Here is a 72089-nt window from a genome sequence, read left to right on the forward strand (position 1 = left end):
ATTAATCCTTCCATCCATATAAGTAGCTAGAGACAAGATCAGCTCCCATAAAGTATCCTCCAAACTAACCATCACAAAAAATCTCCACCTCCATAGGAAATGCCACCACCTTCATAAGATCTGCAAAAGAGGAGGAAAGGAGCAAAAAGAGCCAAAGCTAGTCCAAGGTTGCAAGAACAAGCCCCAACTCAACAGGAGATGACTCCACCTCCATATGATCCACATAGAGAAGGGACAAGGGAACAATAGCACAATCCTCCAAGAGAACAGGGAAAACCTTAAACCAATAGGTTCCAACAAGTCCAAGCAAGGCCCCAAAACTAGAACCAACCCTTAACCAAAATAGGGAAAACAAATAGTTGTATTGTGTCATTGAAAATTAGTAGCAATGACCTAACAAAAAAAGAACAAGGGGATGCCAAGAAGAAAGAACAAGGGGAGCATGAACCACAAGGAAAAACCCCAATTACAACAAATGACCACCCAAAACCATTTGAGGGCCACCAAGTGGAAGAAAAAAAATGAGAAAACCTAAGCACATACCCTACTACTAAACAAAAGGAGACTACCTTGACTACCACCAAAAAATTATACGGACCACAAATCACAAAACCCAACCCAACATAAGAGGGGGTAGTAAAGAAAAGATCTAGAGAGGTTAGCCAAAAAACTAACTGGATATCAAATCTCATGGCTCCAATGTAGGAAGAAGAAAAAGGATCCTCCATCCCCAAAATAGAGAAAAAAAGGAGAATACCTATCATGGGCCAAATGAAAGAGGAAAGGGGGAGAAACCTTGGAAAAAAACATAGTTGGATAAAGGGAAACAATGGCAAAGACACCAAAAACATCCATCACGAGACCACCAGCACTGAACCCATTAAAGAATCCCCTAGAAATCACTACATATTCACAAAGAACATGCTAGAAGGAACCACAAAAGATAGAAGCCCCACAACAACAAAAGGACTCCATAGGGTGTTGGCAAAAAGACCAACCAGACATCCAAACACACCCATATGACTTGGCATCCTCATCCTCAGTGCCTTAAAACCCATAAACTCTAGCACAATTGTTGCTATCACTCCCACCCTTGGAATCCATTCTTCTTTGTTCAGTTGAATTAACATAATAGTTGTGTTACTTAGTAATTAAATATTAAATAATTATATTATCCTAGTTTAATAATTAATGTGATGTTACATAAAAAAGGATTGATCCACCTTCTTCTTAGCCTCCTTAGTTGTTCTCTCATTGGCTACAAGTGTATTCCAATTAATGCCTCCTCATTAACTATTTCTATAATCTCTCACAAATATTTTCATATCAATAAATTTATTGTCTTAATGTGCTAGTAATCATATACTCATTTCTGTCAAATTTTGGAATGGACAGGGAGTTAGAATTTGGCATTATAATTTTTTGAAGAAAAACCAACCACCAAATTTCTTAAGCCAAAAGAAATCACTTGCTTCGAACCAAATATGGATTCTAACAACAACCCCTATTCCTTGAATCATGCATTATAAAAGTAAAACAAAAAAAACCTAAATAACAAAGATAACTAAAATAGGAAATGAAATTATTTTTCAATAACAACAACAACAAAATAAGGACGGCACAAGAGAAGGCAAGAGCATGGGTTTCTTGAGAGGCCAATGTTTGGGACGATGAAGTAGATGAGGACGATGGATTCGGGTTTTCTCTCTCCTGTCTAAGTTTATGTCTTGTTCGGGGTGCTTGGTGGCGGGGAGAGTTTTTTGGGTGTTTCTGTGGTGGCTTGTTCTCTTGGGTTGATTCTCTTTGATGCAGGTTTGGAGCACTAGTTCTTTGGCTTGTGCTGGGGAGTCTCTTTCTTTAGCCGATTGTAGGGTGTGATATGCTTTGTTTTTCTCTATTGTGGCATTTGGAGCTATCATTGTGCAGATTGTTGTGTGGGGGAAACTTTGGGCTCTACTCCTCTTTCTTTGTGCCTTTGTCCCTGTGGTTCTTCTGCCTTATGGCGTTGGTCTTCTTCGGGTGTTTTGGTTTCTTGGGCAAGGGTTGTGTGGGTCGATGTTGGGGTCATTGTGGATGATATGCAGGGGCTCCCTGCCATGGCTATAGTTGCGATTGTTGCTCGGTTTCCCTTCCCATGTGCTTTGAGGGATGGATCTATGGTGTATGGTATTTGCAATTGTGCGGTTGTGGCTCTTCGTCAGTGTGGCCAGCGTCCTTTTTCTGGGTTATGGGCTTCTTCACCTCTACCTTTTGCTTCTTCCTTCTAGGGCTTGTGTCTTTTTTGGGTGTGTGGTTCAATAGAGTTTTCAGAGGGTTTCAGTTTCCTTCTTTTTCGGCTATTCGTGTTAGTGCTTCCTGCTTCCTTGGTTTCCTTCTCTATCTTCCTTTTCAAGGGTTATTCATGTCTTTTTCTATTGAGGTGACTCCATCTCCTATTGAGGTGGAGATGTGTTGTGCATGTTTTCCTTTAACTAGGTGTAGGGAGTTGTTCCAGGGGGCTTTCTTCTAGACATTGAGCTCTCTTCGCATTTTGCTTTGGGAGTTGTTGAGGGCTCTATGGTTTCTATTTTCCCTCTACTATCTGGAGTATGGTTGGAGGTTTTATTATTTTTAGGTTGTTCTAGTTCTTGGAGCCATGCTAGAACCTAGTGCTTTTGTTGGCAGTGGGCAACCGTCCCTCGTGGGGATTCACGACATGGTTTAACAACCTCCTGTAGATTCTATAAGTCTAGTGGTTGTATCAGGCATTGACAGGTCGATCTTTTGGTGCAACGACAACCCTAGCTTGTAACAAGTGGTATCAGAGCTTGGTCACAAGTTCGAATCATGCAAACCACAATGAGTGACGCTAGGAGGGGGATTATTGGCAGTGGGCTAGCATCCCTCGCGGGGATTTGCGACATGGTTTAACAACCTCCTGTGGATTCTATAAGTCTAGTTGTTGTATCGGGCATTGATAGGTCGATCTTTTGGTGCAATGACAACCCTAGCTTGTAACAGCTTTTGGTTTGGGGAACCTGTTAAAACCCCTTGGGGTGGTTTATTTTGATTGCAGGAGCTTTGTGTTTACCCCTAGTTTGGTGTTTCTGGAGAAGTTTATGAATTCCTTTTTTTAAACTCTTGGCTCTTCTGTTGTTGGGGCCTGATCTTTCTTTGTTCCTATCTTTTAACTCCTTGGTCTTTTCATGTTGAGGGTTTCTCAATCCCCCTTTGTTTCGGTTCCTTGGCTCAGTGCGTTATGTTTCAGTATCTTAGGGGTTTCTCTAGTTGTTCCTATTGAGGTGGTCCTATCTTCTATGGAGGTGGAGATAGATATGGCTGGAGGTGAACTGTCTCCTATTGAGGTGGAGTCAGATTCCACTATTGTTGCCTGGAAGTGTGGTTGTGAGGATGATGAAACACAATTGTTTGTCTTGGTTGAGGGAGCCTGTCAAAACCCTCATGGTATCCTTTGTAGGAAGATTTTGGATGCCTCGTTGTGTGAAAACAAGGGAGCCGGTGATGATATTTTTGTCATGTAATTGCTTCTTTCTACTGGAATTAGTCTCAAGGATATGGTTGTGCAAGTCGAGATAAAACCCATGATGTTGGCCAAGGGAGCCCCGTTCCCCATGCTCATAATTATGTAACTTCTTTTGAGGTGATTTTGGCCTTCTTTTTGCCACTTGTGTTGTAACGTTTGATTCTTCTTGTTATTTTGTGGATGGGCTCCTATTTGTCTTTGATGTATCTTTTGCACGTTCCTTTGTTGGTTCCAGATCTGTGTAAAATTCAAGGGTTTCAGGTCCCTTCAAAACTTGTTGTACAGGGTTTCTGGTCCCCTCAAAACCTGTTTTCCCCTCTAATAAAAACAAAGATAACTAAAATACCGAGCCAATTAATTGTAGATGCATTCAACAAATAAAAAAAGTTGGCCATCAATGTTATCAATGAAGGTAGTTAACTTGATTTTTATTTATGGACTGTATTTTTTGATATACAATGGTTTTATAGTAGCTTACTCAAAAATGCAAAGGTTATTTATTTATAAATTTTGCAGCCACTTGGGAAAAAAAATCATTGCATGAAGAAGGAAGTTAATAATGCAATCATCATGCATTATTTGTTGTGATAAAACAAGTATAAAAACATGCAAAACAAATTCTAGAAATATATACAAACTATAGCTAAAATTGATTGTCAAGTAGTAAGACATGTAGATCAACATCATTTATCATCATTTAGATCTCCAATGGTTGTAATTTCTAGTTTGAAAGTCTTGATTAATAGCATTGATATATTTGGTGTTATTCTAGTTATAGTTTTTTTTTTATCTTCTTGAGGTGGATTTAACTTCAAGCATATAAGCTCTTTGATAACCCATGATAATATTTCATTCATGGCCTTTGATTTGGATGTTAAGTATGTAGTATGATCCAAGCTTTAAGAGGATGTCTAATTTTGTTGCTAAAAAATGCCATTTCTTGTTCATCCCATCCCATTCATGGCATGCACTTCATCTGTAATGCATTGCCTCTTATTTAAGGACAATATTATCTTGCCATCTATATGTTAGTCTCCCTATTCTACGAAAGGTTGGATAGTGCACATTATGGATAATTGGTGTTGATTTCATATAATATTTGTAAGAAGGGTGAACTAAATTAATTAAATAATTTCATGTAGTTGTTGAGGAAATTATGCTCTTTACTTTTAAAATGTGATCTAAGGGTTAATGTAAAATGTCTTGGATTGTCAAGTTGTCTATTAGAGGATAAGTTCATATAGAATATTAGTATGATGATGGTGATTTTAGCTAGACCTTTCCTATGTAAATTTTAATCGTGTTACCTCTTAGTGACTTTTCTCTACAAGTATTTTTGTAATGTTTCTCCTCTAGTAAAATTGGACTCCATGTTAACTTGATGCTAATATTCTCTTTGGATGATAGTTACATGTATTCTTATGTCTGATTTCTATTGTGTGAGCATCTTGAGTGTTGAGTTTTGTGTGTTCATTTGATTATAATAAACATGATTATGCATTGGACAATAGATTGGTTATGGCATGATTATGCTTGTGGATTTTAAACATGAATTGTAAAGATAAAATTTAAATGGATATGGAAAATGTTGGGTTGAATTGTGATATTAGGTGTTTCTTGTTACATGATTTCAAGGATAAAATTATGGGGATAAAAATTATTAGTTCCTACCAAGGATACTATTGCATTCATGATGTTTTTAAATAGTTTAAATGGTTATTAATCATTGTCTCTATTAACCAATCAATTTTAAGAATTTTTCAAACTAAAATAATTTTTTATCTTTACAAAAGTTAACATACAAAGTTTTTAACAAAACTTATTTAAAAATATTTATTGATCACGAGATTGGCTAAAATATTTTGATTAAGCCCTACACCTTCATGTGGTTCGAATAAAAGTACATTTTTATTCTAAAAACTATGTTAACTATTTTTTTATCCATTTTTCACTGCCGGTATTTTTTCCATATGATTTTATCTTTCACCAAGGCAATTTTATGATAACCAATTCATTTAATAGTTTCTATGCAAAATTTGATGCTCCTAGGCGGTGCAATGGCATTCTTGAAAGCTATTAATTATAGTTTTGTAAAAATGCATGTTTAGACCATATAGAAACATAAGCCTATTATTATCGTTTTCCTTTCATTTATTAGATGTTTGCAAGGATAAGACATACCATTAAGAATTATATTCAAATTTAGGTTTAGTTTTTAGATTTTGGTTTACTTTTAAAATTATTCTTTATATTATTAGAATTATGATTAATTAAAAATTAATAATTTTTTTAAATTAAAATAATAAATTTAATCATAAGTTTAAAATAATATTATATTTAAAGATTAGATTTAAGATTAAGTTTAAAATTATATTTATAATAAATTTAATATTGACATATAATTAATAATATAATAATATAATTTTGACATAACAATAATCAATAATTAGATTTAAAATGAATTTTATTATTTTATTTTATTACTAAAATTTGTATTATATAGATTGAGTTATAATTGCAATTATATAATTCTTTAATTAAATTAGAAACATAACTATAATTAATTATAATATGTTTACTTAATATAAGCAAGGTTTAATTGTGTAAATTACAGTTAAAATTAAGTTAGGATTAAAATTAAAATTAATACTATATAGAGGATTGTTATTATATACTTATTTAATTTTAGGATTCCAATATATAATATTATATGTATCTTTAGAAAATCCATATAAAACACATCTATGGAGGAGTTATATTAATTATATTTTTTTTTATGTACATTTTTTCTATTTTTTTACTATAATGGTTAATTTGAAAATTATTTATTATGTAATATTTTGATTTATATATTTTGATGGATTAATATGAATTTAATTACATTTGAATTTATATTAATAAATATTATTATTTCTCATAGAATTAAGTTAATACTTATTTAATTTTACGATTTCAATATATACTAATATATCCATCTTTAGAAAATCTATGTAAAATACATCTATGCAAAAGTTATATTATTTTTTTTTTTTGATCGGTAATTGGCTGAAGCCTGAATAGCTTTTGACTAGAGCTATGAACTAGTGGGGACACAGTAGGGGGCCCCATCCCCATTACATATCTTTGAATTATTATTATTATGTTTGATTAGATTGACCCCAAGACCTTCCCCATCCTATGGAAGGCCAAGAGTCGCAACTTAGAATTCCACTTTAGATGTCCCTATTGAGAATTGAACTTGGGTCTCCAAAGTGAGAAATCAGTGTTTTAACTAGTTAAGATCAACCCCTTGGACAAAAAGTTATATTAATTATATTTTTCTTTATTTACATTTATTTTTACTATAATAGTTAATTTGAAAATAATTTATTATGTAATATTTTTATTTATCTATTTTGACGGATTAATGTGAATTTAAGTACATTTGAATTTATATTAATAAATACATTTATTATTATTTATCATAGAATTAAGTTAAAAAATAATTATTTTTAAAAATAATATAAATTAAATAAAACAAATTCAAAATAGCTATGTATGTTTATATATAAAAATTATTGACATTTCTAACACCTTTTGTATAAATGAATTTAAGTTATCTTGCTAATTTACTCTATAATTATTTGTGTATTTTCATTTTCCTTTTTAGAAAAATATTTATTGTAAAAAATTAATAATAAAGAAATTTATAGAAATATTAATTTTTTTTAATTGAATCATATTTTTAATTTGTTTTATATTTTTAATATTTTTATATATTAAATATTGAATTATGTTTGTTAAGAGATATATGCCACTACAATTATACCTCTCAATCTAATTATAATTTTTAGTTCCTACTACAGATAATACTTATGCATTCCTTCATTGTTTTTTCCAATAATTTAGCCAATCATAGTATAGAATTAAAAAAATTGAGAAAAACTTTAATAGTTATATTTAATTCTCTATTTTAAATAATTGTAAAAATATCATTTATTTGTCTTTCTATATGGTATAACCGTCTTTTATGTGCTAGATTACAAACGTGCAAAAAAAAATTCAAACTTTTGATATCAACATTTTTCATCAATTGAATTCTCCATTTTTATGTATCCCTCTACCTAAGCCTCTCCCTCTTCTCCTACACTCTACCTTCATCTATACTTTTATCTACTCTACACTAACAACACTATTACCAGGAATTTGATGCATTGTATCCCTTGTCATAGTATGACCTTTTTATGTTTATAAATTAATTAATTACATGGTAAATTAATTTCATAGTTGCAAGATAAGGATAATTTGTAAAAGATGTATAGCTAACATACATAAAATTTATTTATAGTTTCTTTAGCTACGTATCACATATACTAAATACTAAATACTAATAGCTATGTGTCAAATGTGCATGAGAAGTGTCAATGGAAATTTGGGGACACATGTAGCTAACCTAAATTGTGAAATATTAGTGTAGTTGGCATTAATTCTTTTGGATTAATTAATATCACATGCATATGTACGTGTAATGTTGTAATGATATATCTTGTAAAGTGAGTCTAATTTTCCTTGAAATGTAAAATCAATGTGGATATAAGAAAATTTTACTACGTTGATATTTGAAAAGTTATTCATAGAGGTATTCTCTTAGTGAGTTTTGTGAGGGTTCTAAGTAGTGAAATCAAGTTATTTCTACTTAAGTTGAATAACCCCTAAAGGTTACGTATACGGGTAGGGAGTAATTATAATAATAAAAAAGTTTCTAAAACTAATTTTATCTACCCAAAAACCTCTATTTTCAAAATATGATGGAATTAGAAATTAGTTAAAAGAGATAAGATGACACATCACCTTAACCTCCACTTGATTTTGAGTTGGTTAGGATGAGATGAGATCTCTTATGACTCACAAATTTGTGTGTTTCATATGGAGAATTTTCTAGCTTTAGAATCTCCAAGTTGAGGCATCTAGTGCTCCTCAAGAAAGCTAGGTATCTCATCTTTGTGGATTCTAGGGTTTCGATAGGTTGGCTTTAGTTATGACACTTGTCATGACCATATTGCTAGATGAATAATGTTTCCCTTCTATTTAGGCTCCTCATTTGTGAGGAGGTAGGATTTTTTTCTTCATGTTTTTTTGGAGGGTATAATGTTTCTAGGTTGAGAGAAAAGGAAGGAGGGAAAGAAATATTTGTAAAAGGAAGAAGATTAAAGAATCATTAGTTTAATCTACCATGTTATGGGAAAATTTCCAAGGTAAGAGTCTGATTTCTAAGTATAGAAATGTGATATGATTATTCAATATTGTAATTCACATATTCCTTATTTTTGGGTAAATTTAATGTGTATAAGTATGGTGCTTGGTTTAACCATTGTTTCATTGATTTTAGGTTGTTACTTTTGTGTCTACTTTTGTTGCCAATATGGGAAGGTGTCTTGTATTGAAGAATAAAAAATTAATTGTGTTATGTAATAGGGAGTAGGAGTAAACGATTTTACATGGTGGAGTAGGTCCTCCATGTAAAAGGGCTTAGAGGGAACATGGCTCTCAATTTTAAGGGTTACAGTATGAGTACCCAATACTAATAATTTAAGATTAGGATATGAGTATCCTATCATTAGATGTTATGAGATGGAGAAAACAAGGTGAATGTGAAAGTAAGCAGTTTGGAATGATGTTGAAGGGAAGATGGGTGGAGCAATGTTCAATTGATGTTGATGTGATATGGTGTGATTTTGAAGTGTATAGTAGACTATTAAATGCTTGGAGACTGTTTATTATTCCGCCTATTGGTTGATGCCCCCACTCCTCCTTTCAAGGATTTCATTAAGAAAATATTTTTTTATGTACAAGTTTTGTTGGGATTTATGTAAAACTATTGAACCATGTGTTTATGTTAAAATGTGAAGGAATTTTGTGAAAAAAATTATCATAAATTTTCTTGAGATATTATAAGAATTGTGTAACTTGAGGCTAGTGTTGTGTCCCCTAGCTTAGGGGTGGTTTTATTTTAATGCTACATGGTTGGTAGGTGAGCTCCCATTGGCACAAGAAGATAGGATTTTTATGTTGTTTAAGGTTGAAGTTAAAAGATGAAATGCAACTTTGTCATGGAGTCCTGCATGACTCTAAATATATGAATAGATTATAGCTTAGATTAATGGGATTTGATGTAAGGTTATGGGTAGTATAACTAATTGTATTCTTCCTTTGACACTCAGGTGCATAAATTTTAAATGTACATGTAATTTTGTATTTAGTTTATGTTGAAATAATTATTTGATCTACTTTTACTATTTGTGCAACTTGTTGACTTAAATCAATTTAGTGAACTAGGATTAAGTAGAAATTATCTTCTATTAATGAAACAACTTTAAAATATAAAATAAATGTATGTATCTACAACATTAAAAGAAAAATAAGATTCATTATATATAAGGTATATTTGATATATAACTATTTCCAAAAATAATTCTATTATTATATATTTGGGAAGTATAACATACATATTCTCTCGTTTTCAATTTAATATTATCATTTCATATTTTTTTGTAAAATGATTGAGGAAGGATCCTGACCCATTATAGATATGTCATCAACAATAAAAAAATAGAACTAGAATAAAACAAATATCAGAAAACAACAAAATAAGGCAGCCAACAAAGTAAAATCAGAACTAGAGCCAAAAAAGTTACATTCTATTTTGAATAAGTGTTTTGAGATTGTTTATGTATTATCCTAACATTAGGAGATGAATAATTATTAGAGAGAAATTTTTTGTTACATTGAACAAATATCAAGGTAGATCTAATACTACAATCAAAACAACACAGACCTATAGAAAAAAGTAGTTCGTCAGAAATATAGTTAGAAAGAATGACATCATTAGGGACAACAACAATATCATCACAAGTAGTAGAAGAAACCATGGGACTACTACAACAAATGGAGAAACAATAGATGAAGCTAGAAACCAAGCATCATTCATTTTGTTGCTAGGAGTGGATTTGGACTAGAAAACAACACCAACAAGTAAATATATAGTAGAATCGAGAGGGGCATAATTACTTAGAGAAAGAGACGACCCCAAATCCTTAAGAAAATTAGTTGAATGATGAGGAGAAGAAACAAGAGTGGGTGGTTTAGAATAAACATGAAATGACATTGTCCTTAGAACTAGCATTAGGAAAAATAGTAATGTGATCATGAACAATATTCTATCAAATATCATCATTTCATATTTTTTAGTAAAATGAGTGGGGAAGGATCTTGACCCATTATAGATATGTCATCAACCATCAAAAAATAGAACTAGAATAAAACCAATATTAGAAAACAACAAAAAAAGGCATCCAACAAAGTAGCATTAGAACTAGAGCCAAAAAAGTTACATTCTATTTTGAATAAGTGTTTTGGGATTTTTTATCTACTATCCTAACCTAAGGAGATGAATACTTATTAGAGATAAATTTCTTGTTACATTGAGGAAATATCAAGGTAGATCTATTACTACAATCAAAACAACACTGACCTATAGAAAAAAGTAGGTCATTAGAAATATAGTTAGAAACAATGACATCATTAGGGACAACAACAATATCATCACAAGTAGTAGAAGAAACCATGGAACTACTACAAAAAATGGAGAAACAATAGATGAATCTAGAAACTTAGTATCATTCATTTTATTTCTAGGAGTGGATTTGGACTAGAAAACAACACCAACAAGTAAATATGGAATAGAATGAAGAGGGGCAAAATTACTTAGAGAAAGAGATGACCCCAAATTCTTAGGAAAATTAGCTGAATGATGAGGAGAAGAAACAAGAGTGGGTGGTTCAGAATCCTCTAAAGTGATATCATCCTTAGAACTATCATCAGTAAAAATAGTAATATGGTCAACAACATTCTATCACCAAGTTGATGAATATTATCTATGAGCACTACATGGAAACTTAAAAGCCAAATGTCCAGTAGCAAAACAATGCCTGCAATGAAAGGGGATCCCTTCAAATTTTAGTAGTTGACACGAAGATCTATCATTAACTTGTAGAATGACCTCTTTAGATAGATGTTTTGAAATATCAACTTCAATTAGAATGCAAGAAAAGGAAGTCTAACTAGAAAGAATTTGGTCGTAGAGTTCATTTTCATGAATCTACCTAAAATATTACCAATAGCCACATTTCCTTCATCGCACTACAAATGAAGGGGAAAATCAAGAAACCTTATTTTGAATTGGAAAATCTTTAGTTGAGTCTTTGAGAGGATTGAATGAGCAAACCTAGGGGCACATAAAGAGGAGATGTGAATCCCACCTCCAAGCCTTACCATTACGCATAACCTATCAATCATCTTTAGAATTGAATAAAACCATAAAATAACCATTGGGAGAAGGGTAAATATATTTTTCACCCTCAACTATACTAGACCAAACCTCCTAGACATAGTGGTGCAAATCAGGAAGAGTATGCCAAAAATTGAAAAAACCTGTATTTAGTAAAATAACCTTTACATTCAAGCACTTTTTTCCTAGAGGAATCATAGGAGAAATAGAAGCATAGGGGAGTATCAATTTAATAGAAACTTTGAAATTCACAAAAGAACTAAAGGTGGTTGTAATATTGGCTACATTAGTAGCTAACAAAATTTTCCTTATCAAGTTTGCATTTGATGCACATTGACTAGAGTTAGAGCAAAGAAAAATAGCTAAAACATAGCCAACCAATATCTTAAGAGAGGAGGTCCCACCTAGAGCCAGGGACACAACACCATATAGAAAAAGAGCTCCCCCAAATAGAGCCTCAACTATAGCTATTGTATGTGTAGAACAAAAGCTATCACTAAGAGGGGGGTGAATAAGTGATTATAAACAATTTTCAACTATGTGTATGCAATTGGTAAAGTAATGAAAACACTAGTAATCAAACACACACAAAGAATGCATCACACAACATTGGATATACGAGGAAAACCCATTATGGGAAAAACCTCAGTCAAAAATATTGTTGGAGTCTACTGCTCCAATCCAACTTCATAATAGAGTAACAATTTTACAAGATTTTAGGGCACTAACACAAGGACAAGAAACCCCTAGTAATTTATGGGCACCAAACCAAAGGAGCACCAACTCAAGGATCATCAACCCCTATACTGTGCACCCACTTAGTGAAATACAATGAGATAAATGTTATATAATGATCCACACCTTGTTACAAATGGATTTTGTAATACCTTTAATTAATACTCTCTATCGGTTTATCTCTCCTCTGCCTCTCAGCTTCTTTGACTACCAGGTATCTATTCACTCTCTCTAACCTCTTACTGGTCATCCTCTTCCTTTCCTGATTTCCTCTTATCCTCACTCTGTATTCATTCACTCTATGATGCCTTCCTACTGGTTCAAACACTACCAATTCACTTTGACTATTAACTTTGTGATAGTCCACTGGTCTCTCTATCTCTTACTGATTGAACTCCTCTTATCAGTTAAACCTCTCCAATACTCAGTCACTTCTATACTTCTCTCTTGCACTCAGACTGATCACTCTTTTGCTTTTAACAATCACCTTCACTTCACTAGGATCAACAACAACACTCACTAAGATCTTCATTACATATTTATACTCAGGCTTTCCTGCCAAAACAAACAATCAAACTTCTCACCCTAGGGTTTTCTCCACCGACCCAATCTATATCAAATCTGATCGGATCTCTTCTTCGAGATTGATAACCCGCAACAAAGAAAAACTGCACTGCAAAATCTTTTCTTCCAATACATGTTTACTATTTTTAGCAAACACCAACCCTACTTTTTGTCAATCACAATAAATGATCTAGCAGTTTGCTTCTCTAGGTTGACAAGATGATCAGATGTCCTGCTTCGATCAAGACATCAAAGAATCAAATCTCTGTCCTTCAATCTACCTTGAGCCACAACCTTCTGCATCTAATTCATGAATTTCATAGTCTTCATTTAATACAAACTTAGTTGGCAACAACCTCAGCGATGCAATCTTCACTACTGCATGTTAGCCACATGGATCCTACGTGTCATCTTCGTTGGCATCCAACTCAGTTGACTATGTCAGTTTATAATTAGTCACCGACCAAAAACACCCTACCACTATACACCTTATAGTACTAGCCTTCTTTCCCTACCGGTTATTCATTAACCTGTTACTCTTCAAGCCATGCTCTTCTCTATTTTGTCAGCTGGATTATTATTAGCCCAAACCTCATCTCAACTCTTTTTTCATAAAGGCAAATGCATCACTTCTTACCTTTCCTTTTTTGTCTCGGTAGCCCATCATGCATTCTCTTCATTCATTAAAAGCATCTTCATCCAGTGGGAGTCTTGGTTGCTTACCTGTTGCATGGTTACTCATTGATGCAACACCTAATTTCTACTTGTCCCTTGCTTTCTTACCAGTGGACATGTTTGTTGGTTGATACGACACCTTCCTGCATACTAGACCGGTATTCAATCTTCTTCACAGAGTTCATATTAGTCAATTATAACTGATCTCTCTAGTTCACCAAACTTGATGCAGTTTCAATCACAGACTCATGCCAATGTTATGAGCATATATTTTGAACCATAACATCTGTATCCTCTCCAATTGTCTATACCGGTTGCTTGATCACTACTCTATTCCTGTTTATTGGTTGACAATACTCTTGCCTGCATACCAGTAACAACCATGAGACCACCATGTCGATAACAACTCCAATAATAGTTGACGTCAATGACAATACAATGCCAACACTATGACCAACAACAAGCTTGAAATAACCACCACTGGGAGAAGAAAGATCCACCACTAGATGTGGTAGAGGTAAATTTGTATTAGAGGATTGAGCCAGAAGGAAGGGAAAGAATGCTAAATTTCAAAATACAAGTGAGCAGGAGCAAGTGGGAGAGATTTATGAAGCTTTATTCACAAGGTTCAATTGTTGTACACCCACCTATGTATCATTTTATGCTCTTAAGGATTTTATATGATTTTTTTATATCAGGTATAGTTGTAAGTTGTTAATGATCCTTGTAGCATTTTGTTAGAAAGAATGAAATTACCATTTAGATTATTTAATTCTATTCTATCAATGTATTTTTTGGAACTAGATAGAATTAAATTGTTTGTCTGAAAATAAAATACTTCTTGAGTTTAAATTCATTATGCAAACATACTTACAAACAAACAAATTTGTATGTTAGATGAACCTATATATATTGATGTTGTATATATCTCTTAGACTATTAGTAACATAGGCTTCTAAATACATTTTTTGGAATAGATATATTTTTATAGATTATATTTATATTTGGTATGTGTAAAACTTATCCATCCATCCATCCATATAGATAGATAGATAGATAGATAGATAGATAGATAGATAGATAGATATTTATATTAAAAATAAATAAAAATAAAAAACTATTAGTGTTTATGTTATGTTCTCTTAAGCTAAAAAGTGTGCATGATATCTAATATATGTTGTCATTAGAGTTTGTATGAGTTTGATTTCCTAAATGTTTGTAGGAGAGTTCATTTTGTGCTAGGTGAACCATGCTAGGGATTGGGTTCAAAAATAGAGTTTTTTTTCTCAAGGCATTATTAATGGCATGAATATTATTGTTCCTGATAGGCAAACCTAAAGAGGTAAAATATCAAAAAGAACCTTCTCCCTAAGGATCCATTTATTATGAGAAAATGAGGGCTTCATTCTAAACCTTTTCTAGTGTGTTTATGTTTGTATTTGGTAACCTTCTTAAAGATAAACTTGTTAGAGGGTCCAAAACCCTAAATATAGGCTTATATTTTTGCTTCTTCAATCATGGTGTATGGATCTCTTAGCCTCTTGGTGCAGGAGCACCTAGTTCTTGTTTAAATTTTGATGTAATTTTGGGCTAAATGGATAGGGTATAGGAATAAGTAAGCCATTTTATAATATAATAAGGTTCAGGTGGACCAATTTTAATTTATTTGAGTCATTTGGAGTCAAATAGGTTCATGTTGTTAAGTTTTGTCAAAAAATGCAAAAAAATTGTGAAGTTGTCATATTGAAAAAAATTGTCAATATTGGCAATATGAATAGTCATCATTTGAAAAGTCACGTGGAAGTTGATTGGCCATTTGAAAAAGATGTAAAATGCTTTAATTATACCTTGTATGGTCAAGCCAAGGGTGGGAAATGTAATGAGATGAAGATTTATCAATAAAACATTGATTGTTCTATGTTTTTACCAATTCTATGACTGATATAGTCATTTGTATGGCTCTTTATGATGAAAAAATGACTCTAGGGTGATTCTGGATGATAAATAATTGTATTATCTTGAATTTTCACTTTTGTTTCATTGTTTTTAACCAAGTATTATGAAAGTTATGGCCATTATAATGATTGTAATTTCTAGATTTTCTAGTAACAGTCTTGTTGCAGTGAATTGTACATGCATGTCTAGCCTCAAAATGAACTAAATATTATATGGTTAGATATAGGAGAGAGTTACCTTTCATTTGGCATTGGTTTGAGGTAATTGCACCAAGTATTGAGCATTTTATGAGGTTTTTACTAAAAACTATCAAAATCTCATGTAAGGGTAAACAACAAGCATAAAAATTGCATAAATTTCATCTCCCGTGGTGGATAAGGCCTAAATAGAGTGAAATAGTTTTTTTAAAGGTATAATATCAGATTCCAAAGCCTTATTTTTCAATATTAAAGTTTGGATGGGTTGTTGTGATGCCCTAGGTCAAAATTTAGTGTCTTAGAATGGTAAAATCAGTCAAAAGTCTAATTGTTAAAATATTAATTGATGCATTCATGGATGGAATGGAGTGGGTACTATTTTGTGAGGTTGTTTAGACATATTTTGATGTATATGGAGTTTTTTAAAGGTGAGTTAAGGTCAGGAGCATTGTGTTTTAATAAACCCTCCTTGAGCATGCCTAAAATAACTTAAAACAAGGGTTTTGTAAAATGTTGAAAGAATTGTCTTGTGGAACCATAAAATTGGTTGATTCAATTCATTTAAGGCCTACCACAAACTTTGGACTGCATCACCTCTTGAACATTTTGTAAAATATGTATTACAAATTCTCAAGGGCTTGTTAGGTTCCTTTTTGCACATGAAAAATTGATGATACAAGATAGTAAAGTTAGAATAATTATTGAACTAACTCATATGCTTGTTTTCCTATTGATTCTGAGTTTTAATAGATCCATGAGAAATATCTAAATACTAACTAATCAAAATTACACTCTAAAATAGGGAAACAAATAACAAACTACATCTTTATACTAGATCTGTGTCATATTGTAATTTTTATCAAAAACCTTTATGTGATCCTCAATCTTGAGGGAATGACTTTCATCAAGTATGAAATAAACCATCAAAAATGGTGGAATGGCATCTATTACAAAACTAGGATCTATAGGTTTATTTCTCATACTTGTGTTTTGTAGGGATTGCATGGAATTTAAAACTTTATCTCTACTTGTCCCTTTAACAATTCTTAGATTAATATTTTGGGAGAGTTATAGGAGATTCCCTTTATCTATAGTAGATCTAATGATTCTTTTGTACCTCTCAAGGAAGAAAGAGAAATGTTACATTCCTCAAAGGATTGCATCAATGTTGTTAGTTGTGTGAAATATTTATCGACGCAATATTAGTTCTTTTTTATCTCATTTAATAGTTTAGATCTAGAAAACGGAATATAGCATGTGATACACGAATCACCTCACTAGGCACATGCCTCCTCTACAATTTCCATAATGGGGTTTCCTCACTCTACAATGAATCATTTGGTGTATGCTGCTTCGATGTGGGTAAGGAACTCACATTTTGGTGATAGGTTTCATTATGGCACTAGGGCTCTGAATACCTTTCCTCCTACATGATTTTGTTAATTTTGTAGAAATGACGATTTCAAGAGTTAGAAAAAGATTTATCTTAATTTCATGATTCTCATAATCAATATTTCATTAATTGTGAAACCTATATTATAATCGTATACTATTACTAAAACTCACTAGCAATGTGTTATCTAGAGTGTATTTTGCCAAATATTAAGAATCGATGTGTTAGTTTTGATTAATAGTCTATTTTTCAATTACAATTTGAATAAATTTCTTAGTTCATTTTTTAGACATGGCATTACAAATCATTTATATTTTTTATGCATTTTTCTCTTTAATTTTACTATGTGAGTTATGTTTGGCAACTTGTTAGATAGATAAATGTCATATGTTTTTCTTTGATGTCATGTTAGTGATTACTTCAATTACAGTATTTTTCTTGTAAATAAATATTGTACTGCCAAACATATTTTTTTTATGCCTTGTAATATTGTGCCTTGATGATTATCTTAAATTTTTAAAGAATAATATAATAAAAACGAAAATGAATTTATCTTTATATCAAATTTAACTATGAATTAACACACAATAATATTTACAAATTTAAAATTATTCAAAAAAAAAACAATTTTAAAACAATTTATTTTTGCAAGACTCGACATCAACATTTAAAAAAAATTCTTTGATACTTTCAATAACGTTACATAAAGTATCATAATACAAACAATTAATAATGAACCATTCCTGAACACAAAACAATTTAATATTCAAAAGTAAATTTTGAGCAACAAAAATAACTTAACTACTTACCACCATTTTATGAACAGAACGCCATTTTATCAAGAATATAAAGTTAGTTCTTTGTTCGAGACAATTAATGTGCTTATCTAAAGATGCATTTAGGGCCATAAAATAAAAATCCTTTGAATCGTCTAACTTATGTTTCCTTGACGTGCACGGCCTGACATTTAATGTTGAGTAGTTTAGTGGCCAACCAAAAGCAAAGAATCGAAACTATTTTACGTGCATTATCAGATATATCTGATCTAGCTATACCATTGCAGTCACAAGATACCTCACTTGAGATTAGCACGACCTGAAAAAAAACAGAGAAGTTCACTTTCAAGAATACCAACTAAAGAAAACGTAACTGAGTTGAGAAGCTTCACACTAAAATCTCAAACAACAAAAATTGTCGTAATGTCATATTTTTGGACTGGAATCAGCTCGTGATTGCTATTATAGACAAAATATAGTATACCAACCAAAAATCTCCTATTCTGTCACTTCAAACCTTTCTAATCAACTAGAAAATCATAGTATTGCCCTTCGCGGCCATATTCATTTATTCTATCAAAAATATATCAGTATGAATGTGTGGCCTTTATTCATCATCTTGCTGTATAAAAAAATCTCAAATTTAAAAGATATCACAAGGCTTATGTTGCAGAACATTATAGCTGACAATGAAAGAAAAGTAAGTTTATTTGTTCTTAAGACCAGAAAGTGCACCTTCTACTTGAAACAGTAAACAATTTAATGTTCAAATAACTAAGAAAAAATCTACCTTTTACTGAACTGTTTAGTGTTACAATTAGCACAAAGTGGGCCTCTTTTATCTCAATCTTTGTAATCGTACGAATATAGTTGTGATTTCCATGTGGTGGTACGAGTCATCATTTTTATATTTAAGATTTTATATCATCCATAAATTCTTTGTATCTGTTAAAATCTTTTTGGATTTACGTGAAGCATGATTTCAGCATCTGCGTACTTACAAGTATGGATATATAATGAACTCATTTAAAATTATTCAATTTCACCAATAGATCAAGTATGGATATATAATGAACTCATTTAAAATTATTCAATTTCACCAATAGATCAAGTATTGATTGACATGATTAACAAAATAACTGTAAGCGTAAATCCAGGTCCTGTAAAATCATTCACCTCCATGAGGAGGTAACCCCTTCTAAGCCTCTATAAAGCAACTTTTCCGAGCAATTGTTCCCACAAATAACTCTATTTTGCGCCTTGAAGGCAAAGACAAAATGTCTGCAAACAAAATGGCATATGTTATATTTGTTTCTGCACTGGTTTTTGGCGTAAGAGAGAAATGCTCGGGCACAAGGGCAGCCACGACCAAATCAACTTTCCGCACCTCTTTCACTCATAAATCTGACGGTAATATGAGCTTGGTGGATGTGGGATCATTCGGTGCCAAGGGCAATGGAGTGACGGATGATACTGAGGTTATCTTTGACACTAGTTTTTTTTTAACCATTCTCTCTCTCTATATATATATGTTTTGCACTGTTTTCTCGAATAGATTATCAAATTTCTTTATATATAAAATTGAAATCTTTAACAAGAATGTATAGTTGTTAAAACAGGCATTTGAGGCGGCATGGAGAGCCGCCTGCTCTAAGGGGTACACTACACTGCACATTCCAGCTAATTACAGCTTTGTAGTTGGTCCTATTACCTTCTCCGGACCCTGCCAATCAAGCATCGTCTTCATGGTATAAGAATTCTTTCCCACGAGATATTCTAGTGCATGTATGTTCAGTTCAGTTTTAAATCACAGACATTAGGTAACATATTAAGATTAGAGGATGTTAGTCAATTCTGAGTGTTTATCATTTGTAAGTCTAGAAATATATTCTTAGTGTAACAACGTATATTAAGCAACTTATTAAACCTAGAAAATATCAGTCAATTTTAAGTATTTAACACTTTTAAACTTAAAATATAAACTTAATGTATAATTTAAACTGTTTCAAGTTAAGACGGTGTCTATGCAGCCACAAAACAGCGCTTTCCTTCGTTAGCAAAATACTTTCAAATACAACCAACAGTTTATTTTTGTCCGTATTTTTGTCCGCTGCTTAGCCATTGTTAGTAGCTCTCTTGCCAAGCCAAACACTAATTTATTATTCTTTGGTATAATAGGTTGATGGAAATATAGTTGCACATCTGAATCCGCGGACATGGCCATCCAAAAGATTACAATGGATAAATTTCTCCAAAGTCCATGGGATTAATGTAATGGGTAAGGGCGTTCTAGACGGACAAGGAGCAGCCTGGTGGAAGCTTTCCGAGTTCGATTTTGGGGTATACCAATGCATTTAAGATAATTGTTTTTTGTTGGAGAAATTTATTTACCCACAAGATTGTGAAATTGTTATTTGGTTATTGGGTTCTAATTTTTATATATTTTATTTTCCGGAGATTTTGTTGATTTTGAAACACATAGACGACAAAGAAACACAGATTGTAACAGTAAACACAAATTCGTAACCCACAACAATAAATCCGACGGTTTCAATAACGTTTGAATTTAATGTTTGACAGGACAGTAAAAAGAAACGGAGCAGCGGACCAAGTGTCAGGCCTACGGTCAGTCAGCTCAGTTTAATAATTTATTAAATATAATTAATGATTTGTGCCTGATGTTGACAGTCAACTATTTGATTTGCTTGTTGACAGTCATTGAGATTTTATGGAAGCTATAACGTGAGCGTACAAGAAATCACAATTCAAAACAGTCCACAATGCCACCTCAAGTTTGACAGCTGCACTTCTGTTGAAGTTTCTGGTGTAACAATCTCCTCTCCTGAAATCAGCCCAAATACCGATGGAATTCATCTTCAAAACTCTCGCGATGTCGAAATCCACCATACTTCTATTGCATGTGGTATATATATTATCTGCAATTTGTCACAATTTCATATATTTCCTTTTGCCATGTGAAATGTTTATAATAAGCATGCATGATGAATGAACAAACAGGAGATGACTGCGTGTCAATACAAACGAACTGCTCAGGCATCCGCGTTCATAACATAAACTGCGGCCCTGGTCACGGTATCAGGTACACTCAGCTTTAATATTACGTATATTTACAGTTAAAAACTAAAAATAGGAATAAAACTTAAGTTGAATGCATATGAAAAATCCCATGCTGGAATTCTATAAGATAACATAACGCTATTACCTAACAAAACAACATGATATCAGTATTGGAGCACTCGGTAAAGATGGAGGGAAGGCCTGCGTTAGCAACGTGAGCGTCTACAACAGCAACATCTCTGATTCTTCATACGGCGTCCGCATCAAAACTTGGCAGGTGTGTTAACAAGCTCATTAAAAGTTTTTTCAGTGGTAAAACTCAAAGTTGGAATTGCAGGATGGTGGAAGAGTTTTCTTACTGTTATTCATGTGAGCTTTCCACACAGGGAGGCGTTGGATCAGTGAAAGGCGTGTCGTTTTCCAACATACAGGTTTCCAACGTTAGAATTCCGATTGATATCAACCAATTTTATTGCGATATAGAGGCGTGCCCTAATCGAACCTCGGCCGTGTTTATAAGGGAGGTGACATATGCAAAGATCGTTAGCACATACATAGACAAACCACTTTATTTGGCTTGCAGTAATGATATCCCATGCACTGATTTGAAGTTGCAAAATATTAAACTGAAACCTGCTGTTACATACGAGGATCCCTTTTGCCTGAATAGCTATGGACAATCAAATTTAACATTCACTGTTGATTGCCTGCAATCTGGAAGGCCAGCTAACGATCCTTCTGGCAAAGATGCTTGTTAGTTTACTCAAATTGTATTGTGAATATCCGCTTAATGCTATACTACTCTGAAGTCTTTTATTCAAACAGTGCTATTTAGATAGAATATATTTTCGGTCGAAAGTATTTGCAAACTCTGTGATATTATATATCGATTGCTTATCTTTTATGGAATAAGAATTCCATTCATCTCGCATAAACTTTGTATCCATTGAAGATGTAATCTCTAAATAGCTTTTTGATCAACTTTTATAGTCTCGAAAGGAAACTCATATAACAGTTTTGATACTGCAACAACGTAGAAATTAATTATATTCTAGGTCATAAGGTTTGTGTTCATGTTCATATTTATGTTTCGCAATTAAAAAAAATTATTTGAATTCAGAAAGATAAACTTGACAAATGAATTTGAAATTAAATTAAATTAATATAAATTTATTAAATAATATAAATAAAAATTTAATAACTATTTTTACTTAATTTTGTAATAATATAAAGAAAATAGTAAAAATATATTCATAAATTTCAAAAAGAGTAAGTTCAAAAAGACCAATTGTAAAATGTTAAATATTAAATATTAGTAGTATAAAATTTAAATAAATTAGATCTTAATATATTATCTATATATAAAAAAGATAATGTCCATATATTTCAATGTATAGGCGTGCAATTCAATCTTTCTTCCTTGAGATGGTAACTACCTTGGCTCAGCCATGAAACATCAAATTCAACCAACGAATAAAGCCAACCCTTTATTCTAATTTGTGGAATTCATTTGACAATGACAAGAATTATGGGTTACCATTGTATGCGACATAGTGTCATTCGAGGGCTTGGATCCCAAAAGAAACGTCATGGATTTCATTGACAACAAAGGAAAGTTTGTTGTTTTGATTTCAACTTCATTCCCACCCACTATAATTAGAGGTTGTGTCACCTTTAGAATTGGAAAGCAAGTCTCCCTTGGCTATTGGCACCGTAAAGCTCTCTATCCAAAATTTTGAGATGAAGTGGACATTAATGCATGTGATCAAGATTTTACAACAACATTATTGTCCACACTCCTCTCTCCGATGCATCCTAGTTACAATCAACTTTCTAACAAAAAATAATAAGAAAAATAAAATGAAACTCACAATATATCCATGTGTGCAAGAAAACCCTTCAAAATAACCTCTTGCATTTCATTTCCAAATTATTTCCTCCTTCCCATGACTGTTGGGGTTAACGACTCCCCCACCTACAACCTCATGGTTGACATATTCAATAAAGGATTTTTTTTTACCCTACTCAAACTTTAGTTTCCAACCCTAGACAATCTATCATCCCTAAGGCTACGATGTACTCACTACTAAAAAATCCATTTATAGAATTAGTGTGTGAACCCTTGAAGGGTCCTTTTAGTATGGCTCATAAGTGGTGCAAGACTACATCTCCTACTTCAAAGGGAAGGGATTAATTAGCATTTTTAATTGTTTATAACCCTCATTTCCTTGGTTACATACTTGGATCTTGGAACTTGGTGGTCATAGGTGTGCCCATGGTTCTTTCATTATCTGCTTTGATTCTACAAAAGTTTGTTATGTTTTTTGGACCATGGGTTATTGAAAATGAAATTCTCATGCTTTCTCCCTTCACCCCTAGTTACCATCCTTCAATCCTCTAAGTGAGTCTACTATTGTTTCCCCTATCTGGGTAAGGTTTCCCTACCTCCCATCCATTTTTTGTACAAATATTCCTATGAAGCTATTAGAAATATGTAGGTTTGATTCCTCAAGGAGGAAACTAATATTGTCTATTTCTCCTGTACCTCTTATGCTTAGATTTTGATGGAAATGGACCTTACCAAGCTACTACCTATAGATATTTCCCTCAAGGTGAGAGAGCAAAATTGGAGATAGATTATGGACTATGAAGGGATCCCTTTATAATGCAAATGATTTTTAGGTACATGCCATTTGGCTTCCTCCTCACTCTTAGATCTGATCCACATTCTTCCCCCACCTAGTGGAAGCATGTTGACCATTGCCGCCTCACCATATTTCTTGTTGCTTCCTATATTGGTTTAGATTCTTTTATTGATATGACACCTCCTTCTCCTACTATGCTGTCTGGTTTGGTGGTTCAATACCCTGTTCCTACTCCCGTGGCTCCTTCCATGAGTTTCTTGATTTTTAGTATTATCCCTTATTTAGTTCGTGACTCTCTATCCCCAGACTATAGAATTCCCTCTCCAAATATCTTAATTATTTTCCTAGCTTCTTTTTTAGAATACTTTGATGACTTCATGAATCTTAAATTAGGCTTAATGCATAATATTATGCGTTATCGCTATGAAGTACATCAAACTACTAGCAAGTTTTTTGTATAAATTTTGATGATATAAATTGAACCCCTTGCATTATTTATTCAATTTCAATCATATCATAACTAGTGTTGATGTTGGCTTGCAATTCATCATTCAAGAATTTTTAAAAATATCAATGCCATATTTTAATTGATACATAATATATCATCATCTAATTGAATTCCTTATAAACCAGTTGTAATGGTGAAAATGATGAATGATGGAGAGATCAAGAGGAAAGCTTTTCTTCTCTCCAAGGAGGGATGAAAGTTTCACTGCGGATTTATCTTCAAACACTTTATCCATATTACATTTAAAAGAGGGGGGAAATTCAATAGATCTAATCTCTTAGGAAAGACATTGAATACTAAATGAATTGATAATGGTGTGAAATGACAAGCTAACCCCTCTTTTAGAATGGAAAATGATTGAATTATGTGTTGTAAGACTAAGTGTAAAACTAACAAAGAACTGATTATAACTTGAGATGGAAGTGTGAGATGAAGTTGTGCACTTGGATCTAGCTATAATATGTTGAGACAAAGCTACCCTGTGAATTTGAGGAAAACTTGTCAGGCAAAAAAGGTTTTTCTACCTCTGCAAATGGAGTCTGAATCTGCAAACATAGTTGTACACCTACAACCTACACACGAAAAAGAGAGGAAAAGGGGTTGGGATTGGGGATTTGTCTTTGGGTCAAACCCCATTTTTGGAATTAACTAAAGGATGAAAGAAATTACTTGCAAGTAAATATAAATGAAAGACTAAAATGTAAATCACCACAAGGGAGGTTGTAGATAGAATGTAGGTAGATTTGCTTGTATTGAATTGAATGTTGAAAGGGATCTCCTCTTCAATGGTTGAATCCTTGACTTGAATGCAACACCTAGCCTTGAAGGGAGACTTGAGAATGCTCAATGCTAGAAAGGAATGCTTGAATGATTGAATGCTCTTGAATGCTTGAATGTGTGATCTCATGTATTCCCACTTATCTAACCTCTAACTTCTTATCCAAATTGGAAGGACAAATATGACTTATATACTTGTCAACTTGGGTTAATTAACTAATTTTTCATCATAGGATGATATAGGGAAAGTTTTCCCGCTTTATGCAAAGTCCAATACAAGGATAGGACAGAGGGGACCCCAAAATATGGCAAGGACAAGGGTGCCACGTCCCAATCCTAGGAGGATAGGGGAACCACACCCCAGTCCTAAGGGGGATAGGGGCGCCACACCCTTGTCCCACCCTTATCTTAGGAGAGGAAGCAGGTTCAAGTAGTGCGGAGGGCAGAAAAAGTGCAGTTTCTAGGGATGAGCAAGTCTTGGGTCTCTAATCAGGCTTGGGGATTCGAATCGCCAATGTGAAGACCCTAATATGATCGCAAATTGCAAGGGTAGCAATTTTATGACACTACAATTAGCCCCCACTTTATTGGGAGTATAAGCTCATGCCAATACTTCCACTAAAGTACAAGGAAACAAGATTGAAAGACTTCTACCACGTCAAGGAGGAAAGATGCACCAATCCCCTAGTGGACTAAGGATCTTACGACATCGATTGAAAAAGTAAAAGGGAAGATCAAGAAGGGAAAACCATGACTACAAGTAACAAGGTTCCCCTCACTATGAGTCATGAAAATCAAAGATACCAAAATTATGAATCAAAGCCAAGTTCCCTAAATAACTTTAAGTATCAAGAAGGAAACTATGAGGGAAGTGTATTCCCCCATGTTAAAGCGATAGTGCATGCCCTATTGAGAGTGATTTATTTAAGGTAGGATACACTCAAGAGATATAGAAGAGAGGGAGCACTTTATCGCAAGGATTTAGGCCCCAAATGAGGAATAAACCCAAGGATAATGAACACAAAACACAAGGTAGTATCTCTTTCCTCGAGGTTAGTATGCTGTATGATAACTAATGTATATCATATATGTATATGTGCATATAATAATCATCATTTCGCAAAGAAAGGACACAATGTTGGAAGAAAGAGAATAGAGGATGTCTTTTGAGTCAACATGAAAAGAGACCAAATGAGATCTAAATGCTTTGTATTATCCTCAAGTAGACATTAAGGGAAAAATAGAAGAACACGATACACATAGAAGAATAGTCACAAAGAGAAAGAGAGCAGAGAGTGAGAAGATCTACAGTGCTAATATTGTTGATCTAGCATGACATCCGCCTCCCGATCTTGCTGATCACTATTTCAGGAAGGCAAGCAACACGCCAAAGGAGTGATATCGAGCATAGAAGATGGAGCTAACACAAGATCCAAACAAGGACTATGCTCATGGGCTAAATCACTTTGTTCGATTCTAGGAGTTAGGATTAGGGTTTTTGAAAATTTAGTTGATAAATGCTTGTCCACATCAACATATTCATAGTCACTATCAGAAGCATTAGGAGTTGTATTGCCATCATGAATAACATTTTCACTCATTTCTTCATCAAGATATATAGATAAAGGAGCACGAACACGAATAGGAGTAAAACCATCACATTTTTTTTGCAACTTATGATTTGAAGATGTTGGTTCAACATCTTTCTTAGGAGAAAAGGGAATCATATCAAGTGTTGGAGTCTTGGGAGATGGAATGGTTAAAGCAACAATTTAACGAGATCGAGCACGACGCCTTCATAGGCGGTCTCTCGCACAATGATTTTGTCGAGTCTTAGTGGAAGACTGAAAAGGAGGAGGAATATTTATGAAAGGGGAAAAAATCTCCTCTTTGATAGTTGAAGGTTTTGGTTGAGGTGTTTTAGGTTGGACAAGACGAGAGGCAGGTCTCTTCTCTCTATAAGAGCAAGGAGGTGGAGCTGTACCATATAAAGGAGGAATATTAGGTGTAGGAAAAAGACTGGGTTCATCATGAGGAGGTGGTATAGGTCTAACCTTAGAAGAAATATTGTTGTTCCTCTTAGGAGAAGGCATAGTCACATTCATAGGAATAGGTTGATGAAGATTAGTCCTATCCGTTAGGGGAAGGATTTCATCTTCAAGAAGGATGGGAATGCCAATTGTTGGGGATCTAGGTTAACTTAAGTATAAGATCATATATTTCTTTCATTTTTTATAAGATTGGAAAAGAGAATCGCTCCTTTGTGGAAGAGATTTAAATCACTTAGGCCAAAAGAGATCAATAGGAACACCTTGGCTTCTTTCGGATGATCGAAATAAGTTGTGGTTAACAATTATGATTTATCCATTGTGGGGAAATTTCAAACACTTATGAATTGGAGAAGCAATAACCTTCATGGAAGATAGCCAAGGGTAGCCCAACTTCACATGGAATTGCTCAAAAGGAATGATAACAAAGTTGACATCCATGGATTTAGTGTGAACTTCAACAGGAAGGGTGATAGAACCAATGGTAGGACAAGAGAAGCCATCAAATAACTTCACAAGAACATTAGTCTCATCATAGATCATTTTATGCAATCGTAAAGTGAAAAGGTAGTCCTTAGTGATGGCATTAACCATGCAAGGGGGATCAACAAGATCACCACGACAAGGTATGTCCTTAACCTTCGCAACTATGTATAATGGTCCACTAGGTGCTCTAATGGTCTCACTAGGATCAAATCTGATAGAAGGATCCTTAGGTATCTCTTGTTTCTCTACCATGCTCACCAAATTCGGATTTGTGGTAGTAATATTAGAAGGAGAGAAAGAGGTATGTCCAGTCTCAATCAAGTTAGAGGTATGAGAAGGAAAAGGATCAGTAAAAATCTTAATATTTTGATTAGGAGGAGCTACTAATTTGTTTCCCTTATCATTCACACCTGCCACAAATATTGTATTATTATTAATAAAATCTTGAATCTTACTTTTCAATGCAAAATATTTCTCAGTATCATGACCAGGCTAACGATGAAATTGACAAAAAGAATTGCTTTCAAAATAAGGGGATGCAAGCTTAGATGGGTCAACTGGTTTGATAGGAGGAAGTTTGATAACATTTTTTTGTAACAACTGAGACATAATACTATGTAAAGATTCATTCAAAGGAGTAAATTGTCTTTCTCTTTTAAAGAATTTAGAAATAGGAGGCACACCTGTTATATCATTCACAAAGTTGTTGTTGATTTTATCATTGAACTTGATGAAGCTTTTTGTTGGTTTGAACTTCACAAATGGTTGTTGAACAATCTCCCCTTTATCACTTGAAGCCATAGGAGTAGATTGCTCCATTTCCCTCATAGCCAGTTGATAATTATGGACATTTGCACACAACTATAGAAAGGAAGTAAACTCAGAAAAAAGAAGTCTTTCCTTGATATCTTTTTGTGAATTAGAAATGAAAATTCTTTGAATATCATTATCAGGTACAGGAAAAGAAATTTGAGCACACAAATGCTTATACCTACCAATGAAATTAAACACTTTTTCTTTAACACATTGTTTACGATGAATTAAATCTGTCAAAGTGATTGTAGGACCAATGTTGAATTGAAATTGTTGAATGAAAGCATTTGTTGATTGTTGAAAATAAGTGATGGAATAAGAAGGCAAAGAGCAATACCATTGTAAATCCTTATCTCTTAGTGTTCTTGTAAACAGTTTTGCAAGCAATCTTTGATCATTTAAGAAAAATTAGTACACAAGGTTTGAAATGTTTTAACATGCCTGAGAGGATCACCTTTTCCATTATAGAGTTCCAATTGAGGGACCTCAACATAATTAGGTTGGACAACTTAAACAATATTAAGAGAAAGTGTGCTTGCAACATCAAATGTGAGCACACTAAACTTGGATTGACTCATGGAAGCAATTTGTTCTTGTAAAGAAGACACAGCTTGAGAAAGATTGTTAATGGTCTCTTTGGTAGAAGAATTGATGTTAGACATGGTTGATTGAGAAGGTGGTGTGATGTTATTGAAGGAAGGCATGAATTAAGAATAAGGTGATAGGAAATTATGATAAGTAGGCATAGGTGATGATTGAGTAGGAAAAGGGACACTTAAAGGGGGAATAAAATTGTTGAATGAATTGCCCCCTTGTGTCATATTGATTCGTTGAGGGATAACAGGAATACTTATGGAAAACATAGGTAAAGATGGAGGATTAAATGTTGTAGGAATGACATTTTGAGTTGATGTAGCCATGATGTTTGAAGTGAAATTAGGAATACTAGCTATTGGAGTGGTCGAAGGAATAGAAGAATTGATTTGATTTGAAGGTTGTGAATAACCTAAATTCTCAGAACAACTCTTTAGAGGCATGATATTAGAATCAACAATATGACCAATGCCACACAATATATCAATTTCATTCTTATCACTTTGAATCATGCATTTAAGGCCTTCAATTAATGGAAGAGATTCACTATTAGGGTATTCTTGGGACATCCATTGTTGAAAGTTATCAAATTGATTGCCCAATTTTGAAAGTTGATCTATAGAAACTCTAGTCAAAGCTTCTTTATGTTCATCATGGGATTCATCAATTCGATAGATAGGGATATGATTAGGATGGGAAGAATTAGCATTATCCTCATTAAAGAAGTCACCCAAATTATGCTCCATCCCCTCGGGAATTAAACCTTGGGTAGCCTTAATTCTAATGCTTCATCTAATGGAGATAGTGTAGATAGGACTAATAGTGGTGAAACTCATGCAATAGAGGGAAATTTTGAATTTGAATTTTGAATAAAAGGAACAAAGTGCACAAAAATTGAATAACGCAAAATTTGAGAAAATAATGATTAAACAATTTGAACTTTGTTGAAAGAAGGAAATGACATAATTTCCAAAAATAATTTTATGATAAATGGAAGGAAATTGGAATTTAAAATTAGGGCCAATGGGATACCACTTAATTTTAAAATTGACAAAATAAAAAATTTTAAAATCAAGGCAGATTCTAGTTAACCACTTAATTTTAAAAAATTTCTTCAAATTTGAAATGTTGAAATTTGAAGGTATTTTTTATTTTACAGGGATAAAAAATCAACAAAATCAACCAATTTTCTGGATTTAAGCTATTAAATACAGTCATACCAGTCTCTCAAAATTTCAAGAAAAAAAGCTAGGGATCGTGTTGAAAGTGCACACGGTCCAACCAACTTTTTAAAAAAAAATTTCAGGGATGAAAGTTACAATGATTTTAAAGCTAACCCAAAATAATTGGCAGATTTTACGATCTCTAGATAGGCGAAATGAAGGTTTGAATGTGAAAGTAGGACCCTATTAGGTTTTTGAGAAAAAAAGAGGAATTTAATTGAAAATTTGAAAAGGGTCAAACCTAATGGATAGGGACACCTTAAAAAATCTTTATAAAACTGAAGTTGACTGAAATTGATTGAAATTTGCAAAAAATCCAATAAAATTTAAAAATTAGGGTTTAAGGACCTAACCACTTAATTTTTAAAATTTTGAATTTTGAAAAAGGACGGAAATTGAAATTTTGAATTCTAGGACAAAAGATAAGTCTAAAAACAATCACAAATCTGAAAATTAAATGGGAATTCAATTTTTGCACAATTTCAAGATGATTTTTGAAAATTAGGGTTTTGACAATTAACCTCTTAATTTTGTGAATTTGATTTGCAAATTGAACAAGACAATAAATAAATTGAATTTGACAAAAAATGCAATTTTCAAATCTAAGACAATAACAAGCAATTTTTACACGACACAAGCTCAATTTCAATTTAAAAACTAGGGTTTTGAATGAATTAACCACTAAGTTTGTAGAAAAATTAAAATTGTAAATGAAAAATATGCAATGATTTTTCAGAATAAATCATGTAAGATGTCAGGTTCACCAAAATGTAAAGGTGAAAAATGTGAATGATGGAGAGATCAAGAGGAAAATTTCTCTTCCCTCCAAGGAGAGATGAAAGTTTCACTGTGGATTTCCCTTCAAACACTTTATCCACATTACATTTAAAAGAGGGGGGAAATTAAATAGATCCAATCTCTTAGGAAAGAGATTGAATACTAAATGAATTGATAATGGTGTGAAACGACAAGATAACCCCTCTTTTAGAATGGAAAATGATTGAATTATGTGTTGTAAGACTAAGTGTAAAAGTAGCAAAGAACTAATTATAACTCGGGATAGAAGCGTGAGATGAAGCTATGTAGCTGGATCTGGCTATAATATGTCGAGACAAAGTTGCCCTATGCATTTCAAGAAAAGTTGTCGGGACCGTGTTGAAAGTGTCCATGGTCCTCCGAAAAATCCGTGAAATGAAAAGGGTTTTTCCGCCGCTACAAATAAAATCCGAATCTACAAACACAGCTATGCACCTACAACCTACACATGGAAAAGAGAGGAAAATGGGTTGGGATTAGGGATTTGCCTTCAGGTCAAATCCCAGTATTGGAATTAACCAAATGATGAAAGAAAGTAATTTCAAGTAAATTTAAATGAAAGACTGAAATGTAAATCACCTCAAGGGAGGTTGTAGATATAATGTAGGTAGATTTTCTTGTATTGAATTGAATGTTGAAAGGGATCTCCTCTTTAATGGTTCAATCCTTGACTTGAATGCAACACCTAGCCTTGAAGGGAGACTTGAGAATTCTCAATGCTCGAAAGGAATGCTTGAATTCTCTTGAATGCTTGAATGTGTGATCTCATGTATTCCCACTTATCCAGCCTCTAACTTCTTATCCAAATGGGAAGGACAAATGCGACTTATATACTTGTCAATTAGGGTTAATTGACTGGTTTTTCATCACAGGCTGACACAGGGAAATTTTTCCCGCTTTATGCAAATTCCAATGCAAGGATAGGATAGAGGGGGGCCCAAAATAGGGCAACACCCCTATTCTGCCCTTGTCTCGGGACAAGAAGCAGGTTCAAACTGTGAGGAGGGTAGAAAAAGTGCAGTTTCCAAGAATGAGCAAGTCTCAAGTCTCGAATCAGGCTTGGGGATTCGAATTGCCAACATGAAGACCCTAATGTGGTTGCAAATTGCAAGGGTCACAATTTTATGACACTACACTAGTGAAAAAATTAAATAAATTTTAATTAGTCATTTAAATTCCTTTTTCATTGCTAAGTTGAATAAGTTAATTAATAAATCTATGATGAATATGAAATCATCTACATCTAAGAATAAAATTTATATTATACCATTCTTATTCATTTTGACATATAGTGCCTCTTTGATACTATGTTTGATGAAATTTCTCTTTAGAAAATAAAAATCAATCTTGATATACCAAGTTCTTGGAGATTTCTTTATTCAATACAATATTTTACTCAATCTAAACACTTTGTTTTCTTGACCTCGGATTTCATACAATGGAGGTTTCTTCTTATAGAGATCTTCTTTAATTACTCCATCCATAAGTGTCAATTTAACATCCATTTTATTAAATTTTCATTACTTTGAGTTACAATTATAGAAATGATTCTTATGGTGTCAGGTATGATCATTAGAGAAAAATATTATTAGATTTGTTTCTAGACAATTATTAAAAACTCTTTGCAACCAATCTAGTATTATGAATTTCAATATTTATATTTATATTTAATTTGGTCTTATAGTCCTAGTTTGATCACATATACTTCCCACTTTTGGGAAATCTTGTTTTTTACTTGAAATCATATTTTTTACAAAAATGATATAATATTAAAGGGATTCCATGTAAGGGTGTTTGATTGAATGAAGTAAGATTAAACACCCTACCTCTAAAAAGTCTCTCTACACCTATAAAAGTGCTAAGAAAAGAGCAATTTTTCTTCACCTTTAGAGGGATTAAATGAAGTGGTTTGGAAATGTCATTTTGTGTGTATATACACCTTATTATTAGATTTCTCAAAATATAATATGTATTATTTTTTTTAATATAATACATTTTAAAAACTTTAATGAATATAGATCCATTGTGAAAAATGATCACTTCTATTCAATAAACTATGAAAAGAATCATTATTATAAAAATCTCAAAATATGCAATACGCTCTCGATAAACATATTTGATTCCATGAAAAAGAAAAAAATTAATTTCAATATATATGCTAAAAGAAATATGTTGTAAAATAGTGTAGGTCTAAAATATTTATTAGTGCTAATTTTAAAATTAATAATCGATCAATATTTAATAAAATTACCACAAAATACTTATCCACTAGATATTTGAGATAATGATCTAATTATAGTAAGTCTTAGAATATTTTTATTTGTAATGAAAGTTATGTGATATAGAATAATGTCACTTGATGAAAAATAGTTAGAGAAATTTGATTAGAAATTTTTTTTGATTTTTTTAAAAATACAATGTTGGTCTACATAGATAATACTACAACTCATTACTTTACATCATCCTTAAATTCTTGGTTGAATTTATCTTATATAACGAATATAAATTTTAAAAAAAAAGCCAAAAAATGTTGATTTTATGGATCCCACTTTGACCAAGAAGTGGGACACGGTATTAGGGTATCAACCCCTACTTGATGTCAATTACATTATTTCCACCATGAATGTTTACAAGATCCTAGATATGTTTCTTCTTGATATAATCAATTTGATCATCCATTTTTTTTCACTCAAGTTTCAATTTAAGTTTTTTAATTTGTTAAAAAATGGGATCAGCTCGAAAAGATAATATAAAATGAAAGAATGAATTAATATTTGTATCACCCTAATTTCCATCATAAGTCTCCCTCAAATATATTTTCTTTTGATGCCTTCATAATGATGTCGAAGTTAAACCTAAGGTATGTCTAGTTTAAGAACTTGGTAGATTTGAGGTTCCTAAAGGACTCAATGCTTTTCATAAATGATATATTGAAATAATTTTAGATATGTCACCTAGGTTAAGTCTATAGGCACTTTAGATTGTTGGTGTAATTGAATTTAATTATGGTTATTTTTTTTCATGAAAAATACTAGTTCCACTTAAAGGAATCACTATATTAAGAGCTTGTGGAGAAAAATAGTTGTAATTGACACCATATTTCCCATTTGACACACTTTATTTGAATGTATTACTACCATGATAGTTTTAAAAAAATTTAATCTACAATTACTAGGAAGTGGATCATACTAGGTTTGATTCTTTTATATTTGTGATAGGACAAATTATTAACATGAAACACTCAAATGCATGTACATTGTTACTCTAACAGTTGTACACATAAGAATAGTATTATTTCACCATGACAATAAAATCTTGTTTAAATGAACACCTTATTTTATTATTAACAAAATTATAGTTGAAAGTTATAATATTTTATATGAAACAAAAAAGTATGTATTTCACTTGTTTTTTATTACAGATAAAATAGGTTTTGAGGGGACCTGAAACCCCGTATAACAAGTTTAACCCTTGGATTTTTCACAGATCCGAAACCAACAAAGGAATGCTGCAGAAAGATACAACATAGACAAACATCAGCCCAACTACCACATAACAATACAGAATAAGCGCTACAAAACTGGTGGCAATAGAAGAAGGCCTAAGCCACCCTAAAAAAATTAGACAAACATGAGCATAGGGAAGAAGGCTCCCTCAACCATAACCATGGGTTTTATCCAGGCTCCCACAACCTTATCCTTGAGAGTGATCCCCACCATGAGCAACATGTTTTTCATTGTGTCCACCTCCAAAGGATATGATTGAAAGAAGATAGCAGAAAAGCCATCAATATCTCCCTTGCAACCAAATGACTAGAGTTTTTCAACCCCCCAACAACACTTCTAGGCATATCTAGTAGCATCCAACTCCACCTCAATAGGAGCAAGGTCACTTCTAGCCACATCTATCTCCCTCTCAATAGAAGATAGGACCATCTAAATAGGAAGAGCCACGATAACCCCAAGATGTAGAACATGAAGCACAACAATCAATACCATGGAACCCAAGAGAAGGATAGAGTAACCCTCATCATAAAGAGATTCAAGAGTCAAAAGATATAGCCACTGAAGACCAGACTCCATCAATAGGATACACAAGGGTTTTAAAAAGGTTCCCTTAACCTTCATCTAAAACATAAGAGCAAGGGTTTTCACAAGGATCCCATAACCTTTAACCACACCATAGGGTTTCAACAGGCTCCCCAAACCAAAAGCACAGGGTTTTAGCATGGCTCCCAAAACCATACCAGAAAAAAACCAAAAAAAACTCTAGGGAAACCAAAGAAACCACAACAACACCCATATCCGCATGGGAGGAGAGCTCCACCTCCAAAGGGGCAGCCAAAGCAAGACCAAAGAAACAACCACCCAATACAGTTCCCTGCATCCACTCAAAGTCTTACAAACAAAACACATTTCCACCTCTATAGAAGATGGAGTCACCTCAATAGACAAAGCTAAAGACAACCCATGAGAAGGAAAATAGAGAGAGTACCCAGGAGAGCCAACACAGCCAAGCCCATCAACAACAAAAAAAGAGGGGAGCCAAAGCCCTCTAAATCCTCTACCGATCAGCACACCCAAAATTTAGGCCCCATTCAACTATTGGCTTCTCTCCCATAGTGGATAGTTATTATATTTAATATGAAACAAAAAAGTATTTATTTCATTTATTTATAAATGTATTTATACTTTTTTATATAACATTCATATGTTCTCATATTTTCAAATATAAATTCATCTTAATCAACATTTAATTGTTTTTTTTCACTTAAAAGACTAATTATACAATAGATTAAACCTCATGTAGGTTATAAAAGTAGGATCTGAATTGTATTTAAAGTAATGTCAAAATGGGAACAAAAATTTTCCAAAAAAAAAATCAATTACGTTACGCTATGAATTGACCATGCTCTCAATCAAAACATTTTAACAAATACGGTATAACCTTCTTCAAAAGAATACAAACTACTTAAAGAGTATTAATCTAGAAGTACCATGGTACATACATTTAAGTAGTAGTCTAAGATGTTAACATAGAAGTTTACATTCTTTAGCAGGCATCTGCATGTGTGATTGAGTGCGGGATGGATCGTTGCTGGAGTGCAACTGTCAAATTTTAGGTGACTTTGTGGACTGTTTTGTATTGTGATGCCCTGTATGCTGACGTCATAGCTGTAGAATCTCAATGCCTACAGAGATACACATCAAAATTTAATAATATTTATAAAAAAATAGTTGTTTTTTTAATTTTTTTTTGTTTTCATAGTAGAAAAATTTACATTGATAAATTTTTTAATTAAGATTTATAATAGAAGAAGTGTCATGGATAAGAACTTTAATCAAGATGTATAGTAGAAGAATTCATATTGATAAGAATTTAAAAATGTTACTCAAAATTTATATGAAAAAATTGAAAATAACCTGAATCTCAAAGAAATCATTAAAATTCTATGTTCATCCATTTAATATCCATTCAATATCCATTAACATCATTGCATACATACAACACAGTATGCACTTCGTTTAATTGAATACAAAGGCTAATTAGAAAGCTTAGTTTTGGACTGCAAGTCTCTTCGTTAACTCTTAAACATATTTACTCGTAATGACTCACCGTGGGCCTCACGCTCAGCAAACTGCTTTCCGAAATAACACCTGAAAAATTATGTGAGATTGGCCCGGAGAAAGTGACAGGCCCAAGTAGAAAGCGGTGACAAGCAGTGACGTGAACTGTTATGGATGCCTTGGAGCGCGCTGCTTGCCACGCTTCCTCAAAAGCCTGTTTTCACCAAATTCACATCGTCATTAAAGCTCAGAATAACTAACAATGGGCAATTCTAACTGAAGGATTCAAAAATATTTAAGAGAAAGATAACCTTAGTATCATCCGTCCACTGCCCTTGTGCCTGAGCATTTCTTACTCGCGCCCAATACAATTTCAATAACATACCATAAGCTTTATTGGTAGAGACATCTTCAATTGGGTTCAAAAAGCAAGGCAAAGTGGGGTTTATATAAGATTTGGGAGAGATTCTGGGCCTCTCATGATCTGATCACGGGCGTGCATGATTTGACGTGGTTTAGTTTTTCAAGGATTAAATATTTTTAATCAGAGTTTTATGAATTACAAGTGCAAGATCTCATCTTTAACATAAATATTTAACTAATATTTCTTAGAGATTCTTGATAGTCGGAGCAGCAATACTACAATTTAATTATCATATCATATTAATATTAATTTAACAATACTATAATTTAATCATCATACCATATCAATATCAGTTAACATTTATTACATTTTGTCAACAATGTGGGGTAACAAGTCTGAATTGAGTATGAATCATCCCAAATCGTTTACGTTTCATCAATCCTGGTGCAAACCATCACTTCTGAAAGGAAAGATGATAAAACTCATGGATAGAAGCTTTTAGGTCTATTCCAACGTCTTGTTTGCTACGATAAAGTCAGGCATCTCGTGACTTTTGATAGCGTCTTACAAGTTTTCTTCACTCATTTACAGTTTTATAAGCGAACAACATGCAAGAGAGAACTGTTCATTCACGAGAAATTGGTTGTAGTTCCCCACATCAGTACTGAACTGTCAATGCTCGGCCATGAACGCAGAAAAATGAACGTTCCGTTAATCATCCTGTGCGTTCAATTCTATTTGGTTATGTTATAATAATAAATATTTTAAAATGTTAGGGCATGATTAATTTGGAAAGAATATAAATTCTCTAATATAATTAGAAAGTAAATGTTTGCGATTATAAGGCCACGTTATATGAGCAATCTATTTGCTCCTATTTTCAATAAAGCAACACAATATGGACTAAAATTTCCTTCAATGTGTTATAAAATCATCTTTGAATTAAATAAAACACATAGCATTCAAATTTGTGGTACAATTAAAAATAATGCTTAATAATAGTGTAGAAAAATTATCATTTAGATATATAGTTGCTTAAATAAATAAAGAGGAAAGATAATAATTAGTTTAGTTAAATGAAATAAGATTAGTATTAAGTAATTAAGATGAATGTTGTAATTAATATAAAAATAGAGGAAATAAATATGAATTATTTAGTTTTATATTTGATGAAAATTGTAGTATACATATATTAGAAATCATTGGTCACAATATCTAACATTAAAGATATATTAGATAGTTGTTGACTTAGAAATCTAATTATAAAACTTCCTAGCTAACTTCTACAAGTATGGAGATGATCTCCATAATTGTAGTTATATGCTTATGTGTCTATGCTACTTCTTCAAGTATGAAGATGATCTTAATGAGTGTAGATATGTTCTGGATGTGTGAAACTACTTATAACTTGTATTTTTAAAGGAAACAATACACTAACGGAGATCACCTCCTAGGTAACTCCTAGATGAATGATTTAGAGTTAATATTTAAATACACTATATTAGCATGTAACTTGAGATAATTTTTACTTAACTCAATATCTCAAATCCATAACATATGATCTTGAGCTTGTAGCTATTTCAAATACCTTCATGTATCCCTTTTAGAGGTACTCCATATATTATCTCTATATTTTGTTATGGAAAATCCTAGATGTCAAATCCTTAGCATACATAATGTATTTATCTTCTCTTGTCTTAAAGATAATCATATGAATTTGATGAGTTATTTTTGGATACATCTAAGAAAGTAAAAATTGATTATTTAATTTATTCCAAACTTGGGCCTATCCATATATCTTATGTATTACATTGTGGTGGTGCTAACTAATTTTTTAGTACAAGTTATGTATTTTATGTGAAATCCCTTCAAAGGTTCTATATAATATTGAACCAGTATACACCTAAAAATGACTAGAGATAATTAAATAAATATTATTTATTTACTTAATGGACCCCCTATCAATAAATAAATTGAATAATTTATTTATTTGATTCAATTATCTTATTCCTCTAAAATAAATTATCAATTAAATATTAATTATTTAATTAAATAATTTAAATTCATCACAATTCTTCTAAAATATATCCTAATTAAATAATTGGGATTATTTAATTATCCATCTAACCTAAGTCTTCAATCCTAAAATCTATATCACCTTTACACCTTACCTCCCACATCATCATGCCATCCCATCACCATGTGGCTAAAATATTTAAATATTATTCATATTTTATTAGATAATTATTTTCAACATCCTCCCTAGTCAAAAGGAAGAGGAACCTTATATGGCATCTCACATCCTATTCTTCCTCCAATCATCTTATGTCCTCTCCAATTATTTCTCCACCTCTGATTCATGGGCCAAGTGTCTCATGAAATCCTAGTCTTTCTCTAACCTTTGACAAACTAGAGTCCTAATCCATCTTCTTCATTCCTTGGTCATGGTGAGCATCATGACATGTGTCTTATTCTTCCACCTATCCCTCTACCTTCCTAATGTAGGAGGAACACTCTCCTCCTTTCTCTCTCAACTCCTAACCAGATCAATCATGTCCATACACTTCACTAATGACTTCTTCTCCAACGTTGATCTCATGACACCTAAGATCAAGCCCTCCAAAGTCTATAAAAGGAAGCCTTCAGCTTACATTTCAAGCTAGTTACTAGTGATAATTTTTGAGCATTCAAGCATTATAGTTTTCAAGCAATAAAATAAATTATAAAAGTGCGTCTTCGACTGCCCCTCATTTTCTTAATAATATAAGCATTAGAACATTAGCTTCATTTTCATCATAACATAAGCATTAGAACATTAGCAATTCATTACCAACATCATCAATTTTATCACATTAACATATCTTTCTCTTCATATCCATTATCATTGCATTCATAGGATTTAGAATCTATCTTGCATTCCATACACCACAAAAGTCCATTCTTGTGTTGTCATATTGAAACCATAAGTGCACAATTTTGAGAGCAATATTCATACAACAACAAGATCACAGAAGATAGGACACAATGGAACCCATGGGGCAATTGATATCAGGTAGGTATAAACTTTGTTGTTTATTATCATTTAGAGTCTCTCTCTATTATTTAATTTAGTGTGTTTTAAATTAGATAATATTCTAGAATAGGTGGCTATTTTATAGTTTGTACCAGGTTACACATTTAAAACATCATAGGACCCAATTTAAACTTAGCAAATTTAAAGGTTCAATTTTATTAGAAATTGAGTAGATTATACTAGAAACAACAAGATTTGAAAACTCTATACCAAATCAATGTAACCTAAAGATCCTAAGGTCCTTTTGTAACATTGGAAGATGAATATTCCAATATCCTTAATAGGAGAATTAGGCATTGGAATTATATTCCTTTGTTGTAAACAAAATGATATAGTTACATGTATATATGTGATAGCTTAATGATAGTAAAATGATTGAGTTTAATAGTAAATAGAAAGTAAAGAAAGTAAAACTGAAATAATAAGGTAGATCTAGAACAATGAGATAGAGAATTATGGTAAAATGATTCATAACTTTTCTAAATATAATCATAAGATTTCAAGAAATCCCTAATCCAATACATGTTCTAAAACATAATACCATCCTTGTAGGAGATACTATTGATGTCATAATGGATCCAAATAATCTTGAAAAGTGTTTAGAATCACAAAATACATAGATGCTAATGAATAATGTGAATATTCTTCTCTTCTACATGAACTTCTTGAACTTTTTTCTTGGACCCATTCAAATGTTTGCAATTTGATCCTCAAATTGTGACTCAAATTATTGTGTTACATTCCCATGCTAAGATTTCTAAATAAAATACTTAGAAAATAAACCCCAAGGTTGAGCTATTAGTTAAGGATGAGATTAAGAAGCTCCTATAAATTGGCTTTATCCACCCTATTGACTCTTCTCCTTAGATCTTGAATGATGATGATGATGATGATGATGTTGTTTTCTAAACCAGATTATCATATTCGAATGTACACTAACTTTAGAGATATTAACAAATATTCCTTAAAATATGACTTTTCCCTCCCTAACATTAACATCATTTTTTATTCCACTATGTGTCATGTCTTATCTTCCTTTATGGATGAGTTATTTAGATATAACCAAATTTTTATAAATGCTCAAGATCAATATAAAACATCTTTTACAACACCATGGTAAATATTTTTTTTGGTAGTCATGAATTTTGGATTAAAGAACACTAATGCAATATATCGATGGTATATAACTCTTACTTTTCATGATTACATTCATAAAATATAGGAGGACTGTGTTGATGATGTCTTGGCCAAATCTATTTTATGCCAATACTACGTCAAAATCATTTATCAAATCTTTGAATTCACTTGTTTATATAACATACTCTTTAGTCCAGGTTGTAAAATGTTTCTTTGGTATTGATAGTGAAAAATATTAGGATCCATTGTGTCACATCATGTAGTTGAGGTAGATACAAAGAAATTGATGCTATAGCTAACATGCCACCTAGAAATATTTCTCAACGGCATATCTTAGAAGGAAATATTTACGCTATTCATATTTGTTTTACAAATAGAAAACCAAACTTTTTATTTTACTCAACTTATCAAAGGGAATAATACCTATAAATGGAATGTATATTTTAAGAAGCCCTTTGATAATTTAAAATGTTACTTTGCTAATCATCCTATCTTACGATGAAGAATTTTTTATCATCCTTTTCTTCTTTACACTTATACTTCATCTTATGCTCTTGAAACATTATTAGCATAGAAGTAAGGAAGGGACCCAACTCATTACAAATCAAAAAGAACTATTGAAACTAAAGGCAAGATAGAACAATAGGGTTACCCAAGAGGTAATCCTATAAGGACAAGACAATAATAAATAAATATTATGAACCTATACATCTTTCTTCCTTTTTTATAACTTCACTGCAACTAAAGCTATTCCCAAAATCCAAGGAAGCCTAGTAAAAAAACAACAATCCTAGAAAAGATTAGGAAACAACTAAATTAAAAAATTAATTTGGTGTAGCATGTTTATGTTCAAATCCTTACATGGATATTTCGTAGCATACTTTTTTTTTATTGTACAACCATTCAAAATACCCCTCCACAAAATCTATACTCTTTTGAAAAGGGGGAAGGAAAGATATTTAGAATTGAAATTCTCATCATTAGAGGGGTGGGGTAACAAAGCCTTAATTGGAATAATGCATATAGGAGAATCCTAGGAATCCAAAAAATGAGCTTTAGGAAAAATTAACTAGTCATGGGAATGAATTTCAATAATAGTTGCTAGCTCCATGGGAACAATAGAGGAAACATCACTTTTAGTTCCAAGAACTGAGGGAGAAGGTGTAGAAGATTATAAACTACTACAATCATTATTAGAACTAGTGAGGAAAATTGTGAGGTTATCATGATTATCATTCTTCTACCAAGTAGAGGAAGATGATAAATAGGAGCCAAAATGATAAGCACTGGCCAAATGATCCATAGAATAATTCCTATAGAAAAAATAAATTCCTTCTTTGTCAATTAGTTACATCCAAGGAATGTCATTTACTATTAATATAATGTTCCTAGGGAAGGATTTGGAGAGATCAACATAAATTAATAAACAACCATAATAAGTATTACATAACTTAGTAGTTACTAGGTCCACTTTTATAAAATGGCCAACAGAATTGCCAATGACCTCATAGGCAAAATTACACCAAAAATGTAAGGGAAGATAAGGAATTCTCACTCAAATAGGAGAAACATTGATGGATTCCTTAAGGAGGTTGAAGGATGATAGATAACGATGAATCAAAAGATGATGAAAATCCGACTCCTAAACCTCAACATCTAAAATAGCCTTGTGATCATTAGAAGACTCAAAAAATAACAAAAACCCGCATAGCATAAGGGTAAATTATTAACTTACACTCCACCAAAGGTGACCATTTTTTTTTAATTCAATAAATGTAGGTTAGTAAGTTATAGCCACAAGTACCTAAATCTATATATCAACTCTTTCCTAGAGAAGAATGACACATTACTGCTCACTTCGTAGTCTAATTCCAACTATAAGGCATCAACACAAGGGATACATTTCCAAATAGGAGAATTCATAGAAGGCTTACACAAGAGATCAAAAAAGTTGGGATCATCCAATAGGAACACTAGACCTACCTCCCTCCTACATAACCCTAGCAAAAGTAGGAGACATAAGAGAAATAACTTTCCCTAGCACAAACTAAGCAACAGTAGGGGAAATGGTAAAACCATAGATCACTAGCTTAGACCAAGAATCCAAAGTAGAAATGAGATCCTATGAGGGATTAGAGGAATTGTAAGACCCAACCAAGGATTTAATAGGCCCAACCAATAGAAAATGAGACCCGCCCTATAGCCTTAGGTCAATGAATAAGTCTATGAAAGGAGAAGATAGAGAGAGTAAGAGGTGAGATTTCAAACAATAACATGTAGGAGATTTCATTTAAATATCAATGGGTGGGAGATATGAATTGATATTTAAGAAGCATATTGTGTATTACATAAGTCACACTTTACTCAATTGTGAAGTTAGATATTCTATAATAGAGAAACAATGTCTCACTTTTATATTTACAATACAAAATTTGATACATTATCTTCTAAAAGATAATAAAATATTGTCATTATAAATTTGATCTATTGAGGCATCTTCTCTCTAAAATATATCTTTTAGCATGTCATTCTAAATGAGTTATGTTGTAAATAAAACTTGACCTTAATATTATTTCTTATATAGAAATTAAAGACCAAGGTTTGATCGACCACTTAGTTAATTCTCCTTCACCCTTTACTCTCCCCAATCAAGGATCTTTTCCATATGACCTTGTTCCTTCTTTGGATGTTGAAAAAACATGGGATTCTTTCTTTGATGGTTCTATATTCCAAACTAGCTCCTATGTTGATTTCATATTAGTACCTCCTTCAAGGAATCCAAGTCTTTTATCCTATCACGGGAGCTTCACTTAATAAACTTGGGTTATAACACATGCATTCATGGCATACTAAGGAATCCCCATATTTTCAAAAAAGATTTCCCTAAACTCCTTCCTTGTCACCCCTTCCCAATACAGAGCCCGAATTAAAAACCTCCCTATTTTCACCAAATATTGTATTTTTTCATAGCTCAAATAAAAAAACCCCCTATTTTCACTAGATAGGCAATATATTGTTGTCGATTTTTGGGATACTAAATCCCCCAATATGAATGCATGTGATATAATATTGCCTATCCAATGAAGCCCCTGTGTATCCTATTATCTTGATTTCCTATGTACCAACAACATTGTTTAGTACAAATTACTTATATTGTTGACTTGTGTGCAACTTCACCCCTTAAATTTTATTGTTTGTATATTTCTAGTGATTCATAGTTAAATATAAGACAATTAATGAGAACTTACCAAGAGAAAAAATAAAATATCTTAATATCATGATATAGTCTTATCACTATGAAAGGACTTTTCTTCTTGCACCATATATATAAGTCCATGGAAACACAATTGACATGAAAATGAAACGGCAAGCACTGCTTCCCTTATATCCTTGATTCATCTGTAGATTACCAATTTATCATCCATAATCTTACTTCTTCTTCTACTTCTCACAACTCTTCTAAAATGTCTTATTGTCCTAACATAAATTTTGATCAATGGTAGTCTCATATGATTCAATACTTGCATAATGCTACATTTTTAAATCCTACATCAAATAATTCTCATGCTCATATATCTAATTTATACATTACATTATATTATCCAAAATTGTTTTTTGAAGATGATACAATGATATTTTTCACTGTCTTAATAAATCAGAGATCACTATTACACTTGAAGAGAACATTCAGGTCCATAAATGGGACATTTTCCTAATAAATATTTGGTTCAAAATATACTTTGTATTAGTAAGTGTATGATCAACCCTCACCCATGAATTTTTTGTGCTTTATTTTTCAAGGAATCAATAACCTATTAAGGATGTATTCAATATAGGAATCTCATCAAACATAGTTATATTTATACTACTTGATTTATAAGAAAAGAATATATCTATTTTTAATCTTTGTTCACATGAAATGTTATATGGTTTTACAAAATATTTTTCTACAATGTGGAGGGACTATCACCATTATCTCTCTTAGGTGGAATCCCCATTTTGTTAGACATAGTTGTGAACCCACTATATTTTTCTTCTTGATTCTTGTAAATGTCAACATAAATTCTTTTGGAATCATAAATATTTCTGGTTTCAATGATGTTGTTGAGATATCTCTTTTGTGATGATAGATAGTTGATTGAATGCCTACCTCCATTTGGGTTATGTATGGGGATTTCAATATGGTTGAGATGACATATAATAAAGATGATATTACACTTATTTTAGAGAGAAAGGTAGTTGAGAGGAATGATATTATATATGCAATAAATTGGGTCTTTTTTAATCCTAACTTGGGTTTTTACCACAACTAACCATTTTGGAATATGTGGTACAACTTTTGGGATAGATTTGATAGAGAATTTAAATTCCTTAATTGAGCAATAATTTTTACACAAACATTTTTCTCCTTCATCATTTTATTTTCTCTTAGTGGAGCCACTACCAAACATCACCATGTCATTCCATTTTTTATTCTTATTTAAAGTACAATTGAAAGTGGGACCTCCTTAGAGTTATAAAACTCAATTCTTCTTAAATACTTTTTATTGATTCATCACCTTTCATTAGCTCAAATAAATAAGATCTACAATCTTGAATCATGTATCACTCAATAAAATAACTATATTCTTTAGTATAATAGATCTATTTAGTAGATACCCCACTTCCTTCAAATATTTGGTAACCAACTAGAAATATTTTGGCAATTTACAAATAGGGCTACCACCTCAGATCTTTGGAAGGCTATGGTTTTTCTTAAAATTGATTCATTTTCTCTTTCTTGAAAAGTCGGGGTTGTGGATTTAAGATACTAGAAATATATTATAGATTATCATTCTACCAATGATTCTTAAATTAAGGCCAAACTCCAATAGCTTAAAGTATTAGATAGATTTTTTTAAGAAATTCTTTAAGAACATGGATCCTATCTTACCTCCCATGGAATCAAGAAGGTCAAGTATAGCTAAGTAATCCTCAAAGAATTATCAAATATTCTCTAAGATTTTTTCAATTATTATGAACAAGTTTTCACCTCCCAAAAAAAATCAATTGAATGGAAGTGTGCCCTCAAAGAATGCCTCTAGGTCATTCCTCACAAGATTTCCTCCTCACAAAAATCCTTCAATGATCAATTTCACTCCATCGTCGATCTTAAGGATGCTATTCACACTATGACTAATGATAAAGCTCCTAGGTGTGATGGCATCCTTTATGAATTCTACAAGACCATCTTGGCTTGTGTGGGTGAGAACCTATATAAAGTTTAACCTCAAGCTTTCTATTTCAAGTACTTAAAGAATTTCATTAATAAAGAAAATATCAAGTTCATATCTGAGATTAGATATCTAGAAGACATTGGAAACTTCAGGCCTATTACTTTGCTCAATGTCTTTTACAAAATCATAACCAAATCTTTGATATTAAATGGGCATGCTCTATTTCTATACATTATATGGACAAAGAAAATGTGTTTAATAAATTCTAGACATATCAGACGTAATATCAATACTATCTCAAAATTCATGGAGTGGGCTTGACACTCATAGTAGAAGGCTTTATTTTGAAAAAATATTTTATCAAAGGTATATAACTATATTGAATGGTATTTTATTTTTTCATTCTTCAAGATTTGGCATTTGGGACCTATTAAATCCAATATTAGTATTCTATTTTTTATGTCTCTACCTACATACCATAAAATGATTCCAATCTATTATCTTTGGGATCTTATATTCCATTCACAATGGTTTTTATTTGGTCATTGTTATCTATGTACTTTTTGTTGAAGTTTTTGGCTACCTCTTCACCAACTTTGTATTTTAAGGGCTACTTAAAGGTATTTCCTTGCTTGATTCATTAGCTCATCTTATTAATGGAAACGTTATAGATGAATCATTCCTCACTCTCATTGAAGAGGAGAAAAAATATCAAACAAGCCCTCAAATTATTAAATACTTATAGTCAAGCCTTTGGCTTGACCATTTAAAGGAACAAGACTCAATGTTATAGGTAATCCTTTCTTCTCATACTTCATTAGCTAAATACATTTAGTAGGAAGTAAATTATGCATGAATAATTTTTTATATGCTTGAGCATACCATTTTCCTTCTAGGCTTCATGAATTTCCTTATATAATGTAGGCCTTTCTATAATTAAGAAGAATCTAGCTTATTGTATCACAAAATTTATCTCTTTAGTAGGAAAATTTAATGTTTTCTCTAATATTAATTTTTCCACCTATGTGTATTATTCTTCATATTGGGCTCTCTATAATGACTCTTACATAACGATGGAAAATATTCTTTCTAATTTTCTTTGTGCTTGTTTAGGCAACACAGTAGATTTCATTGGGGCATGTGATTTTTGTTGTCTCCCTTGTGATTCTAGAGGGTTAGGGTTATTATCAGCATAGAAACATGTTTTCGTATTTCTTGCAAAAGGGATTCTCCATGTCTTCACTAAAGATTACCATCGTACCTATTATAGATATCTAACTAGATGGCCTTCTTGGAAGGGAATTAGGTTTCAAACCATACTCACCATGAAGAATTAAGTTCATATTGAAGGATATTTTGTTGTTAAAATGATATAGAGATCTTGGGAAGCCATAAAGCCTTAGATTTTCTAAACTAATTTGAAATTTTTTGATGTTATCCCTGTCAACTAACAATATATGTAGTGGTCCCTCATTCAATAAAATTAAGTTCATTCATTGGCTACATTTTCTTGGCTATGAACCTTGATATTTCATAAGATATGAATATAAGGCTAAGTTCTCCTTTAAATTGGGATCACGAAACTTTTGACACTGTCATGGGGTTAGTTCTAGTTGATATGGCTCACAAAATTGGAATTCACTTGACTCCAAGCCTTGGTGAAAAGTTTAGAAGTGGGCTCCAAATACTACCTTCTACAATTATAAGCCCTAACATGGTTATCATTGACTCTCTTCCCATATACCTATGGTGCCAGTCTTAAACTAGATATAGAATTCGCACTCCCCAATGTTTGTGTGGAAATGTTGAATTTAAATTATCCATTCATCCATTTTGGAACCAAAATCAGCCCTTTTCTTGGTGTATTTTTTTCCAAGGCCTTCTTGTGGGATCTATAATTTCTCATTTGGTCATCTAAGATCACATTGCTATTTTTTAGGTATTCAAAGTATTTTAAGAATTTATTTTGGGTCTAACCTAGTTATTAGAATCTTAAAACATGCATTTATGACTTTTTAAGACCTTTACAACTATATCCTTTTTCGGCATATGATTATGTTTTAGAGTATTGGCTTCACATACCTCGCAAACTCAACTAGATATGAGAATATTTCAAGGTGGAAATTCCTTTTAGCATATGGAAAGAGTTATTTTTAATCTATGGTATTATTCTCTTCATCAACTTATTTCACCTTTTTCTAAATAAATTATTTATTCTAATATGTCACTACAAGTATAGGTACAAGATGATGTATTTTATGATGGATGTGGATCAGTTATAGATTCTTCTTACCCATTGAGGTAATGCCCCTTATTTTATGGATAGAGTTCCCCCATCTCCCTCATCTTATCAGGGTCACTCATGTACTAATGAGTATTTATATGGATAGATCCTTTCTACTTATGGAAATTATACTTAGATCACTCACACGCTTATCTTGTTGCAAGAGGATATTCTAGACAATAGGTTTATTTTTACTTGTTGATCCTCTGCTTCTTGACCTCCCATGGGGGAACTTCTAGGTGTCCTAGTAGATACTCTAGATGGTTTGATTCTAGCAAGTTTCCTAAGGTAGCTTTTACAATTTCTTTATTTTCTCAAGGATAAGATAAAGATAAATATGGGGATTATGTGGGTTGTCATTCTCTCATGGATACTCTAGATCCTACTGATGTATGGGGTAAATTGAGTGATCGATACCCACCTCCTCCCCTTGCTATTATTGTTACCATCACTTAAAAAATTATTCTTATGTTATACGATCAAGGTTTTAGCTCTATATAGACTTTAGGGGTGTGATTTTATATCCACTCATTTTCATGTGCATATGTGTAATAATATTTTTTGTAAATAATATTCTCATTAAAAAATATTACTTTTAAGGCTCCAACTTGTAATCCTAATGTCATAAAATTTATAAATTATTTTTCACTAAAGTAAGTTTGGTTTTTGATAAGGCCTAAATGTATTTACAATAGTAGAAAAATAGAAACAAAAAGCATAGGAAATGTGTTTCTCAAGAATTATACAAAAAGATTAAACAAAATGAGTTGTTGAACAAAACCTATGATTTTTCATACCCAAAGGCCTGGCACACAAAAGTGAATCCAACTTAGGAAGACTTTTCTTCTTCCTTGTTTCAATTGTCCATGAATATTTATTATTCATATCTATACACCTAAGGAAAGCTCAACCCCCTCACAAAGCCTACCTAAAGACACTCAACAATTTTAGTAACAATGTGGAGTTGCTAAACAACTTGATTAATTCAAAGACTCAACTATAGAAAGGTTTACTTTGGTAGGTTGTGTATGGTAGGTGTATTAGGTTTTGCAAGGATCCTTGGGTGTTGGTTTTCCCCTTGGATTTCCACCTAATCCATTCATCTATTGAGAATTTTTCGGTGGATAGATTTGGAACTCTTTTAGTGAATTATTGGTTCCCTAGCTCCTTCCCCCCAAATAGAAATTTTCCTCAAAGGAGTTCCCCCCCACCCACTAGAAATGACTATTGAGGGAAACAACTACTAAGAAGCTTCTTAGGATTCTTAATAATTTTATATTACTTTGAGAAAATGCAAAGGATATGTCGGTGTGGTCTAGTTGTAAGGATGGTCAATACTCTATTAAATGATGTTTTGAGCTTCTCCTTCCTCCCTGTTCTTCTTCCAATTGGTCAAATATTTGGAGGTCAGAAATGCTTCTAAAGGTTTTATTTTTCTGGTGGTCTACCTATCAGAAAAGGATCGTAACTATTGACAACCTTTTAAGGAGGGGATTTGAGTTGGTGAACATGTATATTTTCTATGAGATGGTGAGGAAAAGTATCAACCACCTTTTGTTCTGTTGTCCCTTCTCTTGGTTTGTCACATAAAAGATTAATATTTTATTCTTAGCTTCTAGGGTGTGGCACCTAGATCCTAAGTTGGTCTCTTGTAGCTAGACTCCCCCATCCTAATAACCTCTCAAATATGAACTATGGTGGCAGACCTTCCTCCACATGAGATAGAGTTTATCAAAAGAACGCAATATTAGAGTGTTTAGAGACTGCAAGACTCCCATGGAGTATCTTTCCTTTTCCATTATTAATCATGTTAAGGAGAATATGAAAGGCTTTGGTAAATCAAGAAATTCCCACCTTCCCTCAACTTTGGACCTGACCATCTCCAAGAACAGGGAGTTGGCATACGTCCTTTTGAACTTAACGTTCCTACTTATTGGGTTTAAAAAATATTATTAAATGGTCTCGCCCTCTCTGACACCAGTTGGTTGAAACTTAATTTTCATGGGTCTTTTAAAGGTAACCTAAGTTGGGCAAGTTGGGGTGGGGTCATCAGAGATCTAAAGTCTATGGTCATGGTGGCCTATGTGGAAAATTTGTGTTCTCAAATATCCAATGTGGCGAAAGTAATTTCGCCCTTCTTTGACATCGTCCTTGCAAAAGATAAAGGTTACCAACTAATCATTATTCAAGGTGATTCAAAAAATATTATTATGATGTTGCAAGGGAGAGTGAATCTAGGATGGTGGGTGAAGGATATTGCCACAAAGTTCCAAGATATGACTACTATGACAGATGCCAACACACCTTGACAAAAGAAAATAAAATTGTGGATAGATTGGAAAACTTAAGCCCTTTTTCTAAATAATCCAAGACATTGTTTGTGCCATTATTACTGAAGAAAATTATCCAAATGAGATTTAAAGATTTTATTATTGTCCTTTCAGTCTTTTTCCTAGCCATATTGTACTACAATAATTTATTGGAAAGGGCTAGCTTTGTTAAATCTTGTGATAGTTACACTTTTAGCAATATTGTCCTTCATTATCTCTTTCACGAAGATGATCTTTTCTATCACTTTCTAAGTCATTTTCTTGGTTGTACTATGCATATCATGGTTGGGGACCTGATCCAAATGGAACCTAATAGTTGTCAAAAGTTAAAAATAGAATGAGTCGATCTGGAATAAGGTGGTGGAAAGAAATATGGCGACTTATGTCGAAGGTATGAAGGGTTTTTACCTTACTTTGGTAGAACAATTTTCCAAATCTTGGATTCATGGTGAATTTCACTTATCTACGGGGACTATAGCGACTACTATGGGTCTAGCGGTTGAGGGTACCACCTTTCCTAATAAAATAAAGGGTAGTTACAAAGAATATTTTCAAAGGTTCTTCAATCTAGGTGAAAGTGTAGCAGGTTACCTAATTGGTTTCAACAAGAACAAATCATCTATTATTTAGAAAGAGGCGGCGATGTTCCTAATAAAATTCATCATCTTAAAAAGAATGTTTAAGTGCTTTCATTTATAAATTTTCCCCATTCTTAACAACTTAAGGTATGGGTTGAAAATGAATTTCTCATATCATTTGTATTGATTTGTTTCTCGATATTTTGTTGTGGCTAAAATTAAAATACCCTCCCCGTATAGTAGGAGCTTATCCTTTGGCTTTACAATTATCATCTAAACTTAACCCCTTCTAGTGTCCTAGCTTGTATTCCTTTTTACCTTCTTTGTGCTTCAATATTTCTAATATCCCACTCTGAAAAGATCTTGCCTCCAACCCTAAACCTTAGGCGACCCCTACCAGGGTCAACCCTAGTAGAATGGCTAAAGCTAAAAAATCATTGGCCCCTCCTTTTGTGGTTTTTATTATCAAAGAGAGGAATGATTAGAACAATTCCTTTTAGGATTCTACCTCATCTTGGTCAATTGGGTTGTATTATAACCCAGATAACCCTGTCAATAAAGTGCATACCCCTTCAAACCCTTTTTATGGTTCTCCCCCCCTGTCAATGAATTTTCCTAAAAATTAGGGTTTTTATATCTATGCAGAAAAGGGTAAATGAACTTTGTGATGGTTACAATAAGAATCAAGCTATCATCCACTAGCTTCTCGGTCAACTTAACATGGAAAGGAAAAAAATTAATAGGTTGGAAGCCCCTATTAAAGTTGATTCGAAAGTTTCTAGTTGGGATAGGAAAGACAAAGACCAAATAGTCTTGGAAGCGGCTAATGAGTTAGCTAAGATGTTAAGAAAATGGGAAAGTATTAGGGAATAATTGAAGGGGCTTAATGAGAAGATTAACCAGAAAGAGGACAAGGAGAAATCTATGAAGACTATGAATGAGATTCAAAGTAATCTAGTTTCCCTCAAAAGAAAAATGGAGGATGTGATTGTGTAAAGTAATGAAATGCTTAATAGGAATTTAGTAACCCTTTGGGCTATCCAAGATGAGATTGAGAAGAAGAAGGATTAGAAGAAGAGGTATTTGGACTCTTCCCTTGATATAGGGTTGGAGGCTTTAGTTTCTAGTGTGATTGCGACTCCGGAGTCAACTACTTTCTTGTTTGGCAAAGGATCCAACAAATGACTCTCCTTTTCTGAGAAGGTGAAGGATTTGACTCAAGAAAATAAGTTTGACAAGTCCCCAACTAGGCAAGCCATCGACTTGTGACTTTGGTGGAGGTAGTCTATGCATTTTGTTTCTTCTTGTTTATAGTTTCATCTATGTCTAGTTTTTGTTCAGTCCTCTTTGAAGTTGATAGTTTTGTTCTTTTTTCACAGCTAGCTTTGGGGTATTGGGTTATCATTCCTCAATAGCTCCATGTCTTTTCTCTCTCTTTAATTTTTGTAATGGTTATGTAATGGTTCAGGCCTCTCCCAGTTTTAACTAATCAAAACAGTGTGGAGTTATCAATTGAGAAACTACATTATTAGGTTTAATCAGCTAATCATAAAAAACTAAAGGTAAAATGAAATTTTGAATTTAAATATTATTAGGCAGCTAAATAGGAGGAGACATAATATGTCCAAAGAGATATTTTTTTGGAATCTATGAGGGTGGCTCAAAATCCCGAAAACTAGCTAATAAATCTTTAGGATTCATCGTAAGATGGTTAAGAAGAGAATTCTTCCACTAAGTTAAAGAAGACAACTTATACGAGACACAAGAATAACCTGACACCATGTTCCTAATAGAGAAATAATGCATATAATCAATAGAAATGCTCTTATAATATATTATCTAAAATTGAGACTAAACCTTAACCTATACCACAAACTCACTAGGTAAATATTTTGATATATCAAATTTCATATGGTATTAAAAATTAAGTGTGGGTAAACTTCTAAAAATTAAGTTAGACTACCAAGAGTCAATAAAGAGTATTACCAATAGCCTCATAGGTAGAATTACAATAGAAATACAAGGGGGGATAATGTAATCTTACCCAACTAGGCACAATATCAATATAATCCTTGAAAGGGTCAAAGGAAGGAAACCAAATTCAAATTAATAGAGAATGCATATCCCACATATAATCTCCATCATCTAACATAGCTTGTCTATCATCAAAAGAATACAGTAAACCACAAAAAAATCTCTAGTAAAAAGGTAAATCTCTATCTCTCCCTCAACCAAAGGAGAGCAATGCATGAAAGTACATCTATGCAAATCAATGAGAGAAGGCCATAGATTATAGAACCAGCAAATTAAAACTATACTCATTAAGTATTTCTCATAATCAACATCGGAACAATAATACTGTAAGGAAGAGGTTTCCTTTGAACATGAAAGGAATCTCCAAGTGAGAAACCCTTACCCATAGTATTTTCCTTCTACTCAATGGTAGAAAAATAATGGAACACATTCCCAAAACTAATTTTTATAGCATCCAAAAAAGATACATGGGAAGGAAAGACCAAACACACAACAATTATAACCTTTCCACCCAAATCAATAAATCCATCAATTCCCTGAGCATGGGTTATTTGCAAGCTCCAAAAATATCATTGCATGTTATGGATAATATCAAAGAGATAAACCTAGGAAATTATTCATCGACCCATAATGGATTGTAGACACCCCACTAGGAGGTCACTATGAAGAAGAAACTATAGGAAACATAAAAATTGCAAGATAATCAATGAACACCCCATTTTAAATCAAACCTTTCAAGAGTGCATCCACAAGTGGATTAGCAACTTAAGATGAAAAATATACAATGAGATTACAAATAGGGAAACCAAGGAACATGAAACATTATTTTTAAATTATAATTTTGACTGAGAGCGAGAGAGGGGACAACATTATGAATCTTTTTTTTTTTTTTAATATATTAAATAGGGAAGGTCCCAAACCCATTATAGCTCCAAATGAAAAACCATCAAAAAGTATTGAAGATACAACCCACCAAACAACACAAATCAACAACAATATATAAGCAATATATATAGAAAAATTTTACAATAAAGTCTAGAGGAAACTAACTAAGAACATCATAAAAAATAAACAAAATAGACCTAAAAAATAGGCAGACTTTAAGAAGTGTACACCTAATTATTCATCATTTGATCCAGTTATTCTTCCTAGGGAGATGATGCATTACCCATTTTTCAATTTGCCTTGTCTTCATTCCTTCATACTAGCTCCTTTTTCTTATTATTTCTTTTGATATTCATATCCGAAATGACCACTCCCGTGATAGACCTCTAATTGAGGTTCTTGTTGATCTTCACTAGGTTCTCAATTCCTTTTTCTAGACACATGATTCATTCTTTGATCTTTTAACAATCTAATAAATTTTAAGGGGTCTCCAAATTTTCCACAAAATCTCCAAGGCCTTCAAGACTAGCTTTCAACACATGCTATTTTTGAGAAGAATTTCCTTCACTAGTGGCTCCTTTGTTAGTCTGATCTTTCCCTTCCTCATCAACATAGTCCTTGAGAAGGTTAATCCTATTGATAGCAACCTAAGTATGGGTTTCAATGGGTGAAGAGTGTGAAAAGGTATCATCGAGGATCAAATTTAGGGACTCCTCAAGGGTTTCTTCACTATCCTTTATAGCTTCTTCATTAAAGGTAGAGCTTTTTTACAATGTTCTCCAAGTTCTTCCTCGAGGGGTTTTGTCAATAAAATAAATAAATTTGGCTACAAGTATGAGCTTAGCCAATCTCGCTAACCTTCTTTCTATAGAGGAGGTGGCTATTTCATTCATGGCACACTCACTATCAAAAATTTCAATGGTAGGGGAATGTTGAGGAGGGACATTGAGGTTGTTCTATGGTGATTTTATAACAATCTTTACTTTGCCACTCATGTTATTATTTTTCGAGCTACTAGGGGTGTTGATGCATTTTTTCCTTTGTTTGGCATAGATTTTGGGCCACCATCCACAACCAGTGATGATGTGTTGCATCAAATGGTTAGATTCTACCTTTTAGGTGAGAAAAGAAGGGAATTTATTAGGGAAATGGCTCTAGATGATGAAAGAAAATCATCCTTGAATGCAATTTTATGTTTTGAGATACCAGGTGGAGGAGGGTTTTGGTTATGATTATGGGGGTTATGGTGCAAAGTAGGATTTAGGGCTGGGGTAGTCTCTAGAAAATAATTATAGATAGCATAAATTAGACTTGGATGAAATGAAATATAAGCACCATCCACATCACATTTCTCCATGGAGGAAAAAAGAAAGAAAGGAAAGCTAACTAATTTAGATTATGTTGGTATTTTGGATATGTTGATATGGTTTTGTCATTGATGTCAACACTTGTCAAACTTGTCATCACTTGTCAACACTTATCAGCACTTGGAGATTTTGGTTAGGATCACTGGCAAGACAAAGAATTATGCAAGAAACTAGTATTTGGTTCACCGGGAGATTATATTGTTCATCGGCACTTGGAATGACTTGGAAACTACTTGGTTATGTCAAAGACATTATTCGATCACTTGGTTTTGGCGATTTGGTTATTTTTTATTTGGGTTTGCATATTTGTTGTTACCGACAAATAGGTCTAGGTTATACACCGGCAGCCTTATCTATTCCAGATCAGCACAACACGTTATGGAAATGATTTATCATTGTTGTAAGTGCATTTGAGCCGACATCATGCATCGGATATTGATTTATTTGTAATTGATTTTATTGTAATATCTTTTAGTGAGCCGACCTATTCAATTGATCTTAGGTTATGGTATATATGTAAGATCTTATTTGTAAGATCAATATGCGATTGGGAAAAAGAATTGTAATAGAGTATATGCAAAAATAAGCAGAGCTATACACACAGACATCATTTGAAGGTTGAAGGAGGGTTTTGTGAAGGTAATCAGAACCTATCACTATTTACTGTGATAATACAACAACAATTGATATATCAAAGAACCCGGTACTTCACTCTAAAACTAAACATGTTTCTATCAAACTGAACTTTCTAAAGGAAAATGTTGAAGCAAAAGAAGTGAAATTGGTTTATGTAAATACTAAAGAGCAGATTGCAGATATTTTTACAAAGCCTTTGCTTAAGGAAACATTTGAGTATCTCAGAGAGCAACTTGGAGTCCTACCCCCACCGGTAGAGACTTAGATAGTTGATGTTTGTCATCAACCGACAGAATTAACAAAGAAATCTTTTATTCCAGCTTTGATGAGGAGAGCTACTTCTTAGGGGAGGTAGTTGGTATATTGAGTGAATTGGTATTTTGTATTTGATTTTGTATTGCTTTGGCATTTGATGTCAAAGGGGGAGAGATTGATATGGAAAAACACATGGATAACATATATTATTCCTAGGGGGAGAGACTTTATTCTTTGGGAAGAGATATTATATATTTGTTGATTTCTGGATATGATCTCTTTTGGGAGATTGTTGGTTTTTGGTATTTGGCATTTCTGTTTCGGCACTTTGATGGTTTTTCCATCTTGTGTTGCCATCAATGCCAAAGGGGGAGATTGTTGGTATTTTGGATATGTTGATATGGTTTTGCAATTGATGTCAACACTTGTCAAACTTGTCATCACTTGTATCGGGCATTGATAGGTCATGAACTATAGAGAAACACCCTTCAAGGGTGAATTACTTGATCATATAGTAACTGAAAACTCCCCATGGAGGCAAAAGGTCATCTCTATTAAAACCATATTAATGTCACTTTAGCTCTTCTCCTTCCTCCAAAAAAATAGAAATATAGTCCTCATAAGCTTTTTTTTAGCTCAAGCGAGGAACATTTTCACCCTCGCATCTCAACCCTATCACTTGAGCTCTTAATTCTTCTGACACCTCTATATTTGTGCCCCCCACCTTTACCCTACTATTTCTCCAACTATTCATGAACTTAGACAAAAGCTCTCCATCCTTCCTCTTTGTGATTTTGAAAAAAGAATAAATTCCCCCTCTTTTAAACATATCCCACACCTACTTATTCTTCTCCAATGAGACAAAAGACATGGTATTCTTCTTCAATTATTAACACACACACACACACACAAATATATATATATATATATATATATATATATATATATATCATAAATAATTTTTAACATGTGGTCTCCATTCATAAAATGACTTGAATTGAAAAAATTGTTTGATGTCATTGCAAACAAAGTTGATTGCTTGGTGGAATAAGAGGTGAATAATTTAAAATCTTTAAGATATAATACATCCACAACAAAACCACTATGCCAAGGCACCTTAAATAGACAATTGTGAATGTTTCATTTCTTAAACATCTTTTACTACCTCCCCTTTTAGATTATGTTGACTAGTAGACCTTAGTTGCATTTTAATGATGTAGAACTCAATATTGGCCTTTGCATTCATAGGAATAGGTTTAGACATTTGCATTCTATTTTGTATAACTAAAAATTTATACAAATTCTTGAATTGGCCAAGAGGATTGATTAAGATGTAAGGTAGGAGGCTAATCACCTTCCCAATCCTAACATAATAGTTTCCAACGATACTTCTTAGCAACACCATTTTCAGATGTAAGAAGTAATTAGATTTTGACGAAATTAAAGTATAAAGTCTAAAAGCACATTTATAGATTCAAAACTTAAGAAAGAAAAATCATAGCCATGGGGGTAGATATCAAAGTCCTAGAAATGATATTGAACAAGAACCAAAAACGAAAAAAAACCAATTACTTTCCCTAAACTAACTATGACATTGATTGTTAAATTAATTAATTAACCTAAATAAATTAGAAAAATAAACTTTTACTCCTTTTTCATATTATTATGAGTAATCAAGAAAACAATAACTTTTTTGGTGGTTTCCGGAGAGTCGTAAAGCAAGAAACACAATCTCGTGTGTTTCGTAATCACAGAGGGTGACTTGGCCAGTTAAACACTTTGGCTATCATTTCTGTAGGTATCAGAAGTCTCCTCAACATTCGATTTGGAGATTACGGCACGTTCAATGAAAGAAATCAAAACAAATATCACAGTTGATAAGCGCAATGACATAACCTAGAACTAAAGTTAAAATGCTTTTTAGTCTCTATCAGACCATATTTCACTTGAAATCACCACTTGAACAAGAAAGACAGAGACCAGATTCACTATCTGAAAATAGGCATATATATGTTTGTGGACGTTTTCACAAACATCTGTGGTGAAAAACAGTGAAAAATGTCAAGAAAGAGGTGGTGTTGTCCATGGCGATTCCAGCAGAAGGAATCGTTTCCACGTGCAACCACGGGATGAAGTTGAATACTGAATTTTCATGTGACGAGTTGTGTCCAAATGAGTTCCTCTTACTTCTGTGGTGGTTTTGTTAGTTGAAGACTCATTTTCTGATACACAAAATGCCAAGAGAGAATACTTTTCTTGATGGACAGTGATATGGGAGCCGTATACACAGAAAATGTGGGGTTAGGGTTTTGTTGTTTCTGATTTGAGTGTTACCATCGCAGTGATTTAGGCGCTTCTTTTGCCAAGATTATTACTTTGTAAGCATTTTATTACCTATCACATACAGCAGGTTTTCTTGTGACTTTCCTAATTGCGTAGGCTTTTCTGTTTGCTGTATTTCACTTAGTAGAACCCCCTTAAAACATGTCTGCTTTAAACTGATTTTCCTGTAGTAACAGAGATCGTTTTGAGTCGGTCTTATATTATGTAAATTTCTGCATTCCAAGAAGTGACGCCTAAGAGTCTGAAATTCAAAATTGCTATTAGTTATTGTATAAGCATGACAAGACATGGCAATACATCGGAAAAGAGAAAATAATAGAAGCAAATAAGCACAATCAAGCTAGATTAATTAATTGTAAACAGTTGAGGATTGGTATATTTAGCAAAATATTTTCAATTAGATGGCATGGATAATGATATATAGTTTGATAGGAAATGAATGATGTTCTGATTAAGTAAATAATGATAGGGCTCAAAATTTTACATAATAGAAAAATAATGTTGTTATTGAATAAGGTGAGTAGGGTTTTGAAAGGACCAAGAACCTTGTACAAAAATAGAAAACAAAGCTTATACAAAATAAAATCTGCATATAAATCCGAAACATAACAAAACAACAAAACAAGGTTGAAAATAGGCCAAACTAGAGCTTGAGACAAAATTACAAAACTTTGCATCCAAAGGATTGGCATGCAAAGAAGATTCTAACTTAGGAAGGTCATTTTTACCCTTTTGAACAACTATCCAAGATGAGTCAACAACTGAATATAATTCCTTAGGACCACAGGGAAGAGAAACCCACTTAAAAGATCTTATACATTTGACATCATCATTGGAAGGATGGGAAGATGAAACAACCTTAACAGAAACATTAGTAATCGAAGGAAAAAAAGAATTTAAGCCTCAATAGGAGCTCCACTAGGTTCAAGAAGAGGAGTTTCCTAGAAAGAAGGGGAGACTCTGAATTATCGGAGTCATGAACAAAATCATCAGCATACATAACAAGATTCTTAGGAAGAGCATTCTTCCACCAAGTATAAGGTTAAACACATAAAATTTTAAAGTTTATTTATTTTTATGATATTAAGTGGGGAAGGGGCCCAACCCATTACAAATCCAAATTAAAAAACCATCATAAGGCTATTACAAAAACATAATAGCCAATGAAACAACCTTCAAAACCTTTGCAAATTCTCCCTGTCTTGACAACTTCCAATATAAAATGTAACACAATAGAGCAACCTGACAAAGAAACAACTATGGTGACATAGATTAAGAAATAATTGAATTGAAAATAGAACTATGGTACAATTTTTTAGACTTTATAACCTAAGGAGTCTTCTTAGTAAGAAATTTCTTATGATGTACAATTTCCACAAAGAATCAACATCCTAATTTGAAACCTTTTTCCAAGGTAGAGAGGAACAACCTTCCAAACAATGATGACCCACAAAAGCAATAGAACAAGGGGAGGAATTCATTACCCAACACTTGGAGACAATTTGGGAAGCTAGCAAACAAGTATCTGGAGTAACCATATGATCTTGGGAAAAAATTTCAAGATCAGAAGAAATAACAATTGTTTTCTTGGGATTAAAGGAGGAACTAGAGTGATGAATTGTAAGAGTTGAAGGTGGAGGAGTAGAAGCTTTTGAGTCAAAAAAATCATCATCAAAAACATCAGGGAATATTGTGAGATGATAATAAAAAGCGTTCCTCCACCAAGTTGAGGAAGATGGATTACAATTTCCATGAGGACAAGCAAAGGTCAAGTGTCTAGTACTAAAATAGTTCCTATACTAAAATTGGATGCCCTCATAGTCAATTAGTTATGTCTAAGGAGAACCATTAACTTTTAGCACAATCTCCCTAGGAAAATCTTTGGAGAGGTCACCATCAATTAGAAAATGAACATAGGAAGCATGAGAGAAGTTATTAGTTGCAGGATCAACTTTTATTAAATAGCCAATTGCTTTGCCAATCACCACAAAAGTAGAGTTACACTAGAATTGTCAGGGAAGGTAAGGTAGTCTCACCCAAATAGGAGAAATATTAACAAATTTTGTTAAAGGATTGAAAAAAGGGGCCCAAGGACAAATAGAAAGAGTGTGTGAATCTCATTCTGAATCTGTAACAACTAAAATAGCATCATGGTCATCAAAATAATTGCAACAAATAACAAATAACCCTCTAGTACAAGGGTAAATACATAACTTAATATCTACCAAAGGCTTCCAATTATTGAAAATTAAATTATGTAAGTTAGGAAGAAAAGGCCACATGCAGCTAAATTTATAGATCAACCCCTTACTAGAAAAAAGGATACATTATCAATCACATCTTGGCCCAAATCCATCTCCAGGGTAGGGGCATATGGGATACAATTCTTAATAGGAACATAAGAAAAAATCTAGCATAGTAATTCAGTGAAAGGGGCCTTTCCCTCAACATCAGGAACATCAGACCTCACATAAGAAACTTAGAAACTTTCCCCACAAGTGAATGACAAGGACAACCAATAGTACTATTATTCACAAACAAAGGATATAGAGTCTTACCTCCTATTATTTGAGAGGAAGGAAAAATTATGATGGGGAAAGAGAGAGTTGACCTATCTAGAGTAAGAGACACATTAGCTAGCACCCCAAAAATAGCCAAAGCCAAAGGTGGCACAACAACCTACAACCCATAGCTATCCACAAACCCTAAAGAAATAGCCTACAAGATTAAAGCCCCAAAGACACTTCCCGCATAGGCAAAATAGGTACCACACTTAGGACTCTAACTTGCATCATAAATAATAGTCTTAGAAGAACATACGTCACCAACTAACCTACAACTAGGGGAGGAGATGGAGCCATTAGTTGTGGGTAGGAGAAAGGCATTTGAAGGGCTAGAGCCATTTGAAAGGCATTTGAAGGGCTAGAGAAGAGAATGGATTTGAATTTTCCTTTATTTCAGCAAGTGGGAGAACTACAAAATGTATTAAATTTTTTTATTAAGGGAAAAATTTGAGCAAGACCCAAAACCCTGTACAACAAGTTTTGAAGGGACCTCAAACCCTTGGATTTTTTGGGGATTTGGAACCCACTTACAAAAGAACATTGAAAAAAAATACTACTAAAGCAATCAATATCCAATTTATAGCTATACCCCTCAATAGAATGAATTTGCAGATAGGATGAATAGGTCATTAATGGAGAGGTCCAAGAGTATGCTTTGTGGTGTTAGCTAAAAATAAAGGTTTCTGGCAGAAGTTGTAGCCACTACCTACTATCTAGTAAACAAATCTTCTACATTAGCACTAATTGATAAGACATCTATGGAGATATGGTCAAGAAAGAATCCTTTTACGAGACATCCTATATTATTTAGGTTGTGAATCTTATACTCATGTTCTAAGTGAAAAAATATCTAATTTAAAGAACAAGGTTGTTAAGTGCATCTTTATCAAATATGGTGTCGATGTAAAGGATGCAAGATTTAGGATCCAATGTTAGAGAAGGTTCTCTATACAAAAATTATTAGTTTCAGAGAGATGAAACCTTCCTTTAACTACTTGTAGCTAGAGAAAGGGGATGAAATGAATAAGGAGGTCATTCAAGGTCCTTCTGCCCTTGAGAAAGAGGAACTACATGATCATAATGGACATAACGATGAAGAGAGCTCTAGTAGATCTAAAAGTTTATAAGAAGAATAACAAACTCAACCTCAACCTTTGAGGAGGTATACAAGAAGAAAATGACAACTAGAAAGGTTTGGTTATTCAATATTAGATTCTAGTTGTACTTTTTTTTAATTGCTAACACTGATGAGCCTAGGACTATTAGAAAGGCTATGGGTACGAGTGATACAGATTCTTAGATTAAAGTCATGGATGAAGAGATGGATTCTTTGATGAGTAATAATACTTAGGATCTAAGAGCTTTTCTAGAAAGACGTAAGCATGTGGGATCTCTAAATGGGTGTTCAAGAAGTATGGTCTTGTTGGTAGTGTTGAGAAGCATAAATCAGGGTTGGTTGTGAAGGGGTATTCCTAGGCTGAGAAAATAGATTATGGTTATCAATTAATATATCTCACAACTATGAAATTGAGTAGATGAATATGCGCATCATTCCTTCATGGTGATTTGGAGGAAAAAATCTAGATGTCATAACCTGAGTTCATTTCATGTTGAAGGGTAAAGAAAATTTATCTTGCAAGTTGAAAATATCTTTGTATGGTTTGACATGATCTCCTAGGATGTGTTACAAAAAAATTTAGAAATGTGTTTAGTTTTGGATTTAGTATTTACTTATAAACTAACAATGATCACATTATCATTATTAAATTATATGTGGATTATTTGTTACTATTTGGGAATGAATACTTGATTTCTGACCTAAAGTCTCAATTGTTGGTTCATAGTTTTAACTAAACGATCCAGATGCAGATAAGTACATATTTGGAATGGGTATCATAAGACATAGAGATAAAAAAAGATGTTTTCTTCAGCCAAAATAATTTGGTGTGTTTAGTGTTGGAGAGATTCAACATGATATCTTGTAGATCTAAGATAGTTCCTATTGCATGATGAATGAATTTACCTTTGGATGATTGTCAAAAAAATTGTATTGAGGTGGAGGACATGACCAATGTACCATAATAAATGATCATTTTTAGTCTTATGCATTGTATGATATGTACTACACTAGACATTTCCCATGAAATGGGACTCCTAAGTTGATATACGATTAATCCTAGATAAATGCTTTAGGATGTAGTCAAGAGAGTTTTTAGATATCTAAGGGATGCTTTAGAGAATTCTTTAATTTTTTTATGGTTATTCTAATAGACCTTGGAATTATGCGAGTATTCATGGATATGTGGATTCTGATTGGGTAGGTTCACATTGAGCAGAATATCCGCCTGTGGTTACGTTTTCACTATATATGGTGGTTATATTAGTTGGAAGAGTAAGTGGAAATATGTAGTTGCTTTTTTCACAACAAAATCAAAGTATATGGTAGATACTCATGCCTATATGGAAGCCATTTTCCTTAGACAATTGTATTATAGCATTGGATTCGATGCAAGCATGATTACTATCTATTTTGACATTCAAAGTATCATTTTATTAACAAAGAATATAACTTTCCATGTCAAAAAAAAGCACATTGATGTTAAATTTTACCTTTTTCAAGATATGGTGGAGGATGGGAAGGTAAAATTGGAAAAAAGTTGACACTTTAACAAATGTTGCAAATGCATTGACAATACCTATGAGCACATAAAAGTATAGATTATGTTTGAAGTCTATGTGCCTCTTGCCTATTAGTGCTTAAATCTTGTTCGTATTAGTTCTACTAAGGTGTTCAACAAATGGGAGTATGTTAATAACTAAGGTTGAAACATTTATTTATTTATTTATTTTATGTATTTAATTGATGCCTATATTATATTTTTGTTGCACATCCTATTTTGTCTTCAAGTGTGACTTGTAATGGTGAGTTGTCAACTTGTTGGGAGGTTCAATGGGATATAAGAATTTTTTTTTTGTCCTCATATAAGGAGGTAGGTGTCCCACTTTTTGGTTGAGTTATTTTGCCATGTGTCAACACTTTACGAAGTTTATAAGAAGATATTATGAATTATGACAAGTTATGACATGTAAGAAGATAACTTTATGACATAATGGACGTGTCAAGAGATACCTTTGTATAGAGAAGGTGAGTAGCCATCTTGGGTTATGACACGCTATAAGAGAGAAACATATTAATAATTAGTTATGATAAATTCTCTTATAGCTATAAGTGATATCACTTATGACATATTTTGTGACAATTGTCAGTTGTTTAGATGTATATTTTATGGGCTATAAAATGATGTACAAGTGTCTTTCACATGATTATAGGTGGTTGGTAAATCTTCCATTTGGTTTTCGATGCTCATCTATGTTGGGTTATCCTAGATGATTCCTCCTTTATTGAATTCTTTATAAATTGGATGTCTTGGAGAGCTTATTGTATCAATTTTTATGAGGAGCTTTTAATAGGTAAATTTGAGATTCCATAATCATTTTGAGTGTAATAGTTGATTTTAGTATACTCATGTTTGAGAATCCTATTGATGGCATTGCATTGTAACTACTTTGTTTACATATAATACAAAGTGCTATTCCTTTGGAGTGTGGTTTTTTTCTCCCAAAATAGTTTTCCACACATATATCATCTATTCAATTTGATAGTATATCTACATGTTTATTATCTCTTTTAATATGTATTTATTTTACTATAGTAGTTAATATTTGTTTGAAAATTTTCTAGTATATCTCTCACTAGCTCAGTGGTTGGAAGCATTTTCTACACTCTACGTCCTTTAAGGAGGAATTCATTTTCATAATTTATACATGAATATTATTTCTCATGATTTGCATCTTTTGAAGGTTTTGAAGGTTTGATTATAATACAACATTCGTTTTGGCTCTTGCATGTCATTTACTCCACAACTAGATTGTGGAACTTGCAATATTTTTATTGCTTCAGAATCATTTTTCAGAGTTTTTAGTAGCTTCCAAGTAGACAAATCATAAATTTATATCCTTATTCTCATTATGGATAATTTTGTAAATCTGATGTTTTTCATATCATTTGATATTATCATATTTTTGCTAATCTATTTCCTTTATTTAACATTGACTATTGTTGGATAACTATTTTTATCCCTTTTGTTATCACATATTTTTATCAAATATAATATGGATGTTCATAGAAGTAGAAATAGAAAAATAGGGGGTTGACTAAGGCAAGTCCCTAAATACTACCCAAACATTTTCATTTTTTTTCTTGTGCACAAGTTGTTAGGAGCTCAATATATCATAATGTAGTGAAATAAACCTTCTAGCCCTCTTTCCTTATTATATTTTCTATCATAAATATTTTTCATTTATATATATATATATATATATATAATTTTTTGATATACTCTGGGCTAGCTTCATTTTTTTTTTGTGTAAGTATACATTTTACTTATTTTGTGACTCCCTATTTGTCATACATAATGGGAAAAAATATGACTTCTTGTAGTTTGTGTGCAATGCTCATGTATGAGCCAAATAGCTAGCAGAAGTGACAAGAAAATCTTTAAAACTTGTTATTCCATTTTTAAATAGAAGAAAATATTTTTATTACTCTAGTAAAATTGAGAATTTCATTTTAAGTTATTGTAATTAATTTGATCTCTAGACATAAAAATTTTATAAAAAAGAATAAATCACTTGTTTGTAGAGCATATTATTCACCCTAATATAATAAGAAATTTTGACTCTCAAGGAAAATGTCTTCCTCGTAATAATCATGTTTCTCTCCTTACACATATGTTTCCATCATAGTTTTTGATATTTTTCTACATTTAATTTTTTTGGAAGTTTGTAGATATTGCATTCATCTTATACATAATTCTCTTTTTTATTTTGGTTGAATCCTATACAATCTTATAGTAGGTGTGTTATTCATCCAAATAAACATTGTAAGTGGATTCAAAAATCACAAATTAGTTAGAAATGCTTTTTAATTCATCCAATTTCACCACTATCATTTTTTGCAATTAAATAGGTCCCTACTCTAGTAAACCTGATGTGAACTATCTAACTTGCTAACCAATTAAGTTATGTGAAGAATTTTGGTGTTTTCTCTTTTGCATGTCCTTTTTTTAAGGTGGTTTTGGTGATCAATATTTTTATGATATTCTTGTTGTCAAATAGACATCATAGCTAACTCTAAAAGCCTTGAGATATAAAAAATAATATATAATATATGATATCTCTTAGAGTGGGATAAAATTTTAAATAAAGAGACATTTTTCAAGCATTCTCTTTATTAATCCACACATTTGTACATATTATTATGTTTAGGAGTATGATTTTAATGTCAACATGGATAAAAGTTCTAGTGAAAGGACTATCTAGATGTGTAATCATGAGTTAATACAACTTAAATATCATAGAATTGAAACAGTTATCATTGATTAAATATAATTTACATGTAGTTTATAGATTGTCTCATAGGCTTCCATAAGATTATTCTAAGCTCACATGTTAGATTATGAACCTCTAAACTAACTCCACACTAAGCATTGACTTTACTATTCTTATTGGCTATCTTAGTCACTAAATTTGTAACATTTTAACTATTAACTTCCTCTTAATGAATGCAAATAATTTTATATATCAACTCCCAGATTAAAAATGATCCACATCAACCATAAGGTGTCTCAACACTCGATGTCCTATGAAATATGTATATTTTCTTAAATCCAACGATGCAGTAGTAAGAGTTACTAAATTTTGATGAGATTCCATTTGAATATATTCCTAGTCTCATTCTACCTTATTAGAGTGATTGATGGACTCAAGCTCCTAGGGTCACTAATAAAAACCAAAATAACATTCTACATGAGATTAATGTAAAAGCATAAATTTGTAATAATGGATGCAAAATATATTGATCAATATGATAAATGATGTGCATATTAAATATATGTAGTATAATGAAATGTACATATGAGACCTTGTCTGTATAGACAAGGTTGAGAGATAGGACTACTTAGGATGATGAAATGTGTATTAATATTATCTCCTCTGACAACTAGGAGATAATATCACATGCTAACAAGTGATTTCTAGAAATATTTCTAACTCACTAAGTAAACTTAAAATGTGAACATGTGTTGAAAGGTCCTAACTAGAAACTAATTACTTATTCACAATAAAAAGAGGAAAAATGGATAGGAAATACCTTATTTCACACCAACACCCCCTTTAAGTGCAACTTAGTTATAATGATGAAAAAATTCAATTAATGAAAACATGCAAAGATGGGTACCAGATACTAATCCATGTTAGGTAACCATCTACAAATGCAATCTTTCATAAATAGACAAAAGGGATAAAATTGAGTGGGATAAAACTCCTCCCTAAAAGAGAGAAAAGATAAGAAAATTGTTATTAGGAAGATGTAAAAGATAAAACCCAATGTGAGGAACAAGGGACACCATAGGATAGCATAAGAGAGAATATGTATCCCATCCCCCCCTCCCTCTCCATAATGTAAGATCGATACCAATGATAGATGCTCAAAATTGAATGTGAAAGATGGTCCACAATAATCAAAGAACATTCTTCTCATTAGGAAGAAACAAAACCAAAGGTGAATTAATTATTTATTTTGAAATACAAAAGAATAAAATGGAAGAAGGATCAACATGTATAGGGTCTCTAAAAATAACTCAAGTGTCCCTAAGTCAATACTAGAGTTTCCTCTACAAAATTGGATGTTCTAGACCATGGTGCTAAAAATGGAAGTCCAAAAGCTAGTGAAGATATATGTAGAATGAATACCCAAATACAAATATTTCTCTTTTGAAGATAAAGAGAAATATTCCAAAAAAAATCCCACAATATCCACATGTAGGTAAAAAATTAAGGAATGATCATATAGAGAATGAACAAGAGGGTTAGAATGTTCACTCACAACAATTGAATACGAATCAATCTCAAATACATAATATGTATCTCTTTCTTTTCTTCATTATCAAACTGACAATCTCATAGCATTCAACTAGATTATAATTCTAAAATTATCCACCTATTCAACAAAAGGAATAATGGACATGTTTTCTATTCTATTTAAAATGGGTTAGGACCACACCACTAAAGGATTTATGTTAGTTACAATAATAGGATCAACATCATCCATATGACTCTTAGAAGTATAGCCTTTCATAAGAAAAAATTGAAATAGTCTTTTCTACGATCCTTACCTTTAAACTTTAGGGAAAAAAATTACATGCCTCTACATCCACATCATGCTTCCAAATGCATTGGGTGAGTAAAGTATAATTTTACTAGGGATAAATCATAGAATGATAATCTAAATTCATGTATTTGGGAAGGAGTTTCTTCTTGATCTACACACGTCAACCTTTTAGGTCATTATAATTTAATTCCAAATCTATGAAATGAACTATGTCAACTCGTATTATAGAGGGAGATTATATAGTCTCAACAAAAAAGAAAAATATTAGGGGAACAATCTCTACAGTTGTGCTAGATAAAAAGTAAGGAACCATTTTCTCTATCATACACCACCATTAAGAACAAAAAATTTGGACCTCATCCTAAAAATTAGCTACCAAAAAACCATTGGGAAGGAATTATAATGTGAAGAAATAAATCCACATAGTCCATGTCTCCTACTCAATTTCAATACACATGAATTTTGCCAAAATAAATTTTCCAACAATAGCACTTTTCACCAAGCCAAAAGCCTTTTTTGTTGAAAAAACCTAATACACCAATCAATATTTATTTATTATACTCTTTCATCATAGTAGAAGTCTACTAAACTCGATCGTTAGCCTTGTGAACCATTATACACACACACACACACACACATATATGTATATATGTATATATATACATATTCATATTTATATACATATACATATATATATATGTGTGTGTGTGTGTGTATGTATATATATATATATATATGTATGTATATATATATATATATATATATATATATATATATATATATATATACATACATATATATATATATATATATGTATATATATGTATATATGTGTGTGTGTGTATATGTATATATATATATATACATATATATATGTGTGTGTATATGTATATATATACATATAGATATGTATATATGTATATATGTATATATACATATATATGTATATGTATATGTATATATACATGTATATATACATATACATATATGTATATGTATATGTATATAAATATATATATGTATATATACATATATATGTACATATATGTACATATATATGTACATATATGTACATATATATGTACATATATGTACATATATGTACATATATATGTACATATATGTACATATATATGTACATATATGTACATATATATACATGTATATATACATATACATATGTATATATGTACATATATATATACATATATATATACATGCATATATATGCATACATACATATATGTATATACATACATATATATATGTGTGTGTACATATATATATATATATATATATATATATATATATATATATATATATATATATATATATATATATATATATATATATATATATATATATATATATATATATATACGTACATATATATATGTGTGTGTGTAAGTGTACATATATATATATATATATACATATATATACATATATATACATATATATACATATATATACATATATATATATATATGTATATGTATTATATGTGTATATGTATATGTATATATATGTGTGTGTGTATATGTATATGTGTAGATATATATGTATATGTATATGTATATGTATATGTATATATGTATATATGTATATGTACATGTATATGTATGTGTATATGTATATGTATGTGTATATGTACATGTATATATATACACATACATATACATATACACATACATATACATGTACATATACATATATACATATACATACATATATATACACACACACATATATATATATACATATACATGTGTGTGTGTGTGTACATATGTACGTACATATGTATGCATGCATGCATATGTATATACATGTGTGTGTGTGTGTGTAAATACCCATAAATCTACAAACATGTCTATGAATAGTCCATTTCCAACCATATGAATTGATCCAAGGTGTGGGGAGGAAGGATTGTCTATAAAACTAAGTCTTATACCATTGAATGGGAAAAAAAAGAGGCTTTACAAAATATATCCAAATAATGTGAGGGCTCTTTGATATTTTTCTCCTTTTTTAGGAGAGTGAGGAAGGATTCATCTGTAAAATTAAAATTAACAAGTTTAGCTAAGGAATTGGGTAGACAAGTACCTTTAACTAATCCTTGATACATGTTCATCCTTTTACTCCATCACCCATTTATCAACCCTAGCCCCAACATTTGGCTCGTAAGTTAGAGAAATCAGATAAGGTCGATGGGATGCTGAATAATCTTAATGAAAAGATGTCTTAGAGGAATGAGAATAAGGTAGTGATGGAGATGAAGGAAATCCAAGAGAGCCTGAGGTGAAAAATTGAGGATAGTTTGTTTCGAGTCAGGAGATGGCCTTAAGGAATCTATCTTTCTTGAAGGGTATTCAAGAGGAAATTGAGCATAGGAAAACAAAGTGAAAGAGGTATGTGATGTCTCCCTCTACTACGATGGAGCCCCATGCCTTAGTGGTCAAAGATACCCTAAAATTTGGTACTCTTAACCTCTATTAAGGACTCTAATAAGAAACTTTCTTTCTCTAAGAAAGTCATTGATTTGTGTAAATATTGGCAAGAGGGTAACACCTCCACTGAGTAGACCATCCCTTTGCGTCTTTAGTGGGTGGCTAGTCAGTTTCTTGTTTGACGGTTTTGTCCCTGATGGTTGGTCTGTGTCTAGTCATTGGGTGGTTCCATGTTGTTTTTTGTTTTTTTTGGTGTTTTTTTTGTCTTTGGCTAGGTGTGCATTCCACATGCGCCCTATGTGTTGTTGATTAGTGGTTATGTAAAGGTTTGGGGCTACCCCACTTTTTTTAATCAGAATTAATCCTTGAGATACTAAATGAGCCAAAACTAACCAAGCCCTTTGGTGGCAAGTACATATAGAACCATATTGAAAGGAAAACCCTCTCAAATAGACCTAAAACTCCCTAAGTCACTAGATTGCTATCGACTAATAGAAAGACAAGAAAAAGAATTTCCAAAGAGCATGGTAACTAATTGAATAAATTGAGGTCTAAATCTTAAAGCCTATAATGTAACAACCCACCAAAATTTAACTCAATAAAATTGACCATTCTTTTTTTTTTGTTTAATTTAATCATTGTGTT

At 32.3% G+C, this 72089-nt stretch overlaps 2 protein-coding genes across 2 annotated transcripts; one reads left to right on the forward strand and one right to left on the reverse strand.

The window, feature by feature from the left end:
• Positions 1-19422: 19422 nt before the first annotated feature.
• Positions 19423-21981, forward strand: LOC131028273 (polygalacturonase At1g48100-like). The gene is made up of 8 exons (XM_059208655.1): positions 19423-19623; positions 19765-19893; positions 20324-20485; positions 20738-20770; positions 20861-21068; positions 21164-21245; positions 21392-21500; positions 21610-21981. Exons 1-8 carry the CDS (start codon positions 19423-19425, stop codon positions 21979-21981), a joined length of 1296 nt encoding a protein of 431 aa, XP_059064638.1.
• Positions 21982-34548: 12567 nt separating this feature from the next.
• Positions 34549-37096, reverse strand: LOC131028272 (polygalacturonase-like). The gene is made up of 5 exons (XM_059208660.1): positions 37012-37096; positions 36750-36914; positions 36181-36324; positions 35421-35513; positions 34549-34641 (listed from the first exon to the last, which is right to left on the reverse strand). The coding sequence occupies exons 1-5, from the start codon at positions 37081-37083 to the stop codon at positions 34549-34551; spliced, it is 567 nt and encodes a 188-aa protein (XP_059064643.1). The 5' UTR covers positions 37084-37096.
• Between the last annotated feature and the right edge of the window lie 34993 nt (positions 37097-72089).

The sequence above is a fragment of the Cryptomeria japonica genome, chromosome 1 (assembly GCF_030272615.1).
Source record: "Cryptomeria japonica chromosome 1, Sugi_1.0, whole genome shotgun sequence".
Taxonomy (NCBI): Eukaryota; Viridiplantae; Streptophyta; class Pinopsida; order Cupressales; family Cupressaceae; genus Cryptomeria; species Cryptomeria japonica.

What these genes read in the sequence shown, in the direction of transcription:
- LOC131028272 (XM_059208660.1), bottom strand. Translation starts at nt 37,083, where the DNA reads ATGTTATTGAAATTGTATTGGGCGCGAGTAAGAAATGCTCAGGCACAA. An exon ending in GCAGATGCCTGCTAAAGAAT is followed by an intron (nt 35,514 to 36,180) that starts GTAAACTTCTAT and finishes GAGTGGATGCAG; the next exon opens with GGAACTGTATTGGGTGGTTG. An exon ending in CGGATATGGGTGTTGTTGTG is followed by an intron (nt 34,642 to 35,420) that starts GTTTCTTTGGTT and finishes ATCTTTCTGCAG; the next exon opens with CATTCCTTTGTTGGTTTCGG.
- LOC131028273 (XM_059208655.1), top strand. Translation starts at nt 19,423, where the DNA reads ATGTCTGCAAACAAAATGGCATATGTTATATTTGTTTCTGCACTGGTT. An exon ending in AATCAAGCATCGTCTTCATG is followed by an intron (nt 19,894 to 20,323) that starts GTATAAGAATTC and finishes TTGGTATAATAG; the next exon opens with GTTGATGGAAATATAGTTGC. An exon ending in GGCCCTGGTCACGGTATCAG is followed by an intron (nt 21,246 to 21,391) that starts GTACACTCAGCT and finishes ACATGATATCAG; the next exon opens with TATTGGAGCACTCGGTAAAG.